At 42.7% G+C, this 72,089-nt stretch overlaps 1 protein-coding gene across 1 annotated transcript; it reads left to right on the forward strand.

Moving 5' to 3' along the window:
• Positions 1–21,503: 21,503 nt before the first annotated feature.
• Positions 21,504–54,824, forward strand: LOC126284268 (myogenesis-regulating glycosidase-like). Its single transcript, XM_049983083.1, has 6 exons — positions 21,504–21,549; positions 22,585–22,728; positions 34,015–35,009; positions 46,230–46,658; positions 52,001–52,157; positions 54,493–54,824. Exons 1-6 carry the CDS (start codon positions 21,522–21,524, stop codon positions 54,690–54,692), a joined length of 1,953 nt encoding a protein of 650 aa, XP_049839040.1. The 5' UTR covers positions 21,504–21,521; the 3' UTR covers positions 54,693–54,824.
• The last annotated feature ends 17,265 nt before the right edge of the window (positions 54,825–72,089 follow it).

Below are 72,089 nucleotides of genomic sequence, written 5' to 3' on the forward strand. Positions count from 1 at the left end.
CCCGAGTTCTGTTGTACGTGAGCTTCCTAGTCATACTGTAATCATCGGAGCAGGCTTTAAACAAAATAAACAATAAACTGGGATAATTACAGTTTTGTTAGTGGTGGGTGCGAGAAGACATCTTGTGAAACATTAGGAAACGCCCTCTCTGAAAAGCATTTTGAACAGATATTTCGGAACCCCGCTCATGTGGAAATATATTAGATCTATTGGCAACAAACAGACCTGACCTCTTTGAGAGAGTCCGCATCGAAACTGGTATCAGTGACTATGAGGTAGTTACACCAACAATGAATACCAAAGTAAAAAGGGCAACTAAAACAAGGAGAAAGGTCTGTATGTTCAATAAACTGAAGAAGCACAAGTGCCCCATCTCAGTCAGGAACCTGAAACACTTAGCTCAGTAGAGGTGCATGTAGAGCATGTATAGGAACTTCGTCTCAATTCTAAATGAATACTTGACCATGCACTGAATAAATACGTACCCAATAGTACAGCTCATTATGGGAGCAACCCTCCATGGTATCTTCATGGTAAAGAAACATATAAAGAAACAGAGATTGTCAAAACGTAAAGAAATGCTGGTCGTGTGTAAGTGCTGTTAACGGCACCAAAGTTAGTGTTCAGTCACTCACGAAGGAGGCAGGAACTGAAACAGAGTGTAGCAAAGCAGAAGGAGAAATGCTTAACTTCGTTTTCCGTTTTTCCTTTACAAAGGAATGACAGTGTCGCACCAGTTTAATTCTCGTAGCACAGAAAAGTAGAGTCAAGTAGAATTAGTGTCAGTGGCGCTGAGAAACAGCCGAAATCGCTAAAACTGAAGAAAGACAGAGAGCCCAATGGAATCCCAGCAGATTCTACACCCTGTTTTCAGTTGAGTTAGCCCTCTGTTAACTCTGTCATGGATCCCTCGAACAAAAAACCGTGCCGAATAGTTGAAAGAAAGCCTGGGTAACACCCGTACACGTGATGGGTAGCAAAAACGATTCAGAAAATTACCAATCCAGAAAACTACTGTTCAGTATCATCGACATCGATTTGCTGTAGAATCTTACAACATATCCTGCGTTCAGACATGATGAGGTATCCCGAACGGATTGAAAAACGTGTCAACAGTAGGGATTTCTAGCACATCAATGTGCGAAACCGAACTGTCACTTTTCTCACATGACATACGGAAAGCCATGGATCAATGCTTTTCCATATGAGAAAAGCATTTGACTCAGTACCAAACCTACGGTCATTATGAAAAGTACTATCGTATGGGGTATCAGACAAAATTTATGACTGGATTGCGGGTTTTTTGATAGGAAGGACACAGCATGTTATCTTGGACGGAGAGGCATCGAAAGACGTAGAAGTAACTCCGGTGTGCCCCAGGGACTTTGTGTGTTGGGTCCCTTGCTGTTCATTTTGTGTTAATGACCTTACGGACAATATTAATAGTAACCTCGGACTTTTCGCATATGAAGCTGTCATCAATGATGAACAGTAAAAAAGAGGCTGCGCAAGTATTCAGCCAGACATTGTAAAATTTCAATGTCTTGCTGAGTTTGACAACTTTAAATGTACAGATGAGTAAAATTGTGCACTTCACAAAACAAAAAATGTAGTGTCCTATGGCTATGATGCCCACTACGTTTTAAAATGTCTCCGAATACCTGGCTGAAAATGACTTACAAGTTTGTGGTGCCCTCCATCGGTAATGCTGGAATTCAATTGGTGTTGGCCCACCCTTAGCCTTGATGACAACTTCCACTCTCGCAGGCATACGTTCAAACAGGTGCTGGAAGGTTTCTCGATGAATAGCAGCCCATTCTTTACGAGTGCTGCACTGAGATGAGGTATGGATGTCGGTCGGTGAGGCCTGGCACGAAGTCGACGTCCCAAAACTACCTAAAAGTGTTCTATAGGATTCAGGTCAGGACTCTGTGCAGGGCAGTCCATTACAGGGTCGTTATTGTCGTGTAGCCACTCCACCACAGGCCGTGCATTATGAACAGGTGCTCGATCGTGTTGAAAGATGCAATCGCCATCCCCGAATTTCTCTACAATAATGGGAAGCAAGAAGGTGCTTAAAACGAGACTGTAATAGAAGGGAGAAGCGATAGAGGTACTCAGGGTACCCTCCGCCACACACCGTCAGGTGGCTTGCGGAGTATGGATGTAGATGTAGATGTAGAACACCACAACCTCCGATTTTATTGTTGGCACCACACACTCTGGCAGATGACGCTCACCAGGCAATTGCCATATCCACACCCTGTCATCGGATCGCCACATTGTGTGCCGTCATTCGTCACTCCAGTCAATGTTTTTCCACTGTTCAATCGCCCAATGTTTACGCTGCTTACACCAAGCGAGGCGTCATTTGGCGTTTACCGGCGTGATGTGTGGCTTATGAGCAGCCGCTTGACCATGAACTCCAAGTTTTCACACCTCCCACCTAACTGTCATAGTACTTTCAGTGGATCTTGATGCATTTTGGAATTCCTGTGTGATAGTCTGGATAGATGTCTGCCTATTAGACATTACGACCCTCTTCAACTATCGGTGGTCTCTGTCAGTCAACAGTCAAGGTCGGCCTGTACGCTTTCGTGCTATACGTCTCCCTTCACGTTCCCACTTGACTATCGCATCGGAAACAGTGGACCTAGGGATGTTTAGGAGTGTGGAAATCTCGCGTACAGAAGTATGACACAAGTGACACCCAATCACCTGACCACTTTCGGAGAGTTTGTGGAGCTCCGCATTCTGCTCTCTCATGTTGTCTAATGACTACTGAGGTCGCTGATATGGAGTACCTGGCAGTAAGTGGCAGCTCAATGCACGTAATTGAAAAACGTATGTTTTTGGGGGTGTCCGGATACTTTTGATCACATAGTGTGAACGAGTCACAGCTGGAATCTGAGAACCAATACAAATACTTGGGTGTAACAGTTTATATGGACATGAAATGGAAGGATCATATCAAACCCCACGTGTCCAAAACCAAATTTTTCGGGCGATACAAAAACCATATCAGGTCTTAAAGTTAAGCAGAAATTCCGTTTTGCTTCTCATGATTCTTTAAAATGAATGCAGAGGGAAGAATGACAATGCGATATAGACAATCTTGTTACATTTGCTTGACATAAAATTTGTGTAGTGAACGTGTGGGCTATCTCAGTATTTTGTAATAAGTAAGGATCAATAATTACTTAACTCATATTTTATTCCTAATATGGACAAATAAATGAAACAAATTATTTTCCATTTTCTTTGGTTAATACTTCCACACATGTTAGCTAGTTGCATATGCCAGAGCAGAAGTTCTGGATGAATACTTGCTTTGGTAGGACTGGCAGAACTCGCTTCTGCTCATTTTTAGGTCATGATCCTACAGGGCTTGGTGGGATTGCAGATGGATCAGTCACTTCTCATGTGTGCCCTTCTGCTCCGTCAGTGAATGGCCAAACTTTAACAACATGAAGACTTTCCTGCGAATAGCATAACTGCATGAATTGTGTTACATGGAAATGTTGGTTATTCGCTGTTTAGTTCCGCCTAGACGTTCAACAGCAATCTCATTCGTTTAGTAGAACTTTTACCACCATTACATAAAATTTAGCAGCTCTTCTCCTTTTTTCCCCGTCAAAATTTGTCTTTTTGCTGGAACCTTTTTCCATTATGCATATTTTTGCAGAAAATATATCCTATTCTTCTTTCAGATTTTCCTCTTCACCATGCTGCAATCTCTATCACATGGAAGGTAAGAGTGGCCTCTTATTGGGAAGTAATGGGTGACGAATTGATATCTTACTTGTGCCACAAGCATTAAATAGAATCTCACCATAACGTGGTTTTTATGTTGACCTACTGAAGAATCGGAGAACAAGTGGAGGTGTTTAACATGTTGTCCAACATTGTCATTCACATAAACAAAAAGAAATGAACATACTTCATCAGGGCTTTTTCATGCTATTCCGGCATGGTACAGATAAAACTTGGCTCTCCCTCTCCGTAATTCACGAAAATTAGTGAATTACTGAAAACTTATACAAGTAAAACGTCGTGAATCGGTATCTGCGACAACTGCACGTTTTGCATAAAATCAAACAAGTTGCCTGCAACGGTAAAATTTGTTTTCTCTTTAAATATGTGTAATGTCCTGAAGAACTTATCAGCACACCTCTTGTGCTCTATTAACCAATCTGTTGCTGCCCCAGAATCATTCAAAAACTGACTTTTAATTTTTATATTGACATCTTCACATGTGGAACACGAGTACACTTTCGGTTACCCAAACCACAGCGTCAATGAAAAATTTACGAATAAGACTGATGATCAGCAGTTCTGGCATCTTACAATTTTGAGAGAGCCCACACCTTTCGTATCTGCGAGGTTTCTCCTCAGTTTAGGTGATATAACGGCTGCATAACAATACGGAAAATTCCAGAACGTATTGGGTTTCTCTGTATCACGAGCGGCCTATAAGTTTAAAATGTGAAAGCATAGCTAACTCAGTTTCGTCAAAAAAAAGTAGCATGTGGGGTTCCTCAATATTCCCATTCATATAGGCCCTGTCGTGGGTAAGGCAGATAGTAGAATTCGATTTCTTAGTGTAATTATAGGAAAATGTAATACATCTACAAAGGAGACAGCTTAGAAATCAGACATGTGACCCATCCTAGAATGTTGCTCAAGTGTTTTGTACCAGTACGAGGTAGGTCTGATAGGGGATATTGAACGTGTACAGAGAAGAGCAGCACGAATGGTCACAGTCTTGTTTGACCTGCCGGAGAGTGTCACAGAGATGTCAGAAGAACTTAATTGGCAGACTCTCGAATACAGAAGTGAACTGTACCGAGAAAGTCTACTAACAAAGTTTCAAGAACTGGCTTTGGCTGATTACTCTAGGAATATACTACAGCCCCCACCCTCCCCCCAAGTGTCCCTCTCATAAAGGACGTCAGGACAAGTTCAGAGTAATTACAGCATGCACAGAAGCATTTGAACAGTCATTCTGCACGTGCTCCATATATGGATGCAACAGGACGTACCCTCTGCAATGTATTTCACAGTGGTTTGCAGAGTATGGATGTAGATGTACACTATGTGATCAAAAGTACCCAGATACCCCCCAAAATATACGTTTTTATATTAGGTGCATTGTGCTGCCACCTACTGCCAGGTACTCCAAATCAGCGACCTCAATAGTCATTAGACATCATGAGACAGCAGAATGCGGCGCTCCACAAACTCTCGGACTTCGAATGTGGTCAGGTGATTGGGTGTCACTTGTGTGATACGTCTGTACGCGAGATTTCCACAATCCTAAACATCCCTAGGTCCACTGTTTCAGATGTGAAAGTGAAGTGGGAACGTGAAGGGACACGTATAGCACGAAAGCGTGCAGGCCAACCTCGTCTGTTGACTGACAGAGACCGCCGACAGTTGAAGAGACAGGCAGACATCTATCCAGACTATCACACACGCAAACCAAACTGCATCAGGATCCACTGCAAGTACTATGACAATTAGGCGGGAGATGAGGAAACTTGTATTTCATGGTCGAGCGGCTCATAAGCCACACATCACGCCCGTAAATGCCAAACGACGCCTCGCCTGGTGTAAGGAGCGTAAACATTGGGCGACTGAGTAGTGGAAAAACGTAGCGTGGAGTGACGAATCACGGTAGACGATGTGGCGATCCGATGGCACGGTGTGGGTGTGGTAAATGCCCAGTGAAAGTCATCTGCCAGCGTGTGTAGTACCAAATATAATATTTGGAGGCGATGGTGTTATGGTGTGGTCGTGTTTCATGGAAGAGGCTTCCACACCTGGTTGTTTTGCGTGGCACTATCACAGCACAGGCCTACATTGATGTTTTAAGCACCGTCTTGCTTCCCATTGTTGAAGGGCAATTCGGGGATGGCGATTGCATCTTTCAACACGATCGAACACCTGTTCATAAAGCACGGTCCGTGGTGGAGTGGTTACACGATAATAACATCCCTGTAATGGACTGGCCTGCGCAGAGGTGCGACCTGAATCCTATAGAACACCTTCGGGATGTTTTGGAAAGCCGAGTTCGTGCCAGGCCTCACCGACCGACATCGATACCTCTCCCCAGTGCCGCACTCCATGAAAAATTTGCTGCTATTCCCCAAGAATCCTTCCAGCACCTGATGGAATGTGTGTTTGCCAGAGTGGAAGCTGTCATCAAGGCTGTGGGTGGTCCATCGCCATATTGAATTCCAGCATTACCGATGGAGTGCGCCACGAACTTGTAAGTCATTTTCAGCCAGGTGTCCGGATACGTTTGATCGCATAGTGTAAATGTAGAACCATCTTGGGTAAATTGATCGTCCTGATGGACGATTGTTTTGATCTTAGGAGGCGAATGGATAAGGAGCTTTCTTTCCGATTAATAAAACAATGGTCATAACCTTCCTGGTACGTGTAATCTATTTTGCCTTTGTGTTTCTGAACCACTGAATTCTACATCAAGGCTTTGACATGTGTTTCGTTGGCAGCGTGAAACGGTGTACCCATGACTCATCCATGATATTAAACCAGTGCATAATGTCAAATAAATTATTTTTAGGTCGGCCCAAAGATTGCTAGGAAACGGCGCCAGATGTTTCATACATTGTCCACTTTCAAGATACGTGCACCTGTGGTAGCAGTTACTGGAAGGGACTTCACGTTTTCCTTCCCCACGGGGATGAAGCGTCACGTTTCAGTTAGCTGCCCATTACTTGTTTAAGTAGAGGAGTGAAGCCCATACAAAGCTCCAATAAAAATTTACGAATTTCCCTTAGTGATGGATCGGCGGAAATAAAAAAAAAGGACGCCACGATATTTTAGTTGATCCATTTGCACGAAACACATGCCCCTTTCCAACAGTAAAAACAAAGGAGAAAACTATGCTAAAAATAAATTTGACTCTTCACACACTTTGTTGCACATATTTCCATTTTGTTCCGGAACATGGGCGCACTGCACATCTGTTCAACGTGTGACTGCTTTCTGAGATTCAAGTCGGACGCGAACGCCAAAGAGAGAGTGTGGGGAAAAACCCACTCTAAACAAAATGATAGTGGAAACAAACTTGTAAGAACTAGTTAAACACTTCAAGCTCTGATTACCAACAATCACGCCACACTGATCACGACCATGTTCTCCTTCTTATCAGTCCGGTAATTTTCTAGATATTTGATTTCAAGATGCATAAAATGCCTCATCAGATATATCGCTAATTATCATTTGGCATTCGTATCCGGGTTAGGTTTACACATGACGCAAGCGATCTGTTTGATTTATTTCTGACAATCAGATTTTTGATTATGTCGAATGAATTCGTTGTGCTTGACTCGTAATGCGTGCCAATTGCGATGGCTTAGTAGATATACACTACTAATGAAGTGTGATACTGAAGTTAATATCTCTCTACAGATAAATGAAATGAAATTATAGATTTATTTCTTGATATGGAAAAATAATTGCTTTGATTAGTGTTTCTTGCCACACAACCTTAACTCATTTACTTGTAAACTTGAGTTTTTCGTAAATTTCGTATGACTTAAGTGGCATGTTGTTTGTTTCCGTAAAAGAGTGTAACTGAAAAGGATACATCCTAGCATGGTTCAAATGGCTCTGAGCACTATGGGACTCAACTTCTGAAGTCATCAGTCCCCTAGAACTTAGAACTACTTACACCTAACTAACCTAAGGACATCAAACACATCCATGCCCACGGCGGGATTCGAACCTGCGACCGTAGCGGTCGCGAGATTCCAGACTGTAGCGCCTAGAACCGCTCTGATTTTCCGGCCGGCTATCCTAGCATGTTTACTACTTTGATCGTACTGGGCAAACCAGTCGTCATCAGTTAGAAAGAAAGTACTGATTACACAAAAACGAGTGATAAGAATAATACCAGTTCACAAATTTTCACCTTTTTTTTTAGAAATGAAAGTAGCCGTGCTTTCTAGATTTAGCTGCAACACATATTTCAACGTTAAAATTGTCTCCCGTCTCAGGGTTACAAATAAATATGGTGTTTACGTGAGGTTATAAGAGATTTACATGCAAAGACGTTGTCAGAAGGGTTTCTCTGCTGTAAGCCAGTGGGGTGACCGCACCATTCGGTCACGTGAGCATTGCCAAATGTAGAAATCAGTTGCGATTTCAATTATTCCTTGTCACGGCTGCATGCTCTTGTGCTGTATTGGTTCACGTACTACTGGAAGGTGTGTTGTGGCGGTTGGCAATGAATTTATGTGAGATGAAGTGTTCAAGTTGAAGAACTGTGTTGCTGAGCGTGTGTACACATTCACAAAAGTGTCCTGCGCTTGTTGTTACAAACCTGATTACTTTTGTTACATTTGTGCAGATGTTACGAGGATCGCCCAGAAAGTAAAGCAGCGCATTTTTTCCTTCAATAATTCTTTATTAAGCATAGTGAGAATTACGCACAGTGGTGTTTTATGTACACACCCTATTTTTCCACGTAATCTCCATCCCGTTCTATGGGCTTCCTCCAGCGCGAAACAAGGGCGTGTATGCACTGTCGGTACCAATCCTTGTCCTGGTGGTGGATCCAGTGCTTAACTGTGTGAATCACCTCCTCGTCGTCCTCAAAATGTCTCCCACGAATGGCAGTCTTTAATGGCTCAAAGAAGTGGAAGTCCGAGGTGGCTAGGTAAGGTGAGACAGGTGTGACAGCCGTGGATGGTCTCCCCCAACCGCTGCAAATCGTGGAGCTCCGTCGCACCGCCTTCTGATGACCTCACCTCCGTGTCCAGCGACTAACTGTGTTTCTGTCGACAGCAGATGCTTCATAGACTTTGCACAAGCGTTTGTGACCATTACCCACAGTTTGCCTCTGCAGTGAGACATTCAATGACGGCACGTTGCTTGTAACGCACATCACCTACAGACGCAGTTTTGAAACTCTCCTGCAGCTACGCTATCTCTCGGAAGTGACGGAACTTGGTGCGCTCACTCAGGAGACTTCAAATAATACATAGGGAACGTTTCGCATTTGTGGCATTGTATTCGGCTGAGAAAAAGAATGCGGTGCATTACTTTCTGCGCAATCCTCGTTTTTGTGGTTGAAGGTGGCCATTGACCAAAGCAGTTAAACAAGCATACGCCTTGTATTGCGGGTGTCGAGTTGGAGACCAAAATAAATGGTGAGCGGCACATGTGTGTCACACCTCGTGGTTGGAGGCGGCTGGATGCGTGGTTAAAACGTCTCCATGAAGATTGCTGTGCCTGTTATTTGAAGTGATCCCACAAATGATGCATCAGATTGCTGTTTTTCTCGGTACTTCCCTTGAACAAACGAGCCATTTTGAAGAGGAAGGGGAATATTCAATACCCTGATATGCCATCTGTCATTCGCCCTGTGGCTCATGGTGAAGGATTGCCACTTGCTGTCCCCCAACATGTACCACCATCAGGCAGTGACAGCAATGATGGTAAATGGACACGAACAACAGAAAAAATGCAGTCATCTGCCACTGTCACATATCCTACATTTACACCAGCATCGTCGCCTGGAGAACCACACAAAAACACACAGTGTGAACTGAACGATCTGATTAGGGATTTAGATCTCTGAAAGCGTGAAGCCGAGCTGTTGGCCTCATGACTGCAGCAGTAGAGTCTCCTCGCTGTCACAGTACGTGTGCCTGTGTTTCGGGAGCGTCAGAAAAACTTTAGTTTCATTTCAGTACTGAAGGTGACTTTACATACTGCAGTGACACTGACGGTTTGTTGGAAGACTTGAACATTATATATATACCAGACGAGTAGAGATTCTTTATAGATAGCTCAAAAACAAGTCTAAAGGCAGTACTGTCAATCAACAGAAATGAAATGCCATCCATCCCTGTCGCGCATGTTCTCTTAGCTAGAACAGTTATACCATGCCGACAGCCGTAGTAAACTATGTTAATTACACTAAGCATCACTGGTTGGAAGGTAGAGATTTCAGAGTTATCTCGATGCTGTTGGGTTTGCAAGGGAGTTACACTAAATATTGCTATTATCTGTGTGGGTGGGACAGTCAAGCAAGACAAAAACACCACACACGGAGGAATTGGCCTCCTCCAACGGCTCTGGTGCCTGGGATGAAAAACTATTGTCGAAGAACGTCTAGTGAGTCCACACAAAATAGTTCTCCCTTCATTACACATTAAGTTGGGACTCATGATAGCATCTGTTAAGGCTGTGCACAGGAATGAAGCAGCATATCATTATTTCCACGACTCAGCACATACAAGATCCCAAAGGGGATGTCATTGGTCCACAGGTATGCCAACTGTTAGGAGATAAAGATTTTGTTCTTGGGAAACAGGAGAGCCGTAAATTACAGGGATCTTATGGTCGAACTTATGCACGCTTACAAGATCATTGGCTGCAACACCACCCTGACGATACACTTCCCTTACTCCCGCCTCGACGTGTTACCAAAGAAAAGTGGTGAGCACGGAGAACGGTTCATCTCGTGGAACCGTGGTACTGATGCTGCGTCGGCCGATTTTTGCTGGATGCTACAGCGAAATGCTCTAGACACCACCCGCAAGAAAAACGCAAAGAAACGGCGCTGGTAAACTACGTAAATTTAGTTAATATATACTCCTATTGATTACAGTAACAGTATACGTGAAACATAGAGACCCAATTTACTTGTAACCCTGAGCTAGGAGACAACTTTAATAGCTATATTCATGTTCATTGCATCTAAACCTATAAAAACTACCTACTTTGATTTCTGTAAAAATTCCACTGTGGACTAGTGTGATACGTAGTATTCACCACGGACGTCATGTAGGTACCTCTTCAAGGAGCTAGGCATTTTGACTGCGCCTTCGCTCTTCTCATATTCGCTGATGATAATCCATCACAATTTGAGAACTACAGTGACGCGTGTACCTACGACGCTAGAGGGAAATATTACCTTCATTACCCATTGTGAAACCTGTCAGTGGCTCAGAGAAGAGAGTACACTATGGCGCAACAAAAATTTTTGATCATTTGCCCAATAACATAAAATGTATGGCAGGTATCGAAGGAAGTTTTAAATCTAATTTCAGATCATTTCTCCTGGAAAGCTCCTTTTATTCCAGATAATTCTGAAAGTGGGGCAACCTCATTTACAATAACAGTTATACATGATTGCTTGACAATTCATGCAGTGAATAGTTTTTGAAATACAGATATTCAACTGTTAAAATGAAACTGAATGAAATATACAATGATCCACTGTAGCTGTATTTGTTCAGTCACTTAAAAATCCACGTAACTGGTCTCGCAACTTTTAACTTGCATCTTCTGATGCAAATATAAATGCTATGTCATATGTTATAGAATGCAGAGAAATTGTTGGCGTGGCTAGGTGGAGGTTTACAACCCTTCTTCATCGATAAAAACCATCGTCAGTTAATAAAAAGGCCATCGACAATGTATGTCATATCTGTGTTAGGTTGAAAACTGTACACTTTCAGACTAAAATATGCTTCTGTCGGCCTACACCAAGCAAAGAAATGCCCCTAATACACGTTATTCAATGAGGTACTTGGCCCTGGTGTGACAAAAACCCGACATGCTCATGTGTATTTGTCACCAACACAGCTACCATAAGCTACGAACGTCCAGTTTATTATCGAAACATATGCTACAACTTAACACATACATGACATTCATCACTGGCGACGGTCTTTCTATCATTTGATGATGATTTTTTATCAACTGAGGAGGGCTGAAAACCTAACCTAACCACGTTAATCGTTACTCTGTGGCGTTTTGTAGCCTACGACGTATCATTCATATTTGCACCAGAAGATACAACTTAAAAGTTGCGGAACCAGTTATATAGGTTTTTAAGTGATCTGAATAAACACAGCTACGGCGGACCATTGGACATTTCATTGAGAATCACTTTTGTAGTTTGAACACCTGTATTTCAAAAGAAAAATGTTCGCTGTGTGGATTGTTAAGCAATCATGTATCCTTCCACTACGTTTGACGAATTTCCACGTAAAATATGGCAGCCAGCAAACACAAAAGAAAAAAATAAGTTGCATGACGAAGACTAAAAATAATAATGTGTTTGTTAATGTTACACTAATCATGTACACATATCCTGTAAATTGACCCTCGTTCCACATAATTTCGACAAAATGTTTAAATGATCTATGGTCATATAACTAACTAACTAGTTCGGATTCTGCTGGTTGACGATACTTTTGCCTGTAATGTTTGGCCAGTAAGGGATATAATAGTCTTAATGTAAAGTTCCTGCAATCCCGTAACGGGTTCATACGTCCACCGTTAAGTAGCCAACTCGTGCGGTCCGTCATGGAGGCAATATACGTGTCGCCGTTGACATAATCATGCTGTCAGACGAAGATGATAATAAAATATCCTCCGTAGTACTCCACATGCGTTCCTCAACCAGAGATCTTGCAAAACGCAGCTCTCTCTGTTCCTCCAGAAACCCAAGGCGCCATAGTCAGACGATCCCCGTTTGATGCCGTGTTACTTCATTGGTGGAAGGCATCCGATACTATTTCGCACTGTTGTTTTAGTGAACAATATACTAGCCTACTGAACATCGGACCAGAACATGTGACTGGATCCGGGACTTCCTTGCAGGCAGAACTCAACACGTCGCTCTTAAAGGGTGACACCACAGTAGTGGCCTGCAAGGAGTGCATGCTTGACAATTTGTTTTTGGGGTAGAACGAGGGCAATAGAGAAATAATACTTGAGGTATTGTTGAGCATGTATGTAACTATACTACACAACAGTTTTGTTGGAAAATATTACAAAATGGGGACACTGCAGCAATTCTCGCGAGACATGTTGAATTTGAGATGGTCTGCCTCAAGCACTGTAACTGTTGTCAATTTCAATCTGAAAAAAAAAAAATAGAAACCCTAGTAAACTATATGAGTGTAACCAGCGAAGCAAGTAGAGGGTTTTAGAAATACTTATTTGAATAACGTCGTTAAATTTCCACCAAAAAAGAATAATTGGTTATTAAATATTGTTTAAATTAACTAAACGAAAGTCCCCTACATGGTTCCCTTTTCAAATAAAACATTGAAAATTCTTGTATGTTGGAGTTACACTGCGTAACGTTTTGAAAAATCGTATTCCGAGAAAACGAAGTTTGTAGTTTGTTATGTCTACACCATATTTGTTTCTGTATGAAATTTAGCCCAAGTTTACATCCCACTCTATAAAAATCTACGTATTACCAAAACTATGTACACACAAACTGTTGTCCAACTTAAACTCTTATGCTAACCTTTGACTGAGCAGAATCAAATTTGAACTGAGCTGTAACTGGCCTCAACACAACTTCTCTTAAATTGAATGCGCAACTGAAGTAAAACAGTTATCTCACCCTAATCGAAATTTCCACTTACCTCGCGTCTGGACAACATTGTTGCAGATTTATATGAAGCACAACAGCAAACAGCAAGCAGGCAGGGGCTAAGATAGATTTCTATTTCTAAATAAAATTTCCAAACTCTGTTCAAACTATTACATATCAGACGGTGCAATGTGTTCATGTGTAATGATAAACAACGGGATGGGGAGAATAACTGTTCCTATAAAATTATATTCTAAGACAACGATTTTAGAATGAAATATGTATTCAAAAGGTCACACTATAGGTTGGCGGCCGGCCGGTGTGGCCGTGCGGTTCTTGGCGCTTCAGTCTGGAAGCGCGTGACCGCTGCGGTCGCAGGTTCGAATCCTGCCCGGGCATGGATATTTGTGATGTCCTTAGGTTAGTTAGGCTTAAGTAGTTCTAAGTTCTAGGGGACTGATGGCCACAGATGTTAAGTCCCATAGTGTTAAGAGCCATTTGAACCATTTTTACAGGTTCGCATGATCTTCACGCATAAAAAGGTCTAAACAATACCATGCATAAGAAAGTGAACAATGATTGAAAAAAGATACAATGTTAACAGAGAAATTCTTTAAAAATGAAACACCTTAATCGGTTGATGTCTTAACACATGATTCAGTGAAGTGGGATGCTCTTTCTCTCAGTTCTGAACAAGTGAATAAAGTTAACTATCTGCCAATAATCATTTATACAAATTAGGTACGCAATGCTGCAGTCTTGCCCCAAACTTCTTCTCTTAAAAAAAGAACAAAAAATATTCAAAATTTATATTCCTTTCGACTTTCAATACATACATTATATTCTTCCTTGATGTTGTTTACAGTACATCTATCTTCATCTAACAGATTAGAGTCAACGCAGCACTACTGAATACGTCCATCATCTATTACACTTCAACTAAGAATGTTTCAGGCTGCGCAAATCCAAAGACTGTGGTATAACAAGATTTTTTAACAGTAGCATAATTTGCTTTATCTCTGACATGCACATCGATAACATACAAAAATCAAAATGTCATGACCACATTACAAGTTTTGAAATGTGTTACAGACATGAACAAATGAAAAAGATCTACTTTTAGAAAACTCTTACCATTAATCTGCTACCCCAGGACTGGCCTGTCATACTGTTACCGTTGCAATCGAAACCATACCCACTAGTTTATCACAGAACGATTGGCATATCGATCATGGCAATTCCATGGACGCACAATAATTCACTCTAAGTAGGTGCATTGCTAGGACGATTCGACGGTTGATGTCGTATGCGTTCCCTATAAACTTGTTTCTTGGAATTACAAGTTGTGGGAATTTTGGACAAGCAATAATTACTGTGAAGCCGAAGTATCGAGGATTTCGTTCTTGCAAGTTGATGGTTGCATTGTGCGTTTTACATTTCACTTGTTGGGAAATAACAAAGAAAACGGCAGAAAATTTATAATACTACAGCTCAATCCGTAATTAACATCAAAATTTGCCTTTCAATTTGTTAGCAGAGGCACCGACTCCTTCCGATCTGCTCTCAGCCTCTTATCTATTTTTTAGAGGCTTTGGTGTCACATTACTTCGACACCACGTTAAATACGGTGTTTTCGCACTTCTCTGCACGAATATACTTTCTTGCCATTCATTCTTACTTGAAAAACAAAACGATATACTATAAGACCAAAAACTATCAAAAGACAATACTGCACACAGAAATCAAGATTTGAAGCGATAGAATTGTCTTTTTCGTGTACGTACTGATGCTTGCTCAAGCCAAGCTAATGTGTTACTGTTCTCAGATGTCACTAACTAGACCCAGGCATCACAGGGGGTATCGAGTTGAAGCAGGTAGGCCGTTTCGGGCCATTCGCTAGGGGAGGAGCTCGGAATTCCATAGAACATTTTTTACGGAGTTAGACTTTTTGCCTCATGTTTTAGATGGTTCAGAGCATCTTTTAAGCCAATGACAAAAAAAAGATATTTTGAAAATTCTTCATTGATGTTACCCCTTGACGGAATGAAATTGACAGGTCTAAAAGTATAAGCAGCGCTTAAAAAGAAACGAGCCGCAGGCATAACTATGCAAACCAGTACCTCTATGTAAGAAGTATTGACCCTGGCTGTTGAGACACTTGTCCCACTGTGACACAAAGTTGTGAATGGATGTCTCATAAAATTCCCGGGGCTGCGATTTCAACCAGTTCCGCAGGTACAGTTGGACGTCGTCATCCGAGGTGAATCGTTTGCCCCTCAGAGCCTTTTTAAGGGGATCCAAAGTGGCGTAATCACAGCGAGAGAGGTCTGGACTGTATGGAGGATGGCCGAGAACCTCCCATTTGAATTTCTGCAGGAGTGTCACGACTGTGTTGGCCTTATGAGGATTTGCACTGTCGTGGAGTAGAATGATCCACATGGGTGAGATTGCCTGGTCGTTTTGGTTTGATTGCTTGGCAAAGGGTGGTCAAGGTTTGCGAGTAACGCTGGGGATTCACTGTTGTCCCGTGCTGCAGGAAGAAGGGGGGCATCTTAGTCAAAGAAGAACGTCAGCACAACCTTTCCTGCACTCGTGTAGATGGCCTTGGCTTTTTTTTGTGATGGTGACCCTGGATGCTTCCACTGGAGACTTTGTCGTTTTGATTCTGGTTCGAAGTGTTGACACCATGTCTCATTTCAAGCCACCACTCATGGCAGGAACGCATTCCCTTCCCGAGCATAGCGCTGCAGATGAGCAAGACAGTGGGCCATTCGACATGCTTCCTGGTGTGGGTGAGGACTGCGGGGCACTCATTGGGCACACACTTTGCGCATGTGCAGTCTTTCCTTCATGATGGTGTGAACACTTCCGACGCTCAATCCAACCACGGCGGCTATGGCTTTCACTGTCACTCGGCGGTTCCTGGTGATGAGTGCATCCACCAGCTGGACGACGTCATCGGTAATGCAGGGTGTTGCTCCAGACCGTGCATCGTTGGCTAACGATACCCGTCCTTCCCTGAAGCCCTTGTGCCACCCCTTGACCCTTGCAAGCGACATGCAGCGTTCGCCGTATACTTGTGACATCCGTCGATGAATGTCCGTTCCTCCTACTCCTTCCGCTGTCAGAAACGAACACCACCTCCTTGCTCTTCTGTTGACGCCTCCATTTCTCTGTCTGCAATGCGACTGGCAGCGTTGGACGATTGATGCATGCTGCTGCTAGCTCTGTATAGTCATCTGACATTCAAGCGTGCCCCCTAGCGACGGACTGTGAACTTCCACGCTCTGGTCGGAACCACAGCTCGTTACACACGCCACGATATTACCCTCCTGTCATCGGTTTGCGCATTCCAGACTCCGGCTCGTTTCTTATTGAATGCCCCTTATTGTTGTCCCAGGCGAGAGCTATTACATTTATCACTGATACTTTTAAAAGTTATTAGGATGTTTAATACGACGAGGTGCAGAGCGTGTAATTCTGTAGGGACAAGATGTTCTTAAATCACTGATTCATAGTTAGTTTTACAAAATCAACTCTGTAAAAGTGTTCTCTGTTTATCTCCAAATATTTTTGCTTGGTTTGCAGTTTGTAAATCGTGCGCTGAGGTGCAGTCATCTGTTTCGTGGTTTAATATTTTACCTTGAGCTGTTTTGCTAGCGGAGCTCGTAGCGGCGGAGCATTTTACTGAAGTCGTGTGCTAAAGATAAGACCTTTTATACTGGTATCCTAATTTTCCCAAGCGACTTTACTTAGATCCCATACTGCGGGGATTCACCAGAGCCAAATAATAAAACGAACATACAATTCGACTGAGCTGTAGCGCTCGATATTTCCGGTTGTCAGTTAAGTTTTAAATATAATCGTCCACACTGTTAAGAAAGGACATCGCCACAAGATTCGTTAATACGTTGTTCCTTGCCTCCGAATGATCCACCCATACCTGATACTTGAACCTCATTGGTCACAACATCTTGCCATGTCACATACAGGTTCAAAAATGGCTCTGAGCACTATGGGACTCAATTGTTGTGGTCATCAATACCCTAGAACTTAGAACTACTTAAACCTAACTAACCTAAGGACATCACACACATCCATGCCCGAGGCAAGATTCGAACCTGCGACCGTAGCGGTCGCGCGGTTCCAGACTGTAGCGCCTAGAACCGATTGGCCACTCTGGCAGGCTCACATACAGGGTCAGAGAAAATAATGTGGAAAAACTTCGCGAAACGTATGTTCGAACATAAATGCAGATTCTCCTGTAGCATTTGACCACGAACGGCATCTGTGTACCTCCTCTATACGTTGCAAGTGTCTGATGTGGTCAGAACAGAGCTCCATGTATTTGTGAGTGTATTATGTCGCAGCTAAGTGGTTTCGAACGTAGAAAAACTGATGTGGCTAGTATGGTGCATGCTTCCACAACTATGGTAGCTGACGTATCGATGTTTAATGCCTCTTGCAAAGGAAGTGGAAAAACATCAACCGCGAAGTCGCATTGCGGACATACACGCATGACGGGTGGCGTGGCAGGCGGTCACTGAAGAAGACTGCGACGAAAAATAAGAGAACGACAGTTGCAAAAGTCATCCCAGAACTGAATTTCGCACTTATGAACCCTATCAGCACCAAAACAACGCGATGGGAGCTCCATAAGCAGGGAACTGCGGGACGAGCTGGAACTGGAAAACCACTCGTCAGTGACGCAATGCCCGTAAGAGGAAAACGTCGTGCCGAAACCATAAAAAATAGTGTATGGAAGAATGTCATTTGGTCAGATGAATCTTGTTTCACACTGTTTCCAACTTATGACTCAGTTTACGACCCAAGAGTTTAACAAGGCGTGGGTTCGATGATCATTTGGACAGCCATATCGTCGTATTCCATGGGATCCCTGGTTACTCTACGAGGCTGAATTACTGCCAAAGGCTGTGTGACCATTTTTACCCATCAGGTCCATTCCATGGTACAATGCTTGTTGCCCAGTGGTGATGCTGTGTTCCGAGACTATAGAATCCCTGTTCACACACAGCGGATCATCCAGAATTCTTTTTGCGACCACGAGGATGAACTGTCAACTGTCGCAGCCCCCCCCCCCCCCCTGGCTAGTGCAGCAACCAGATCTCAGTATTATTCAGACTTTGTGGTCTACTTTGGGGGGAAGCGTATGTGATCGCTATCCACCTATATAACCGTTACCTGGACTTGCCACTGTTTTGCAGCAATAATGGTATAAGATTCCCTCGAAAACCATGCAGTAGCTCTACTTTGTAACTAGGCTGTTTAGGCTTTTATGTTGGAAACGCCACGTAGCGCTCTTTATGAAAATCACTGAGTGTGCTGTGTGCAGTCTGTGGCTGGTTTACATTGTTGGAATATTTCCTGTTGTAGTGATGGGCGGTTGGATGTGAAGAGCGCATAGCGTTGCGCAGTTGGAGGTGAGCCGCCAGCAGTGGTGGATGTGGGGGGAGAGATGGCAGAATTTTGAGAGCGGACTGTGTCCATCAGAAATACTGGCTATCATTAACTCATATACATATACAGCAGAACCCCTCTAATCCGACCTTGGATGGTCCGTCACTGATGTTAGTCCGACCATGCTGAGGCTCGCGATCCCGTGCCAACTTGTCACTAACTGGACGCTTGTCGGGCCATTGTTGCTGTGTCTATCGCTGTGCATATTGTTATACTGTACGTTATTGTGCAGTTTCATCCTTTGTTGGGATTAAAAAACGTCGTTGTTTGCTTTATTCCGTGTTCTCTACATTACTTATTACTGTAGATTCATTGTGTGTGCAGTTGTCTGTTTTTCAACTTGTCTGGATTCAAATGTAAACACGTAACTGTTTTACTAAATGAAATATTGCTACAAAGACTGGACGAAGGAGAATCGCTCCAAAAAATTGCAAAGGAACTGAATGTAGATGTTACGACAGTTAAGGATTGGAGGAAGAATTGGAAAGATATTGACTCCTATACAGTTACGATTGATGGTGAAAACACTCCGAAGAATCGCAAATCATTAAAAAAGCCGAAACTTGAACTGCTTGATAACGCATTGTGGATGTGGTTTTGTCAAGAAGAAAGGAAAGGAACTCCAATGTCCGGGCCAATTATCAAAGAAAAAGCGGCAGTTTTGCACAAAAAAACTGGAAGCCAAAAGTAAATTTGCTGCCACTGATGGCTGGATTGATCGTTGGAAAACTCGTCATGGTGTCCGATTTGTTTCTATTTCCGGTGAAAAACTATCTGCTTTGGCCACAAGTTATGACTGTAAATGAGCATACAGAAGCTGAGCAAAAGAACGACGCACTGGAAATCGTTACAGATTTACAAACTCTGGAGCCGAACGTCCCTGCCAATGAAGTTGAAGCGTGGATCAACGAATGTGACATAGACTGTGCCACTTTTGAAGAGCTCAGTGACGACCAGAGTGTTGCCGCTGTTATCCAGGAAACTGTAAATGAGGACTTGGATGGCGAAGACGATCCCCACACCCGGATTTCACACAATGATGCAAAAAACGCTTTTGACATCGCCCTTCAATACATCGAGCAGAATCCAGCTTACAGTAGTTTTTGTAAAAAAATTCCTTTTTACATACAGTGCTATAAACATTTTTTTGGTTTGCAGTATAATCGTTTATACGTTATTAAGTACAGTACAGTACCGTAATTTGTTTGTCGTTTTTCCTTTTAAAAGCAATACATATTATAGTATGTGGAGACGTTTTTTAGTTAATCTATTGTTTAATATTGTGTAAAAAACATCGTTTTTTATTACTGTAGACGTCTTTTAGTTCTTAAATCGTTTAATTTTTGTACCGAATGTCTTTTTATATTTTTTGCAATACATATTAGACTTTCGGATAATCCGACCTTTTTTTCGTTCCGACATGGTCCCGGTCCCGAAGGTGGCGGCTTAGAGGGGTTCTACTGTATGATGACTTTTGAACATTATTAAGGTGATACATTGCTTGCTCTGTATCAAAATCTTTCATTTGCTAACTATGCCTATCAGTAGTTAGTGCCTTCAGTAGTTACAATCTTTTATTTACTTGGCAGTATTGGCGCCCGCTGTATTGCAGTAGTTCGAATAACGAAGATTTTTGTGAGGTAAGTGATTCATGAAAGGTATAGGTTATTGTTAGTCAGGGCCATTCTCTTGTAGGGATTGCTGAAAGTCAGATTGCGTTGTGCTAAAAATATTGTGTGTCAGTTTAGTGATGATCAGAATAAGTAAAGAGAGAAATGTCTGAGTACGTTCAGTTTTGCTCATCTGTTTGAAAATCTAATAACGCAAGAGGTTTATCAGCACAGTCATTTATAATTTTTCAAAGGGGACGTTTCAACTTATGAATTCCGAGAAGACTTGGAAACTGTTTTGAATGGCAAAGATTATCCTACGCCGTATTGGGCTCGTTAATGTGTTGCATTTCGGGTGTTGTCATTTTTTTTCAACCCCCTGTAATTTCTACTGACGTGATATTAAATGTAATATGCCTTGCTGTGGTAGGCAGACTGTCGTATGTTCGTGTTTAAGCTGTCAAACGCATGATAGCAGCATTTCTTGGTTGCACTGAAACGTGACTCTGTCATTTGGTTGGAAATACTTTCTGTAGCGGTCTACCTCAATGCGATGCCTGAATGGAAATTGGAAGTGGCAGAAATTTGAGCAGAAATTTAAATGCGAATCTGAAATACATAACACGTTCGAGGTCTTAATGTTCACAGATATTGTTTTAAAGTTATGATAACTGCAGAACATCTCTATCACTTTTACTTTCCATTAGCTTGAGATTTAATCTCATACAGACAAGATATTTATCTGCACATTTCATCAGAGTATGATTTTATCGCGATTAAGGTAAATTCACGAGTTATTTATCTCCTGACCTTCTTATAACATACGCAACAAATCGATCGCTGCAAAATTAGTAATTAACGGCTGCATTCACGTTAGTGCAGGAATGAAATATCACAAGATCCGAATGATAAGATATCGGTACACAGCCCACATCGTCGTTATCTTACAATTATAATTACACCGATCGTCTCTAAAGAATCCGCAAGTCCAGATAAGTTTCCACTATATATACGCCTCCTGCCGCGTCTATGCAGCAGACGTTTTCCTATATTTGATGAGAGGGATAACTAAAATGGCTGCAGGTGAGCTGTTTAGATTTCTTCATCATTCCCGAACTTTTTGCTTCTTGGAATTAGTTAATGTTCCAAAGAAAGTCTGATGGATTTAGTTCGTGAAGTTTGTATGGGGGAAAGCTTTTGTTATTTGATACCATTGATATACGATACCATTGATACCATTGACATACGATGCCGGAAAATGTTAACATGAAAATGCAAATTCTAGGTATAGGAGAATGGAATTTCTTGAAGTAGAGAGTAAAACGTGGAGACATTAGCTGGAGATAACTAGCTCGTTTGGATAGGTGTTTGTAAGAAACAACCCTGGCATTTACCCTCTGGCAGGCGGTTAATTGTGAATTGCGGAGTAATCATGTAGATGTAGATGAAGTGACTGAAGTATCATCGGGAAACCTGAATTTAAGTTTCTATCCTTTTTCTGCTGAATACAATTTTTCAAAAGTGTACCCCTATACACTTCGGTATTGTGTGGCACCGTTCGACGCTGTCACACTCCCAAAGACAGATGAAAATTCTTTCAGTTCCTGCCAAAGATATCTTTTTTGGTCATCATTGTGTATGGTATCTATCTACACCGTTCAGGCTGACTATAGCACGATTTAATATAGCGACTGAGTAAATAGTTTTCTATATCTCGGTGATTTCTGATTTACGGTCGCAATTAGCAGGGCCGGTTTGAGACATAAGTGGCGGAAGCCGCCTCTTGGAGCGTAAAGCAGAGAGGAGCGCCAGAGCGCCCCCCCCCCCCCCCCCCCCCAGTTCCGAGATTTGTATGCGGTGGGTATCACATCTAGTATAGAAAACTGTCGCGGGTCAAAGCCAACGAGTGAAAAACAGGGTAGGAGAGTCGCCAAATGAAGGGCAGCTTGTGTGGTGAAATGTACTCGAAACCGCCCTGAGAATTAGCTTACAACGCCCTACCAGTCCTACGCTACTCTCAACGGAAACTGCGTGACATGTATTGCTAAAAGGGAGCCTTGTAACAGTCAGCTCACTGGAGCGATGGTGAGTTACAGCTGGAGCACTTCTCTGTCACAGGTGTATGTTCCCGGCAGCTGCTGCTGCTGTTGCTACTGGGTGTCCTGGCCATGTCACCAGCAAGATCAGCACCAACGTCAGCAGGTGGTCTCACCACTCGCTACGACGAGGACAGCGGCCGCATCCAGCTGTTAACCAAACGAGGTGAGTGTGTGAGCAGTGCTACAGCACTATGTCTTCATTGTGGCTGTTGTCAACTGAGCGACTTACTGGACGATATACCTGGCCAGTTCCCCTATACCACATTCTCTTTTGATTTCATTCCCTCTGTTCCTGAAACGAGTGCTCGAAAACAATGGTCTGACGTATTTTTATCGTCGTCGCCATCTTCTAAAGGCTATGCCTCGTCATTGTAACCATATTTGTCTCCCCCTCATGAGCGTTTCAGTTCAGCGTACTCACAGAGTTTATGTCCATCCATCACAGAATCCAGATCGATTCTGCCCCAGTCTTCAACTTCTTTGTTCCCTAAAGTCTTTATTTTCAGTATGCCGATCAAGAGTTCGTTGCGCCGTACCGTGTGGCCTACGAATTTTATTTTGCTATTTTCTGCAGTTGTGATTAGTTCCCAGTTTCTTTTACTTCCTTGAGAACACAATTGCTTGACTTTTCTTCCAGCTTCTTTTTTAGAAACATTTGTCAAAGTATTGGATAATGTACACATTTTGAAATTTGTAAACAGTTCTTGGTGGCTCATTTACAAAAGGGGAATAATGTTTCGATCCTCTTTCTGTGTAGAATTATGTCAATTAGGCCAGTGCTGTAGCCGACTGTATAGTGTGTGTGTGTGTGTGTGTGTGTGTGTGTGTGTGTGTGTGTGTGCGTGTGTGTGGGCGGGTGGCTGGGTCGCAAAACTCAACTCTACCCATCAGCAGTAAAAGTAAAGCCACGAACTTTTAAGCTATGCATTAAGTACGAATCTTGAACCGCAGAGTATTCTGCGGAAACGGACTGTGACATTTAGAAGAATAAACACAGAAACACACACGCTTACGTAACCTAGGCTCAACGAAAATGTATGTTTCATAGCTTCTGTTCAAACATTAAACTATAAATGATTCATCAAGAAACTGGCCAAGCACTAAATAACGTGTTTGCTTTCGGCCTGTAGCCCCCAGCAGTGCAGATGAAGATGTCACACCAGACATGTAATCATTGATTCTAAACGTGATGGAATAACTGAACTATTGAGATCAGCACACAAGTTTTGAATACTATTTGCAACTAACATCTCAGTAAAGTCCCAGACCACTCTTTGGCACAGTGAGAAACTAGTCCTCGTCCGAGACAGCCTTCGTCGAGTTACCTTCCTGCACCTGAAAACTAATTTCGTGCAAACAGAGATTACTTATTCCTAATGTTTTGCAATTGCAGACTTAATTTTAGTGAGCAGCCTCTGAAACATCGGAATACTGACTCGACCGTAGTTGGGTTCAACAACTTTTAGCAATACGACAGCACGGCAGCGTGTTGCTGAGCCACCTATATATAACAAAGAAATGACTTGGCTTGGAGGGAAATAATTCAGGAAGAATCTCATTACTATACAGTTTTGTTGTTACCCGAAGAATGCATTTGATTTACAAGACCGTGTGTGAATCTCATAAAGCGTAATCGGAAGAATATGTTCTGAATACGTAACTTTGAACAAAGTAATGGCTCTTTCACAACCATGAGAGATTGCTAAGTTTAGAATTACAGAAGCTACGAAGCTTATAGGAAATTCCGAAACAGAACCAAGCAAAGCGTGAGGAATGCCAAAATCAGACATGCCCGCTCTGTCGTATGCGGCATATCAAAACTGCTGCACAGTGGAAAAAGTTGCGCAGTTTCGGTATAGGGAAGCGAAGATATGACGCTGTTTATCAAGCGTCTGCAGAAGAATTAAACGATTTCTTCTCAACAGCTGTGAACTGCCACGCAGCGACAAATTACCAGCCCCAAGATATCAATCTCTCGAGAGCCAAGTTTTTCCTAAAACATGTCACTACCGGCACAGTACACAAGGCAATTATGAGAATCTCTTCCGAGGCAGTAGGAAATGATGGAGTGAGCATTGGCATGATTAAGAACGTCGTAGACACTATTATTCCAGTTATCACAGACATCTTCAACCTGTCTCTTGTCAGTAGTACGTATCCTACTGAGTGGAAGCAAAGTTTAATTCAACCTATACCAAAGACTGATCACCCTAAGTCGCCAGGTGACTACAGGCCGATCAGCATACTACCTGCAATATCTAAAGCCCTAGAATACATCGTCCATTAACAGCTGACGGATTACCTCAAAACTCATAACATCCATGACGAATATCAGTCAAGCTTTCGGAAGCACCATTGTACAGCAAATGCATTAATCAAAGTAACTGATGACATTAAACATGCTATGTACAGACGTGAAGCTACTATCCTACCACTGCTTGACTTTAGCAAGGCTTTTGACACAGTTGACTTCGATATATTACTACTTAAAATGAAACAGCTGAATTTCTCAAACAGCGCAATACACTGGTTCGACAGCCACCGCAAAAACAGAAGTCAACAAGTCATTTGTGGGTCGGAAAAGTCATCATGGAAAAACGTGCTCTCTGGAGTTCCTCAAGGCTCCGTCCTTGGTCCATTACTCTTCTCACTTTACATTAATGATATTTCTTCAGTGACTCACTCCTGTAACTACCATCTATATGCCGACGACATCCAACTGTACATAAGTGCAAGCCCCAAGAACATTGCTGACGCAGTAGCGAGTATGAACGCAGATCTTTGCTCTGTTTCTCGATGGGCACAGAACCTAGGTTTGAAACTAAACCCCAAGAAATCCCAGGTCATACTTATATCTCATACAAAGTTAATCAGCCGGTACTTTCGTGAAACAGTCCCTCAAATACTCCTCAATGGTACCCAACTACCATACCAAAAAACCGTAAAAGACCTTGGAATAATCTTGGATGAACACCTAAACTGGGAAGAACAAACAGTCACAGCTTGCCGGAAATCGCTCTCCTCCCTACATGCAATTCAAAAATTTAGAAAAATATTTCCAACCCATGTTACACAAAAATTAGTCCAAACACTAGTCTTGCCTAATCTTTACTACTGTGATGTAGTTCAACACGGCACAAATAGTGAAAATTCTAGATGCCTCGAGCTAGTGATGAATGCTTGCGTTAGATACGTGTGCAATATTCGGTTGTATGATCATATCAGTCCTTCATACTCCCAGCTAGGTTGGATACGCCCACATAAGGCACGCGATCTCCACACGATGTGCTTACTTCATCGATTTCTTAGCCACTGGTGCCCTCAGTACTTATCTTCTCATATTAAACACCTATCATCATTCCACAATCGCAATACCAGATCGGATACGTCTAGCATCTTGGCTGTACCTTTACATAACACAAAATCTTTCTCTGTGTCATTCTCCATCTCAGCCATACGACTATGGAACGGGCTCCCCTGTGATCTGCGTCTTATCCAGAACCACTCAACATTCAAGAGGGAACTCAAAACTTACATATTAGGGACGGTATAGCCACCATTGTTGTGCTCCTCTCATCTCTTTCTTTCTCCTCTCCATCACAACTTCGAATTTTACCATTCTATTTCTCTTCCTCTAACCTATCTACCTCTTATATATCTTTCACCCCATTCTATCGTCTTATGTCTCTGCTCGATGAGAATAACTCACAAGCTGCAAGAACATAACGAGAAAATTCCCAACCAACAATAGGACTGACATTCACAAAAGAAAAGTACGTTTACTTTCATAATAATAGTCATTATTATTATTATTATTATTATTATTATTCTTGATTGTTATAATTATTTTTTGACTGTTATAATTATCATTGTACTACTGTTATAATCTCTATTTTTTTCCTTTAACATCAATACTGTATAATACGTTATATGTCAATGTTATGTAGAAACTGTAACTCGTTCAATCTGAGTATGCCTGGTTAGGTGTAAGAGAGGGCCTGAAGGCCCTAATCTTGCCAGGTAAAATAAATGCATAAATAAAAATAAATAAAACCACTGACTGAGAAAATAATATTTGTTCCCACAATTATCTCCCATTCAATCAGAAATGAGTAACCTCTGAGGTTCCATTTCGCCAAGCGGAAGAATATTGCAGCAAGCTTGAGCGTGGAGTAATAGCAAATTCATCTGCGCAAAAATTTAGAATGCAGTCCCTAAGAAACCTAACCAGTCGCTAAAGATTCACCAATCGATATGATCTCAACCGGATTCTTTATCACTGAAGAAATTTCGAAATATCTCGCACCAACCAAACAAAGCCAGACCTCCTTCTAACCCAAAAGGAACTAACTCTACAAAAAATGACACCATAATAGCAAATGCGCATTCAAACAAGGAACAAATCGTGAGTTCCAAACCGCGAAAGCTTCCTATTGGCTGACAGAGTAACCGACCTTCCAAAGATGCGAAAATGCTTCTTGACGAAATGTCATCGCAGCAAACCTGAGTTGGGGCTACGTTCATGGAGTTCGAAATTTCTGTTTCGAAAGTTTCTGCCAACAGTGTCATCCAAAGAGATGCATCAAATGTTCTTGATCAATAAACATAAGAAAAAATAAACATAAGAATGAAATATAAGAACATTGTAGCCCTTGGAAATACCATACATACATGCATAATATATGTATGACACTTATTGTGAAACCCAATTGTAATTTTACGATAATAATATAACGTCCTTGTATCCCCTAAACTGACAAGAAACATTCGCGTAAAAACTTTCTTCGGGTATGAGCAGATAAATGGAAATAAAATAAAATAAAAAGAAAGGAAAAACAAGCAATAGTGAGACACGGCAACGCTATTCTCTGTGCCGGCATTTCGTCTGAGATTATACTGCGCTAGGCGGCATATAGACGGTGACAGTTATTGAATTATATGAAAAAAAACATAAATTAGTTACAAACTACGGCATGCAAACACTTTATTAAACATGTAAACGTCACTATAAATATTCGGATTTAGGCTATGTTATGTTCGATATGCCTGCCATCATTGACGATGATGTGCGCGAGCTAACATCCCACAGATGTTCGGGCTCACATGTAGTTCCTTTTCGTCGAAACGTCTTGGTTCGAACTCGTCTAGGGGGTGAACCGCACGTGTCGCATTACTCACCCTAAATTAGACACTTGTGACCCTTTGGTTAAATTGCCTGGCTGACGGCAAGTTTGCGAAATACGAAGTTAATATAACATACAGTAACAGTAATAATAATATCGGGAACTAAATTAACGACCCATAAATGATGTAGGCCGCACAGTTGCGATTTGGTTAGAATAATGTTTATTCAGAAAGCAAACTAATAGCGAAAGTGGTCGTATTTAGAGTTACTGATACACTCGAGCGCATATCCATTTGCCACAGTTCGATCATTCAACATCTCATCGCGAAAACTTAAAAAAGAGTTCACACCAGGCGCGCTGCTGCTCACCGCTCAGTGCGTGCGTCCCGCGATACCACACAAAACGAAATTTTCGAAGTCCTAGCTGCCTAAAGACCGACCGTCCGCTTTCGCGTCTGCGTCCGAACTGTCCTCTTTGGTGTCTCGAGCAGAACTGTACCCTTTGGTGTCTAGACCAGAACTGCCCTCTTCCCGTCTCCGACCGCGTTTCCCGCGCGCCGAACATCTTCGCTCAACTGACTAGCGCAGTTCCCTTTCCTGAAGCGGTCAATCTGCCTGGCTACAGCTTATTCTACATTACTTTACATTTCATCATATTTAAATAATCAAATCTTAACGACTTTCACGTTCTAAATAACGTATCAGTAATATTCATTACATAATAAACGTTAAATTCTCTTACACAAAACCAATACAATTTCCTTCTTATCTTTCTATGTCACGTGCAGTGGCCTTGCACCAATGTGCTTTCTGATAAATAAATAAAGAACAAAGGTAACTATTTTGCACGAAACTTTACAACAAATATTCTATTACCTAATGATTCAAAAAGTGTGATATGTCATCGTTCAATGTGTTTTGCATGGAGAAAATGATGATCTGATCCTTAACTGAAAATAGTGATACTTAAAATTTGCTATATCTTTTAAACAAATAAAGTTAAAGAGTTTATATTTACAATATTTGTCATTTTAATGATATGATATGATATGAAATGATATGATATGATATGAAATATCGATCGTTAACATCGACCAAAGCGTTCAGATTTTTAGCATTCGATTCTTTGTGACAAAACTTGTTAATTTCACTGTGACAGTAAATCCTAAACTATTATAGATATGATCAATATTCATGTTTTATTGGGATCACCATGAAAATTTATGGAGGCTGTGGCTTGATTCCCTGAATTACTACAGAATTAAGTAGTTTCCATAAATGTTACCCTCTATGGCCGATCTTTGATCCACCACATTTAACACTGCTACGTCTCCTTCACTACTAAAGCCTTCTATTAGGTTTCCCTATGACGTACCTTCTCGTCTGTCTCACTTGCACAGTACAGTGCCTAGGTCTCAATAGACAATAGACGTCTGTGGATTTATCCATCCCGTGGTGAATCTGCGCCCTTTGTGGCATCCAGTCCTGGACGACAGGGTTCGTTTTACAGTTCCTGAAGGCTGACTCTTTCGGCCATATAGTTAAATGACAGTGACATGCTCGTTAACTCACATGTAGCGCAGACGAATAGCGAAATTCTGCCTTACCCGCTGGAGTGTCAGAACATCGTTGCTGTAGACGACATCCTGAATGGCTGTCTTCAGCTCAGCAATGGTTTTGGGGTTATTGCTGTATACCTAATCTATAATAAGGCCCCACAAAAAGGAGTCGAATGTGTTCAGATCCGGAGAAAATGGCGGTCAATCGAGGCCTTTGCCAGTGGCCTCTGGGTGTCCCAGACCCAGAATGCGGTCCCCAGAATGCTCTCCCGGGACATGAAACCCTCTTCTGATTCGATGAGGTCGATCTCCGTCCTGCATGAACCACCTCTCGTCGAAATCAGGGTCACTCTGGATGATGGGTCTGAAATCATCTTCCAAAACACTCACGTATTGTTCGGTAGTTACTGTGCCATCAAACAATATCGCACTGATTATTCCGTGACAGTCAGCCGTTGAGGGTGAAGAGACTTCTCGATCACGAAATGTGGGTTCTCCGTCCCCCAAATGCGAGAATTTTGCTCTTTGACGAATCCATACAAATGAAAGTCAGCATGTGCATACGCATCACATACTAATTCCCAACATGCCCGACGGCCAAACGCGCAGTTTGAACGTCCTAACGCTTTGACGATTTTCTTTCATATAGTTGAATAATTTTCAGTCTGTAGTTAGGTCAAAAACTTTGATCGCTGTTTTCGCACAGCCTGCCGATTATCTAGGGATAAGACGAGGCACGTGTTCGCTTATTTTGACTCCTCTTCCACTGAGCGAAGTTTCTGGGAAATAGGACATAGGGGTTATTGCAATTGCCTTGTTCTCGTCGCGAGTGCAGCAGAAAAACTGAAAGTGCAGCTAAAGATGATTTATGAAAAGTAAGAATATAGTTGCTTAAAAGGAATTTGCCAAACAAACAAGCAACTTTCACGATATGTTTTATGGTCGGTATTTCTGTTTGAAAGGCTTATCTGAACAGGTTAATTTGATGCACCATCTAATAGAAAATCAAACGTTACTCACTTTGACGCTACTAGGGGAGTGTAGGAGCTACTTATTAGTGGCTGATGTCTTTATACGCTGGATAGCCAAAGAAACTGTTACACCTGCTTAATATCCTGTAGGGCCCCGCACCACGGCGTGGCAGGGACTCGACCAACGCTGGAGATAACTGACACCACGTATCCTGCAGGGCGTAAATCCGTAAGAGTACGAGGGGTGGAGATCTCTTCTGGACGGCACGTTGCATGAGTCGTATCTAGACGTGTCAGGAATCCCATAGCACTCCTACTGCACACGTCCCACACCATTACCGAGCCTCCACGAGCTTGATCAGTCCCCTGCTGACATGCAGCGCCTATGGACTCATGAGCTTGTCTTCGTACACGTACGCGTCCATCCGCTCGATACAATTTGAAATGAGAGACGTCCGATAAGGCAACATGTTTCCAGTCATCAACAGTCCAATGACCGTGTTGACGGGCCCAGGCGAGGCGTAAAGCTTTGTGTCGTGCGGTCATCAAGGATACACGAGTGAGCCTGCGGCTTCGAAAGCCAGTACCAATGACGTTTCGTTGAATGGTTCGCGCGCTGCCACTTGTTAATGACCCAGCATTGAAATCTGGAGCAGTTTGCCGAAGGGTTGCTCTTCTGTCACGTTGAACGCTTCTCTTCAGTCGTCGTTGGTCCGGTACTTGCTGCAGGATCTTCTTCCGGCCGCAGCGAAGTCGGAGATTTGATGTTTTACCGGACTCCTGATATTCACGGTACACTCGTGAAATCGTAACACGGGAAAATCGCCACTTCACCGCCACCCCGGAACTGCTGTATGCCATCGCTCGTGTGCCGACTGTAAAACGACGTTCGAACTCACATAAATCTTGATAAGCCCCCATTGTAGCATCTCGCAACTGTGCTAGACACATGTTACCTTATATTGGCGTTGCCGACCGCAGCGCCGGATCCTGCCTGTTTACATATATCTGTGTTTAGCTACACATGGTTCAAATGGCTCTGACACTATGGGATTGAAACGTCCCCTTAGATAAATTAATGAATTACTGTGCTGATTAAACCTCTTACATTATTTGCTTTTCAAACAGCTGAGCAAAACTGAACGTACTCTGACATTATTCTCTTCACTTAATCTGATCAACGCTAAACTGACACAATATTTTTAGCGCAATGCATTCTGACTTTTAATAATCACTACAAAAGAATGGCCCTTACATAACCTATACCTATCACGAATCACTTACCTCAAAAAATCTTCGTTACTCAAACTACTGCAATACAGCGAGCGCCAATACTGACAGCTAAATAAAAGATTCTAACTACTGAAGTCACTAACTACTGATAAAAATGGTTAGAAAATGAAAGATTTTGATAAAGAACAAACAATGTATTTACCTTAATATTGTTCAAAAGTCGTAATATATATAAGTTCATGACATCCAGTCTTACAAATTTACTGTCTCTGATGGACACACGTCCAGATCATCCGCTCTCAAAAGTCCGCCATCTCTCTCCCCACATCCACCACAGCTGGCGGCTCACCTCCAACTGCGCAACGCTATGCGCTGTTAACAGCCAACTACCCAACACTACAATAGCGAATATTACAACAATGCTAACCAGCCACAGACTGCACACAGCACAGCCAGTGATTTTCATACAGAGCGCTACGTGGCGTTACCTAAACAGCCTACTTACATATACATATCTTTGTGTTTGGATACACGTGGTTCAAATGGCTCTGAGCACTATGGGATTTAACTACTGAGGTCATCAGTCCCCTAGAACTTAGAACTACTTAAATGTAACTAACCTAAGGACATCACTCACATCCATGACCGAGGCAGGATTCGATCCTGCGACCGTAGCGGTCGCACGGTTCCAGACTGTAGCGCCTAGAACCGCTCGGCCACCCCGGCGGGTGGATAGCCATGTCTATACTTGTTAGTTTGGCGCTTCAGTGCATAAATGCTAATTGAACACCGTTTCGTTGTTTTTTGCATAGCGTAGTTTCGGTGTAGTGCTGTACAGGTGAACGTACAGTGTGTTAACTGTCTGGCAGAGTTGTGAGGGGAGTGTGTGGAGAGGAGGAAGCAAGCATTGGCTGGTGAGGGGTGAGGAGCCGTTGGGGGAGGGGGGGGGGGACAAGGCACGCCTACCAATTGCAGTGCTGGCACTACAAATTGCGCGTCATGCTTACACGAAAGCAGATGAAAGGCTTGGAACTAAAACTCGCTTTAAATGTTGCTCGTAAACGAAACTAAAATCGTCATGTACATTAAAATTTATATATATAAAAATCAATGTATGTATGTTTGTCTACAATGCGCTCCGCCATGTAGTGACACCAACGACAATCTCTTCACGTAAGTCACCCTTCCTCTGCCAACATTTATTAAACGTTAAGTTATTATCGATCCACGATTCATCGAGATAAAATATTTCTCTGCCTGCTTCCCTGAAGATCTTCATGTCAACAGTGAAACGAGATCGCCAGTGCACGATGTCTGGACGTGCTAACAACACATTCCTCTTGTTTTCCACCTCACGCCGTATGAATCCCATAGACAAAAGTACTTTTCTCAGCGAGGCAATACTCCACTTACAGCCTCTTTTGTCGTGCAAAACTGGAAGCAGTGTTCGCAGGCTCGGCACAATCTTCCCCACTGAATAAAATTCCGCTATCGTGTCGCGAATGACACGCTGGTTGAAATCATCGATCATTACTTCGATTTCTCCACTTCTTTTCCTAAGTTAAAAGAGAGAGAAAGATTTATAAGAAAATGCTTTCTGCACTGCATGTATTTTTTTTTTTGAATTTTGAAATGTACTATAATATGATCGTGTTTCGAAATAATACAGTAACCAGTGGTGTTTCCATACAAAGCAATACAGTAGCAAGGAAAAATGAAATATAAGATAATTCGGACAAAATAGGGGGCTCCTTCAAAGTGATCGCGAACAAAATATCTGAAATGGAAACTCACCTTTTCTTGCCCGGCGTTTGTGGTGATACGCCAGGATGATTCTTGGAAAACTGTTTGAATCTTCCAATGCTACACATGCTTTTGTCCTGTGTCTGTAGCAGCTCTCACTGAAGATTTGTAAATGGGGTGAAGAAATTTTTTCTGCTCCCTTTCCCTTTCGCAACACTCAATCACACACAATATAATTTTGCGAGCATCGCTACGTAATGCTGGTTTCCTTCTAACTGTAGACCCACCGGTAGGGCCGACCAGGGTGGCAGAGCGGTTTTGGGCGCTACAGTCTGGAACAGCGCGACCGGTACGGTCACAGGTTCGAATCCTGCCTCGAGCATGCATGTGTGTGATGTCCTTTGGTTAGTTAGGTTTAAGTAGTTCTAAGTTATAGGGGACTGATGACCTCAGAAGTAAAGTCCCATAGTGCTCAGAGCCATTTGAACCATTTGAACCTACCGGTAGTGTTTGTTGGCGACTCCCGAGATGGGCCAGCAACTGCCTCTTCACTCATTTTCATAACGTTTAGCACAACTGCACAATAAGAACACGCAGAACAGTACAGCGCAAAACAATAACGAAGCAGACGGCAATGGCTACCTTGTACAACACAGTCAGCTACGTAATGTTGGCAGCAGCCGAAACTGCGTGCCTACCGAAGCCTCCCGACGTTTACCGACTTCTACCGATTCAGGAATAGGGAGAGGTCTGCCATCTAAAAGTTTACACACTGTAGTAATTATCTGCAAATCAACTTGGCTACCTTTGCGTTCCAGCCGGTCGTGAAGTCGAGGTGGGCTACATCACAGCCCACGGCGGCGGCAGCGATCGCCCGCGCAGCCTAGTCCACGAGCGCCGTGGCGATGAGGAACGCTTCGACTTCGGCGACTCCAGAGTGGTGATCCGGCCCAGAGACACGGCTGCCCGGTGCTTCGCGTTCCAGCAGTGGGTGAACGCTTCGACCACGGTGCTCCGCAGCTGCCAGCACCACCTGGCCAGTCACATCTATGGCGGAATCGAGGCGACCAACCAGGTGTGGCCCATAGAGGGCAACGTGTACGACCACTACCCGTACGTCACCGACCAGGACGACCACGCCGGCATCGCGTCGCGGTACTGGCTCTTCTCCGACGGCAGATTCGTCTTCGTACACTCCAACGTCCCCCTTTTCATCGACCAGCATACCGATCAGTCACTGAACAGGCTGTGCTTCATCGCCGAGAACACGGCACCGTACCCGGAGAGCCGGCAGGACAACATTATGGAGTGGAACATGTGTCTTTTCGACAGTCCGAGGGACGCCCACCTTTACGCCGTCCAGAACTACCTGGGAAAGCCGACTGCTGTCCCAGACACGCGCATGGCCACGGAGCCCGTCTGGTCGACAGGAAACCGGTACAACACCGCTATCAACGAGCAGAAGGTGCGCTCCTTCGCCAACGAAATCGTCGCCAGCGGATTCAACTTCAGCCAGATCGAAATCGACGACTTTTGGGAGACGTGCTACGGCAGCCTGACTTTCGATACGAGCAAGTTTCCCGACGTCCGGACCCTCACAGACGACCTCCACGCCCTGGGATTCCGCGTGACGCTGTGGGTGCATCCGTTTGTGGTGCAGGGATGCGAGCCGTACTACTCAGACGCGCTGGCCGCCGGTTACTTTGTGACCAACACAGAGGGCAGCACCGACACGCGCTGGTACAAGGGGGTCGCCGGCGTCGTCGACTTCACCAACCCCGAGGCAGCAGCTTGGTGGACGGATCGACTGTGGGTGAGTGTAATCGAGGAAAAATCCAGTTTCTGTTCCAAATAGATCCACTCTAAGCACCATTTAAAACCTCGCCTGTTTTCTGTTCTCTTGGACGCCCATGTGGGATGCTACCATGAAGACTTTTGTTTCATATATTGCTAATTATCTCACGCTTCAGTCGAAAATTGATGTTATCCTCTAACTGAGATAATAGGCTTACCGTATTTATTCCTTAAGTACGTTTCTTAGTACGTTTCGAAGACTGGAAAGTTGCACAGGTCACACCAATATTCAAGAACGGTGGTAGGAGTAATCCACTAAATTACAGGCCCATCTCGTTAACGTCGATATGCAGCAGGATTTTAGAACAGATATTGTGTTCGAACATTATGAATTGCCTCGAAGGAAACGGTGTATTGACACACAGTCAACATGAGTTTAGGAAACTCAGGGAAAAATCCATGTCTCCAAAAGATCAACATCTCCACGAACAGTACATCTACATCTACGTGGATACTCTGCAAATCACATTTAAATGCCTGGCAGAGGGTTCATCGAACCACCTTCACTATTCTCTATTATTCCAATCTCGTATAGCGCGCGGAAACAATGAATACCTACACTCCTGGAAATTGAAATAAGAACACCGTGAATTCATTGTCCCAGGAAGGGGAAACTTTATTGACACATTCCTGGGATCAGATACATCACATGATCACACTGACAGAACCACAGGCACATAGACACAGGCAACAGAGCATGCACAATGTCGGCACTAGTACAGTGTATATCCACCTTTCGCAGCAATGCAGGCTGCTATTCTCCCATGGAGACGATCGTAGAGATGCTGGATGTAGTCCTGTGGAACGGCTTGCCATGCCATTTCCACCTGGCGCCTCAGTTGGACCAGTGTTCGTGCTGGACGTGCAGACCGCTTGAGACGACGCTTCATCCAGTCCCAAACATGCTCAATGGGGGACAGATTCGGAGATCTTGCTGGCCAGGGTAGTTGACTTACACCTTCTAGAGCACGTTGGGTGCCACGGGATACATGCGGATGTGCATTGTCCTGTTGGAACAGCAAGTTCCCTTGCCGGTCTAGGAATGGTAGAACGATGGGTTCGATGACGGTTTGGATGTACCGTGCACTATTCAGTGTCCCCTCGACGATCACTAGAGGTGTACGGCCAGTGTAGGAGATCGCTCCCCACACCATGATGCCGGATGTTGGCCCTGTGTGCCTCGGTCGTATGCAGTCCTGATTGTGGCGCTCATCTGCACGGCGCCAAACACGCATACGACCATCATTGACACCAAGGCAGAAGCGAACCTCATCGCTGAAGACGACACGTCTCCATTCGTCCCTCCATTCACGCCTGTCGCGACACCACTGGAGGCGGGCTGCACGATGTTGGGGCGTGAGCGGAAGACGGCCTAACGGTGTGCGGGACCGTAGCCCAGCTTCATAGAGACGGTTGCGAATGGTCCTCGCCGATACCCCAGGAGCAACAGTGTCCCTAATTTGCTGGGAAGTGGCGGTGCGGTCCCCTACGGCACTGCTTAGGATCGTACGGTCTTGGCGTGCATCCGTGCGTCGATGCGGTCCGGTCCCAGGTCGACGGGCACGTGCACCTTCCGCCGACCACTGGCGACAACATCGATGTACTGTGGAGACCTCACGCCCCACGTGTTGAGCAATTCGGCGGTACGTCCACCCGGCCTCCCGCATGCCCACTATACGCCCTCGCTCAAAGTCCGTCAGCTGCACATACGGTTCACGTCCACGCTGTCGCGGCATGCTACCAGTGTTAAAGACTGCGATGGAGCTCCGTATGCCACGGCAAACTGGCTGACACTGACGGCGGCGGTGCACAAATGCTGCGCAGCTAGCGCCATTCGACGGCCAACACCGCGGTTCCTGGTGTGTCCGCTGTGCCGTGCGTGTGATCATTGCTTGTACAGCCCTCTCGTAGTGTCCGGAGCAAGTATGGTGGGTCTGACACACCGGTGTCAATGTGTTCTTTTTTCCATTTCCAGGAGTGTATATCTTTCCGTACGAGCTCTGATTTCCCTTATTTTATAGCGGTGATCGTTCCGCCCTATGTAGGTCGGTGCCAACAAAATATTTTCGCATTCGGTGGAGAATGTTGGTGATTGGAATTTCGTGAGGAGATTCCGTCGCAACGAACAACGCCTTTCTTTTAATGATTTCCAGCCCAAATCCTGTATCATTTCTGTGACACTCTCTCCCATGTTTCGCGATAATACAAAACGTGCTGCCTTTCTTTGAACTTCTTCGACGTACTCCGTGAGTCCTTCCTGGTAGGGATCCCACACCGCGCAGCAGTATTCTAAAAGAAGACGGATTAGCGTAGTATAGGCAGTCTCCTTACTAGGTCTGTTACATTTTCTAAGCGTCCTGCCAATAAAACGCTGCCTTTGGTTAGCCTTCCCCACAACATTTTCTATGTGTTCTTTCCAATTTAAGTTGTTCGTAATTGTAATACCTAGGTATTTAGTTGAATTTAGAGCTTTTAGATTAGACTGATTTTCGTGTAACCGAAGTTTAACGGGTTCCTTTTAGCACTCATGCGGATGACCTCACACTTGTCGTTATTTAGGGTTAATTGCCACTTTTCGCACCATTCAGATATTTTTTCTAAATCGTTTTGCCGTTTGCTGTGATCTTCTGATGACTTTATTGGTCGATAAACGACAGAGTCATCTCGAAACAACCGAAGATGGCTGCTCAGATTGTCTCCTAGATCGTTTATATAGATAAGGAACAGCAAAGTGCCTATAACACTACCTTGGGGAACGCTTGAAACCACTTCTGTTTTACTCGATGACTTTCCGTCAGTTACTACGAACTGTGACCTCTCTGACAGGAAATCGCAAATCCAGTCAAATAACTGAGACGATATTCCATAAGAACGCAATTTCCCTACGAGCCACTTGTGCGGTACAGTGACAAAAGCCTTCCGGAAACCCAGGAATACGGAATCGATCTGAAATCCCCTGTCAGTAGCACTCAGCACTTCATGTGACTAAAGAGCTAGTTGTGTTTCACAGGAACGATGTTTTCTAAACCTATGTTTACTGTGTGTCAATAGACCGTTTCCTTCGAGGCAATTCACAATGTTCGAACACAATATATGTTCTAAAATCGTGCTGCATATCGACGTTAACGATATAGGCCTGTAATTTAGTGGATTACTCCTACTAGCTTTCTAGAATATTGGTGTGACCTGTGCAACTTACCAGTCTTTGAAACGTACTAAGAAACGTACTTAACGAATAGCCCGCATCTCGTGGTCGTGCGGTAGCGTTCTCGCTTCCCACGCCAGGGTTTCCGGGTTCGGTTCCCGGCGGGGTCAGGGATTTTCTCTGCCTCGTGATGGCTGGGTGTTGTGTGATGTCTTTAGGTTAGTTAGGTTTAAGTAGTTCTAAGTTCTAGGGGACTGATGACCTAAGATGTTAAGTCCCATGTTGCTCAGAGCCATTTGAACCATTTTTTTGAACTTAAGGAATAAATACGGTAGGCCTATTATTATAGCTAAGTTTTCCGTAAGGTTTTGTCTGTTTTATGGGACTGATAGTGTACAGTAATGAGATACTACAGATAGGGAACACAGTCAGATGAGATTACATGGTAACAACTCGTGCTTGTGTGCAGTGTGTATAGTTTCATGAATTGTACAGCCAACCTGTTGTATGAAGTAGCACGTAGTGAGGCGTTAATCAGTTATATCTCCTTATCTTCAAGATCCGTTAGTGACAGTGCAACAAATAACCCCCTGCAGTCGCTCGTTGACATAATTCACACTGCAGTTGTAGATTTAAGGTAATTCTAGTTAATGTATCACAGGCATCGGCCAAGGCGTCATGTAGCAACGTGCGTCGAGTACTAATTAAATATGGAAATGCCGTGTGGCTACTGCCTCCCGTCTGGTAGACGTTTCACCTGGTGCAAGTCTTTCGAGTTGACGCCACTTCGTCGATTTGCGTGTCGATGGGTATCAAATGAGGATGATATGGACAGCACAACACCCAATCCCTGAGTGGAGAAATCTCCGACCCAGCCGGTAATCGAACCCGGGCCGTTAGGTACGACATTCCGTCGCGCTGACTTCTCAGCTACCAGGGGTGGACACTAATTATATGCACGCACAGTAAAGCCAGGCTATAATCTTGCTGGTGTGGGAGACCTCCGGTTTAAGTGACGCGCCTGTCCGTGGGAAAATGTGGTTCATTTCGATTTCACTCTTCACCGTGTAAGGTTACGGAATCACTCCTTACTTGCAAGTACTTCCAAACTGGCTAATTACGGACTGACAGGGTGGACAGGGGTTATAACAAAGAAATAAAAAGTTATTTAATAGTTCGTGTGTTGAAAATCGGGACCTTACATGTTACGGAGAACAACCTTGAGATAGTATAAGTATAATGAGGAAATCACTGCGGAAAATGCGATGCTGCAAAACTTGAATGGGACAGGCGTTATTGATAAGCTAAAAAACAACAGATGCTAACAAAATGGTAGACAATTTGTCTTGCACTAGAGGCTAAATTCTACCTTTCCACTGTAGGGGAATGATTTAGAGATAAATTAGAGAGACCACTGAACACAGCAGACAGAGACGAAGGCAGCGAAGAGGTGGAGCACATGCTTGCGGTATCTGCTCACCACACGGCGACGGCGCTGGCTGTATGCTGCATCCAGCTGTGTGCAACAGGCTCCTGCAAAAACCATTAGCTCTCACAGCGTTAACTCAGCTTCTTTTCGTTGCGGACAGTTTGGATTCACAGAAGAACACAAGAATCTACAACGCTCAGAACATTCTCCATAGCGGGGAAACGGCTTTTTTTAGATAATGAAAAACCCTTTGACTGTTTGTGACACGAAGTTCCCATACATATCCTTCATGAATATCATTGCCCAGTTCACATTATAATTATAATGGCATCATTTCTCAAAAACAGAACTTTCTATGGGCATATCTCAAGCCAAAAGCAGCTTAATTACCGTCAAAGCTGAAGTCCCATAAGGCTGAGTGTTGGGCACCAAAAACTTCTCTGTACTTACAAACGATATCCCGAATCAATCTGGAGGTTACCTTTGATTACTCTGTACTCACAAATGATATCAAGAAACAGTCTGGAGGTTATCTTTCATTATTTGCAGGTGACAATGTGCTCTGTAGAAGTAGCTTCAACCTTCGGTAATAGCAAAAAAAAAATGAGTAACACTTTAAAATTCGTACAACGGCGTGCAAGTAACTGAAAGATACCAATTAACGCTCAAAAGACCAACCAATCTCATTTACATTTAAAAGAATGCCAGGAAATCTGATTCTCAATTTTAATGACGCAATCCTTCCCTGTAAAGTCAACATTAAATACCTTGGCGTCAAACTGGGCAAGGGGCTGACATTCAGAGATCACGTTTATGAACCTCCAGCATGATCCAGTTGTCCTGGTGCTGTCTGGCAAAAAGTGTAAGTAGGCTGTTTAGGTTTTTATGTTGGTAACGTCACGTAGTGCTCTGCATTAAAATCATTGACTGTGCTGTGTGCAGTCTGTGACTGGTTGGTATTGTTGGAATATTCGCTATTGTAGTGTTGGGCAGTTCGATGTGAACAGCGCGTAGCGTTGCGCAGTTGGAGGTGAGCCGCCAGCAGTAGTGGATGTGGAGAGAGAGATGTCAGAGTTTTGAGAGATTACTATGTGAGCACGATCTGGACGTGTATCCGCCAGAAAAAGGAAATTTGTAAAGATGGATCTTATGAATTGATAGATATGTATGTATAATGACATTGTTAAAGTAAATATTTCGCTTGTTCTCTATCAAAAACGGCTCTGAGCACTATGGGACTTAATATCCCAGGTCATAAGTCCCCTAAACTACTTAAACCTAACTAACCTAAGGACATCGCACACATTCATGCCCAAGGTAGGATTCGAACCCGCGACCGTAGCAGCAGCGCGTTTCCAGACTGAAGCATCTAGAACCGCCCAGCTACATTTGCCGGCCTCTATCAAAATCTTCCATTTGCTAACTATGCCTATCAGTAGTTAGTGCCTTCAGTAGTTAGAATATTTTTATTTGGCTGGCAGTATTGGCGCTCGCTGTATTGCAGTAGTTCGAGTAACGAAGATTTTTGTGAGGTAAGTGATTGATGGAAGGTATAGGTTATTGTTAGTCAGGGCCATTTTTTGTAGGGATTATCTAAAGTCAGATTGCGTTGCGCTATAAAAATATTGTGTGTCAGTTTAGGGACGATCAGAATAAGTAAAGAGAGAAACGTCTGAATACGTTCAGTTTTGCTCAGCTGTTTGAAAAACAAATAACGTAAGAGGTTTACTAGCACAGTCGTTCATAATTTTCTAAGGGGACGTTTCAAAAGCACCTACAATATGTTGTAGACGATTTAGTACATATTACTCATAATCGCCTATTGTAGTTCTTTGCAATATTGTACTGGTTTTGTTATGTTTAAACATTTGCAGTGAAGTCGATGGATTGATAATTAATGGACGTCATGTCCGAAACTTGTCACGGCAAATAAAGGATATTTCTTATTTCAGCCTCGTCATAACTACAAAATGTGGTTTTAACAACTAGCGCGTCACTGACATTTATAATAAAAGATCCGGCATAGTTTTTAAATTTTGTCGCTTAATAAAGGCTTACCATCACAACAAAAACGAGAATTTGAAACGAACTTCCTGCCAGCGGTTATATATGGTTTTGAGATGAGGTCGAGGGCTTCCGACACTAACATGAATCAAAAACAGGTTTATCGTAGTTGCCATGGTTGCTAGCCGGTACCAACCAAACAGAGATATGTACAAACACCTAGACATTGACAAAATCCGTAACATCATTCAGGCTGAGCCGCAATTTTTTTTGGACACAACACCATTATCGCCCTATAGCCTCATCTGTAACATAGGAAGCAATCCACTTGACCCCAGAACAAAATTTGCCAAAATGATGACAGCCACAACCTTTCAATTTAGTAATCAACCCATCCCGCTACATAACAATCAGCAATCATGATCCTGTCATAAAGTCATTTTCGTAATCCCAGTTATTTGATGGAACCTGGATGTAAATAGTTGCAATCATTCGTGACAGACGGACACTCAGGAGACAGACGTGCGTTACAGTTTTAGTTTCCATGCATTCTATGAAGATAAATCAGAAAGCACGAGACCTAGCAAAACAAACGTTACAGTATTTTACTGAAAAACGTCCATCATAATTTGTTTTAAGCAATTGTTTTATGGTAGCTGTCTCATTGGTGTTTACAGCATTTTCTTTCAAAATATTGGACACGTGATTAGGAATGCAAACATGCAAGTAGCTGTATTGTTCTGGATGTATTGTGGAAGCATATGTAATGTTAGATCATCTTGGTCTGAATTACATAGTAACTCAAAGAGAATTTGTTAATAATTTTAAATAGGCTCTAACGCATTAGGTCGGTGCATTAATTCGCGCTCAGTCTATCAGAATGCGGTCGGAAGTTACCGTAGACTAGCATCATTTCACTCAGTCTTCGTGGTGTTGTTCTGCACTGCGTCTGCAGGACGCCTCAGTTGTTCACAGTAAACGACAGCAGTGGTGGTTACACCTCGTGAAGCAATTGGTGGTACACCGGACCGTCGCTGTTCCACCAGACGCGTAACATTGTCTTTCGCGCGCAGGTCTTTCTAGGAGTGGTGCTGCTTTGTTTGGGGAAAATTATTCCTTTCTTTTCCTTATGGTAGTACAAAGACATCATTTCTCGTCAGCAGTAATGGTGCAATGTAAGAATAGCCGGTGTTATTCACAAGCCAATTGATGACGAGCAAACAGAGATGCACATATAACACCCCGCAGATTTTTGTGATTTTGGCTTATAGCATGCAGTACCCATACAACCGATTTTTGAACCTTTCCCACTTCACATAAATTTCGCACGATCGTGGAATGACGACAGTTCATTACATTTACCAGTTCTCGAGTAGGCTGACGTCGGTCACTGTGGATTAATGCGTTTAAACGGCCTTCATCAAACCCCGAAGATCTTCCTGAAAGTGGGAAGTCATAATGTCAAACCGATCCTCCTTAAGGGGGGTAGGGCGTCAAACGAGCCGAATTTCAGCAGGAGAGGCACCACAGGTCATTTTAATTTCCACTCCCTATACTTTTATAAATGAATTCATAAAACTTTGTCAGTATGACCAGGAAGGATTCTCGATTGACACTCATAGCAGTGGAAGTTCAAAAACATAACAATATAAATTTCTTTTATATGTGAAATTTCATCTTTTTTTCACTTACTATTGGCTGCATTTGTTGCTATAGGTACACGTTTCTTCATAAGTAAGAGAGATTCTTCGATGAATTTTGCACAGCATACAAACCATACTTACAGGTAACTGTAGAATTTACTTAATTTACGAAAAAAATGAATGAGCCTTACATTTTAAACTTAGCCACAGCCTCGAGGATGTTTCCAGAATGAAACTTGCACTCTGCAGCGGAGTGTGCGCTGATCTAAAACTTTCTGGCACATGAAAACTGTGTGCCGGACCGAGATTCGAACTCGGGACCTTTGCCTTTCTCGGGAAAGTGCTGTATCGACTGACTCTATACACACATATACCGACTGCTTCTATACATCAGTTCATGCAGTGCGATAACGAACTTGTTCCAAAGCTTGTTAATGAGCTCTGAAAAGAACTGTTTCTGCTATTAAGTTGCTAAGTCATTGCCAGGAGAATCTGTGGATAGTCAGATTGCAGAACAGTGGCTCGACTGATTAACAGCATGCTAAGTGATCGGAAGTTCCAGGTAATCGGTGGAAGCAACATACGGAAGGAGAGGACGCTGAACAACGGAATGCCTCAAGGATCAGTTCTCTCACCCGTACTGTTCAACTTATATCTATTTGATCTACCTGACACTTCGTCCAGAAAATACTGCTATGCCGATGACCTGGCTCTAGCCGTAAAACACCAGGAAGTGAAGACAGCAGGAGAGATTCTAGCCAATGACCTGTCTGCATTAGATAATTACTTCAAAATCTGGAGACTCCAACACAGTGTGAGTAAAACAGAAGTGTGTTGCTTCCATCTAAATAACCGGTTGGCGAACGTAAAACTGGAAGTAAGTTTCAGAGGCAGAATTCTTCGTCATAATTGGAACCCAAAATGTCTTGGTGTCATCCTGGATCGTACACTACGCTTCAAACAACACCTTAACTTAGCTCAAAAGCTGAGGACTCGAAACAACATCCTCCATAAGGTATGCGGAACTACCTGGGGATCTTCAGCAACCACCCTGCGATCTTCAGCTCTGGGCTTGTTGTACTCAAGTGCTGAGTATTGTGCACCTGTTTGGATGAACATTCATCATACAAGGCTTGTTGATAGCCAGCTGAACACGACAATGCGCGTAATATCTACTCCAGGTTATTGGCTTTCACTGTTAACCGGTATAATGCCTCCTGATCTACGCAGATGTACTGCCCTTATGAGAGAATTCCACAAGATCTCCAGGAGTTCTAACCTACACGTGCATAGCGACCTGCCACTTTTAAATCGCAAGAGACTGAAATCACGCCATCCAACTCTGTGCAATGCTGGTGATATGGTTGCTAAGAATTTCAAACCTCGTGAAGAATGGAAAGGTCGGTGGGAAGCAGTGACAGATGTGCACCTGCATAACATCTTCTCACAAGGGAACCTCCCCATCGCACCCCCCTCAGATTTAGTTATAAGTTGACACAGTGGATAGGCCTTGAAAAACTGAACACAGATCAATCGAGAAAACAGGAAGAAGTTGTGTGGAACTATGAAAAAAATAAGCAAAATATACTAACTGAGTAGTCCATGTGCAAGATAGGCAACATCAAGGAGAACGTGAGCGCGGTAGCGCCGTGGTCCCGTGGTTAGCGTGAGCAGCTGCGAAACAAGAGGTTCTTAGTTCAAGCCTTCCTTCGAGTGAAAAGTTAAATTTTTTATTTTCAGACAATTATCCACGTTCAGGCACTCACACATAATCAACTTCGCTCTCCAAAATTCCAGGACATGTTCAGATTTGCTTGGACATATGCATTGATTTGACGGTCTACACACGGAGAAATTTGAAAACGTTAAAAACGTGTTTTGAGAAAGCACAGGGAAAACTGTGCGAGTGATTATCACATTCACAAGAAAAACTAAATCGGGCAAGGTAGAAGAATCTTTTTACCCATTCGCCAAGTGTACAAGTTAGGTGGGTCGACAACATATTCCTGTCATGTGACGCACATGCCGTCACCAGTGTCGTATAGAATATATCAGACGCGTTTTCCTGTGGAGGAATCGGTTGACCTATGACCTTGCGATCAAATGTTTTCAGTTCCCATTGGGAGAGGCACGTCATTTCGTCTAGTAATGGCACGGTTTTCTGGTGCGGCTGCAAAACACAGACACTAAACTTATTACATTGAACAGAATGAACGAACGGACAAGTCATAACTTTGTGAGAATAAAGAAAGGAAACTTTTCACTCGAGGGAAGATTTGAACGAAGGAGCTGTCGCTTCGCAGCTGCTCACGCTAACCCCGGGACCACGGCGCGCCTGAGCTCAAACTATCCTTGATGTTGCCTATCTTGCGCATGGACTACTGTTTGTATATTTTGCTTGTTTTTTCATAGTTCCACACAACTTCTTCCTGTTTTCTCGATTGATCTGTGTTCAGCTTTTGAAGGTCTATCCACTGTGCCAACTTACAACTAAATCTGAGGGGGGTACGATGGGGAGGTTCCCTTGCCAGGTGCTAAACTTGCAAGTGGATTCGACTTACCACGCAAGACCTGGACTACTGTCAACAGAATCCGTATCAGCCATGGCCGATGCAGGGATGCTCTCTTTAAGAGGAAGAAGCTGCCTGATCCAGTTTGTGACTGCGGGGCTCCATACCAGACTGCTCACCACATTGTAAGTGAATGCAGGATTCGAGCCTATCACGGGGCCAAAGAGGACTTCCTGCTAGCAACTCCAAATCCAGTGCGCTGGATTGAAGGACTAGATATTCAGTTGTAAAGACAAACTTAAGTATCTTGTGTGTCAATATGTACATATGTATAGGTAATTTACTTTCATGATATGCCTGTATTAGCCATACGCTAAATAAATATTGTAAAACTTTTTCATGTCACCTTTTCTTTCACGTACTCTGTTTATTTCTCAACTACTTCCAGGCCCTCCGCAATGAGACCGGCATCGACTCGTTCGAATTCGATGCCGGCCAGACGAGCTGGCTGCCGCAGCTGCCCGTCATAGAGCCAGTGGAGCGGAACCCCGTCCGCTTCACCGACGAGTACGCGGCGACCGCCTCGCAGTTCGGGCCCCTGGTCGAGATACAGGCCGCCGTGGAGAGCCAGCGGCTGCCCAACTTCTTCCTCATGGACATCGTGTCCAGCAGCTGGGGCGCCTCGGGCGGTCTGCGCACGCTGCTGCCCAAGCTGCTCGAGATCAGCATGGTGGGCCACCCGTTCGTCATGCCCGAGATGGTGGGCGGCGCGACGCACGTCCTCCCCTCCCAGGAGCTGTACACGCGCTGGCTGCAGGCCACAGTCTTCATGCCCGCCATCAAGTTCTCCTTCACGCCGTGGGACTTCGACGACGAGGTGCGTCCACTTCTGACACGTCATCTATTGAGCTAGCTCGAGAGGCGGTGGCTATTAACGTATATAATCTGTCTGTGAGACTCTCTTTTCTCATATCTCCTCGTTTCGAATGGGCATACTTTGGACCTCGCTTGCTCAACTGTTGGCCTTTGATATTTGCCATGTACTTGCCAATATGATGTTGCAACCTCTTTGGTCACACTGGCACTCGGACAGAGAGGACGTCCGAACTGGTCCCTTATGTGTTCTACCAGAGACGCAGCTGGGAATTTCGCGGACCGTGGGAGTACCTCAGAGCCACGCGGTTAGTTCATGTGCGGACGAGCATTGTCGTATTGGAAAGTGGCATAACGATATTGTCGCAAGAGGGTTACACACAGAGACGCTGGATGTTCGCGACATACAGTTGTGCCGGCAAAGTTCCCTGTGTCACCAACAGCTGTATCTACATCCATACTCCACAAACCACCTGACGCTGTGTGGCGGTGGGTAGTTTGAGTACCTCTATCGGTTCTCCCTTCCATTCCAGTCTCATATTGTTCGTGGAAAGAACCACTATGTGAGCTCTAGTCTCTCTGATTTTATCCTCATGGTCTCTTCGCGAAATATACGTAGAAGGGAGCAATATACTGCTTGACTCCTCGGTGAAGGTGTGTTCTCGAAACTTCAACAAAAGCCCATACCGAGCTACTGAGCGTCTCTCTTGACGAGTCTTCCACTGGAGTTTATCTATCATCTCCGTAACGCTTTCGCGATTACTAAATGATCCTGTAACGAAGCGCGCTGCTCTCCGTAGGATCTTCTCTATCCTATCAACCCTATCTGGTACGGATCCAACACCGGTGAGCAGTATTCAAGCAGTGGGCGAACAAGTGTACTGTAATCTACTTCCTTTGTTTTTGGATTGCATTTCCTTAGGATTCTTCCAATGAATCTCAGTCTGGCATCTGCTTTACCGACGATTAATTTTATATTGTCATACTGTGGTGTCACAGCCAGACACCACACTTGCTAGGTGGTAGCCTTTAAATCGGCCGCGGTCCGTCAGTATACGTCGAACCCGCGTGTCGCCACTATCAGTGATTGCAGACCGAGCGGTGCCACACGGCAGGTCTAGAGAGACTTCCTAACACTCGCCCCAGTTGTACAGCCGACTTTGCTTGCGATGGTTCACTGACTTCTACGCTCTCATTTGCCGAGACGATAGTTAGCATAGCCTTCAGCTACGTTATTTGCTATGACCTAGCAAGGCGCCATTATCTGTTACTATTGATACTGTGAATCATGTAATGTCAAGAGCGACGTTCGTCATTAATGGATTAAACTTAAGTATTCCACCAGCTACGTCCGTTTTTCTCAATTCTAATTCCCTTGTCACGTTCCAGACCTCACGCCAGCCTGCGTGAGCTGAGACGCGTGCATTGCGGCCTCCTTTAGTAATACCATGTTGGCTCTCCTGCCAACCACAACACATTCCATTTTAAATCACTCCTAATGCCTACTCCCAGATTATTTATAGGATTAACTGCTTCCAGTTGCTGACCTGCTAATTTGTAGCTAAATGATAAAGTATCTTTCGTTCTGTGTATTCGCAGCACATTACACTTGTCTACATTGAGATTCAATTGCCATTCCCTGCACCAGGCGTCAATTCATTGCAGATCGTTCTGCATTTCAGTACAATTTTCCATTGTTACAGTCTCTCGATATACTACAGCATCATCCGCAAAAAGCCTCAGTGAACTTCCGGTGTTATCCACAAGGTCATTTATGTACTGGGTGATCAAAAAGTCAGTATGAATTTGAAAACTGAATAAATCACGGAATAATGTAGATAGAGAGGTACAATTTGACATACATGCTTGGAATGACATGGGGTTTTATTAGAACCAAAAAAATACAAACGTTCGAAAAATGTCCGACAGATGGCGCTTCATCTGATCAGAATAGCAATAATTAGCATTACAAAGTAAGAAAAAGCAAAGATGATGTTCTTTACAGGAAATGCTCAATATGTCCACCATCATTCCTCAACAATAGCTGCTGTAGAGTAATAAAGTTGTGAACAGCACTGTAAAGCATGTCTGGAGTTATGGTGAGGCATTGGCGTTATGTTGTCTTTCAGCATCCCTAGAGATGTCGGTCGATCACGATACACTTGTGACTTCAGCCAATAATCGCACGAACTGACGTCTGGGGACCTGGGAGGCCAAGCATGACGAAAGTGGCGGCTGAGCACACGATCATCACCAAACGACGCGCGCAAGAGATCTTTCACGCGTCTAGCAATATGGGGTGAAGCGCCATCCTGCATAAAGATCGTAGGTTCCAGCAGGTGTTTATCAGCCAGGCAGGGGATTCTGTAACATATCGGCGTACCTCTTACCCGTCACGGTAGCAGTTTTGCTGTCCAGATTCATCTGTCGGACATTTTGTGAATTTTTTTTTTTTGGGGGGGGGGGGGGGGTTCTAATAGAACTCCATATTATTGCAAGCACGTGTCAATTTTTACCTCTCTATCTACATTATTCCGTGGTTTATTAAGTATTCAAATTTATACTGACTTTTTGATCACCCCGTATATTGTGAATAGCAACGGTCCTACGACACTCCCCTGCGGCACACCAGAAATCACTCTTACTTCGGAACACTTCTCTCCATTGAGAATGACATGCTGCGTTCTGTTATCTTGGAACTCTTCAATCCAATCACACAATTAGTCTGATAGTCCATATGCTCTTACTTTGTTCATTAAACGACTGTGAGCAACTGTATCGAACGCTTTGCGGAAGTCAAGAAACAAGGCATCTACCTGGGAACCCGTGTCTAACCCGACGGCTCCCACAGCGTGACTCCAGAACTAACACTGTTGTTCCTCTCCAAAACACCGGAAGGGTAGTACCTCTCCCCGCATCTCGTATTTACCCTTCCTCGCTTATTTTATGATTTCTGTGGGTCGGGGTCGAAACTGTGTGAAACTTACTCGTCGAGGAATAGGGATGTAGATTGAGTGATTGAAACCACAGTTGAGAGGTAATAGTTACGCGGCACTCAGATGGTTTCCCGAAAAAGAGAGCAGTTAACATTTTCCACCGTCGATTTTGCTGTCGAGTTCCTCCGGGCGAGGACGGTGACCAGTCCAGGTGCCTATTCTGTATCTTTCCGCCATTGTGCCGATCGTTTCGGTACTCAAGAGCGCCGAACGGTCTAGTACTCGAATTAGAGTCCCTGCATTATTCAGTATGCATTTCGGTAGCGATACCGTTCGGGTCTAGAGAACCGAAGTGCTGTTGTCGGTTTGTGTCGCGCAAGCCAATCAAAAGCAAGCGGCTGCAGATCCGCGCATACGCACTGCAGCGCTCACAGCGCACGAACACAAAGCGGTCAGCAGACAACACAGGCACAGTATTCTTCCAGGTACCGAAAATTGCGTTTACATTGCCATAACGCGTGACGCCACATTCCATCGAGCTGACGTGCCCGCTTTCATCGCCCTTGCCTCCTCCTTAACAGTATCAGGCGCAGTATATCCATTTCCATGATTCTCAGCTGAAATGCATAGAAATTTTTACGGTTTCTCTGACCACATGTTTCCATGCGTGCATAATAACGATCGCGTATTTGACTGTATTCTGCAGATTGTCGCAAATGCCGCATTATGTCGTCTTATTCTCATTGACACTGACATCATGTTTTGGATTTTACGTTTCGGAAAATGAGTTAGGAATAGTGTGTAGTACCACACTGTACTAATACATCTATAAAAACAGCCGAAAAATTGATTCTGAGAGTTTCAAAGAATAAGAAGATAAACAGAAGGTAGTTATAACTCGCTCCTAGAGATCCAAATGATTAAGTTTTTTTTATTTTATTAATTTATTAATTAAGTTATTTTTATTTCCCTATATGAAACGTCAACGATTTTGGTCTTAAAAATAAAATTGAAAAAAAAACGCATTTTCGAGATTCCTGCAGTTCGTCGAAGTTTATAACATGCATCTCCTGAATGAAAATGTTTCGTATATGGTGCTACAGTCTAAAAATATTACGGCAGAGATGTTTCATATCTGTCTACTGTGACTGAGGATTCGATCGCAGATAAATACTTGTGACAAGCAAGATTATGAAGATGACTGCTGATAGGTACATTATCGGTAATTTAAATTGTGCTCTTAGATTCCTGTCTAACTGCATACTCGGAAATCGCAACATATTCGTAAAAATGGTGAATTATTTCTGACAAGAAAAGAAATATAAATGTCACTGTCGTTTGTTTCACATACAGCAATTTCATCTCCAACAGTTTCATATTTCGTATTTTAAACACACAGAAATCACGAAATAAATACTGAGGAAGTGCGCTCTTACATGTAAGTAATAACGAATATAGCAGAAAAATCTTATTCACCCATGCGCGAACACGTGTCATATTGAATCGCTCTTTGTATCGCATCCTCGCGCGTCCTATCGTCCTATCGTCCTGCTATGAGTTTGAGAACGGTGTCCCAGACAAAAATTGGAATGTTCTGTATGTGTGAGGCGTATGCAAATGTTGTGTGCATGCGTTTCTGAAGAGAGTGAGGTGTTTTGCCGCGCCAACCGACAGATGCTCAATTTTTGTAGTACTGTGTAGACTGTGGAGGAACGTAGGCTGACTTCGTTGCCAAATGGTGCTGCGTAAGTCATAAATGCGTGATAGTTTGGATGGTTTCAAATATCAGGTTTCACATAATTGCTTTCCATTGTTACTTGAAAGTTGCAAACACGTTCCGATAATTACTAACTAACCCTTTTGTGGGAAAAAGTACACAAAGGCACTAGTAACGTCAGTTCACACTCATGTAATATACGTTAGCAGAGCCGATGTCTTGATATTTAATGATCTTTAAACTCTTATTTGCATAACAATAACACGTATTTTGAGAAAATATTGACCGAAAACTTTTTTTTATGTAATCAATCACAGTAACAACCTAATCTAACCATATTTCTAACAAAGGAAAATAGTCAATTATGAACTCACTTTACAACCGGATGCGCCCTCTGGCGCTTCTTTAGTAACACAATCACTAAATCCAAAGGTAAAAAAGCTAAATAAGTTTAAAATAACAAATGATAGGTGTACATAAACCACAGCTCACCGATCGACAGGGCCAGATCGAAATCCAAAACATCTCGGTACAAGTGTCGTAAAATCGGTAACAAGTCTCAGAAGCTTACTGAATAGGATATTTCGATAAAGAACCGAAAATGACGTCACTACCGAGACTAACCTACTGCACGGATCGGTATGAGCGATACAGAATAGGGCCCCTGACCCGTGACCGCCGGCCGTGTTCCAGACGCTGGAGATCTGCCGCAGCCTGATGCAGCTGCGCGCCCAGTACGCCCCGGTCATCGAGCAGCTCCTGCAGAAGGCGGCGGCCGACGGCACGCCGCTCAACCTGCCCGTCTGGTGGGTCGACCCGAGCGACTCCGTAGCGCACACCATCGACTCAGGTATCGCCTGCGGCTTTCTTCTAACCTAGTTTTCCTGTCTCCACTCCAGTGGTCTTTCCTCTGCACTGTATGTTCATTAACCACCACCGATAAATGGTGACTACGTATGGAAGATTGGGGCTGCCTCTGGATCGTGCCTGGATAGCTCAATGGTAAGGCGACTGCTCGCCTGATAAGCGGGAAATCCAGGTTCGAGTCCCGGTGCGGCACAAATTTTCATTGTCGTCATTCTACTCTACAGCTGACGGTTGTCCTGAGAAACAACAACAATAAGCTATTAAATCAATGTGTATCTAAATGTGCTCAGTTTTTGTTTTATGAGGAGATATAGCACTAATGTAAATTTCCTAATGTAATCTAGGCTAGCACAGTAAGTGATTGGTAATTAATGTGACTGAGGTTCAGTATAGACTGCAGTTATAGAGTTTATAAATTCAATCTTTTAATAGTTAAACACTTCGATTAACAGTTCGATTACTGTTCGACACACGGATTTTTTTTCTTTAGTTTTATTTCATCCTTCCCCTCTCCCCCCCCCCTCCCCCCATCCCCACCCACCGTCCCAGCCACATGAGAAGAAATGTTATTAAACAGAAGCGTTACACATGATTTCAAGAACCATAAATTGGATGGCTTTCTGTCTGATCAGACGACCTTCCCAATTAGATGACAGTTCAGGTCTTTATTTGACAGCTCGTGGGAGTTGTTTAGTCTTAACCCGACAACACACCACTTGCAAGTTCCACGCCGGCCGGAGTGGCCGAGCGGTTCTAGGCGCTACAGTCTGGAATCGCGCGACCGCTACGGTCGCATGTTCGAATCCTGCCTCGGGCATGGATGTGTGTGATGTCCTTAGGTTAGTTAGGTTCAAGCAGTTCTAAGTTCTAGGGGACTGATGACCTCAGAAGTTAAGTTCCGTAGTGCTCAGAGCCATTTGAACCATTTGCAAGTTCCCCTCTTCACCGCTTAATTTTTTTGGTAGGGTCACCGGGTACAATGTCAGCAGCTTAGCGATGTTGTACCGTCGACAGGTACTGATTGGTGACTTGGTAACTTGTAGCCAGGCGATAGTTGTTGTTGTTGAGGTCTTCAGATCTGAGACTGGTTTGATGCAGCTCTCCATGCTACTCTATCCTGTGCAAGCTTCTTCATCTCCCAGTACATACAGTAGCCTACATCCTTCTGAATCTGCTTAGTGTATTCATCTATTGGTCTCCCTCTACGATTTTTAGACTCCACACTGCCCTCCAGTGCTCAATTGGTGATCCCTTGATGCCTCAGAATATGCCGTACCAACCGATCCCTTCTTGTAGTCAATTTGTGCCACAAACTTCTCTTCTCCCTAATCCTATTCAATACCTCCTCGTTTGTTACGTGATCTACCCACCTAATCTTCAACATTCTTGTGTAGCACCACGTTTCTAAATCTTCTGTTCTCTTCTTGTCCAAACTATTTATTATCCATGTTTCACTTCCATACATGGCCACACTCCATGCAAATACTTTCAGAAACGACCTGCTGACACTTAAATCAACACTCGATGTTAACAAATTTCTCTTCTTCAGAAACGCTTTCCTTGCCATTGCCAGTCTACATTTTATATCCTCTCTACTTCGACCATCATCAGTTATTTTGCTCCCCAAATAGCAAAGCCCCTTTACTACTTTAAGTGTCTCATTTCCTAATATAATTCCCTCAGCATCACCCGACTTAATTCTACTACATTCCATTATCCTCGTTTTGTTTTTGTTGATGTTCATCTTATACCCTCCTTTTAAGACACGTTCCGTTCAACTGCTCTTCCAAGTCCTTTGCTGTCTGTGACAGAATTACGATGTCATCGGCGAACCTCAAAGTTTTTATTTCTTCTCCATGGATTTTAATACCTACTCCAAATTTTTCTTTTGTTTCCTTTACTGCTTGCTCAATATACAGATTGAATGACATCGGGGAGAGACTACAACCCTGTCTCACTCCCTTCCCAACCACTGCTTCCTTTTCATGTCCCTCGACTCTTATAACTGCCATCTGGTTTGTGTACAAATTATAAATAGCGTTTCGCTCCCTGTATTTTACCCCTGCCACCTCTAGAATTTGCAGTCAACATTGTCAATAGTCTACAAATGCTAGAAACGTAGTTTGCCTTTCCTTAATCTTTCTTCTAAGATAAGCCGTAGGGTTAGTATTGCCTCACGTGTTCCAACATTTCTACGGAATCGAATCTGATCTTCCCCGAGGTCGGCTTCCACCAGATTTTCCAGTCGTCTGTAATGAATTCGCGCTATTGTTCTGGTAAACGTTCCGACACCTGCCTCTGTGTGTGCTTGCGTGCAGAGTTCCTGCTGGGCGAGGGCCTGCTGGTGGCGCCGGTGCTGGACGAGGGCGCCGTCGCGCGCGACGTCTACCTCCCGGCGGGCGCCTGGAGGGACGAGGCCGACCCCGAGCACCCCACGGTGCGAGGCCCGCGCTGGCTCTACGACTACTCCGCGCCGCTCGCCACCCTGCCCTACTTCACCAGGATCGCCGACTCGTAGGCGTCACGGCCTGAACGGGCACTGCGCGAACCAGCAGCGAAACAGAATACTCCGCGCAACACCAGCAAACCCATTTGTCAATGCAGTGTTGAAATTTACTGTTGTCGAATAATATGTTTTGTGATACACGTTGATGCAATCATTTCTTCCGCACATTCACCTCAATTCCCTTCCTTCCACTTGGAACAAATCTACTCCTTTGCGCATAAGTCTCTTCTCTTCTTATCGGTAGCCGTGCTGGCTCCAAAACTGGCTGAAGGGTAGTTCTACTAATAGCCAACAGCAGTACTGTGGTCGACAACACAGGTAGACATAATACACTACTGGCCATTAAGATTGCTACACCACGAAGATGACATGCTACAAACGCGAAATTTAACCGACAGAAAGAAGATGCTGTGATATTTAAATGATTAGCTTTTCAGAGCATTCACACAAGGCTGGCGCCAGTGGCGACGCCTACAAAGTCCTGATGTGAGAAAAGTTTGCAACCGATTTCTCGTACACAAACAGCAGTTGACCGGTGTTGCCTGGTGAAACGTTGTTGTGATGCCTCGTGTAAGGAGGAGAAATGCGTACCATCACGTTTGATAAAGGTCGGATTGTAGCTTATCGCGATTGCGGTTTATCGTATCGCGACATTGCTGCTCGCGTTGGTCGAGATCCAATGACTGTTAGCAGAATATGGAATTGGTGGATTCAGGACGGTAATACGGAACGCCGTGCTGGATCCCAACGGCCTCATATCACTAGCAGTCGAGATGACAGGCGTCTTAACCGCATGACTGTAAAGGATCGTGCAGCCACGTCTCGATCCCTGAGTCAACAGATGGGGACGTTTGCAAGACAACAATCATCTACACGAATAGTTTGACGACGTTTGCGGCAGTATGGACTATCAGCTCGGAGACCATGGCTGCGGTTACCCTTGACGCTGCGTTACAGACAGGAGCGCCTGCGATGTTGTACTCAACGATGAACCTGGGTGCACGAATGGCAAAACGTCATTTTTTCGGATGAATCCAGGTTCTGTTTACAGCATCATAACGGTCGCATCCGTGTTTGGCGACATCGCGGTGAACGCACATTGGAAGCGTGTATTCGTCATCGCCATATTGGCGTATCACCCGGCGTGATGGTATGGGTTACACGTCTCGGTCTTCTCCTGTTCGCACTGACGACACTTTGCACAATGGGCGTTACATTTCAGATGTGTTACGACCCGTGACTCTAACCTTAATTCGATCCCTGCAAAACCCTACATTTCAGCAGGATAATGCACGACAGCAATGCTGCAGGTCCTATACGGGCCTCTCTGGATACGGAAAATGTTCGACTGCTACCCTGGCCAGCACATTCTCCAGATCTCTCACCAATTGAAAACGTCTGGTCAATGGTGGCCGAGTAACTGGCTCGTCACAATACGCCAGTCACTACTCTTGATGAACTGTGGTATCGTGTTGAAGCTGCATGGGCAGCTGTACCTGTACACGCCATGCAAGGCGTAATAAGGCCGTTATTACGGCCAGAGTTAGTTGTTCTGGGTAGTGATTTCTCAGGATCTATGCACCCAAATTGCGTGAAAATGTCAGTTCTAGTATATTATATTTGTCCAATGAATACCCGTTTATTAACTGCATTTCTTCTTGGTGTAGAAATGTTTTGGCCAGTAGTTTACTTTCTTGGTGTATAGCATCCACTGATGTCGTCAGTTTTGGGTCTCACATATACACTGAACAACCATAGAAACTGATACACTGCCTAATATCATGTAGAGCCCTCTCGAGCATGCAGAAGTGCCGCAGCATGACGTGGCATGGACTCGATTAATGTCCGAAGTAATGCCAGAGGGAACTGCCACCATGAATCCGTAAGAGTATGAAGGGGTGGAGATCTCTTCTGAACACCACGTTCAAGACATCCCAGATATGCTCCATAATGTTCATGTGTGGGATGTTTGGTGGCCAGTCGAAGTGTTTAAAGTCAGAAAAGTGTTCCTGGAGTCACTCTGTTCCAATTGTGAATTGTCCTCCTGGAATTGCCCAAGTCCGTCCCAATGGACAATGGACATGAATGGATGCAGGTATCAGACAGGATGCTTACATATGCGTCACTAGTCAGAGTCATATCTAGATGTATCAGGGATCCCACAGCACTCCAACTGCACACACCCCACACTATCACAGAGCCTCCATCAGCTTCAACAGTCCCCTCCTGACTTGTGGGCACCATCGATTCATGAGGATGCCTCCTTACCAGTACATGTCCACTCGCTCGATACAATTTGAAACGAGACTCGTCCGACCAGGCAAGAGGTTTCCAGTCATCAACACTACAATGTCGGTTTTGACGGGCCCAGGCGAGGTGTAAAGCTTTGTGTCATCCAGTCATCAAGGGTACTTCACATCCGAAAGCTCATATCGATGATGTTTCGTTGGATGGTTCCCATGCTGACGCTTGTTGATGGCCCAGCATAAATCTGCAGCAATTTGCGGAAGGGTTGAACTTCTGTCACCTTGAACGATTCTCTTCAGTCGTCGTTGGGCCCGTTCCTGCAGGATCTTTTTCCGTTCGCAGTGATATCGGAGATTTGATGTTTTACCGGATTCCTGCTATTCACGGTACAGTCGTGAAATGGTCGTATGGGAAAACCCCACTTCATCGCTACCTTCGAGATGCTGTGTCCCATCGCTCGTGCGTCGACTATAACATCACGTTCAAACTCACTTAAATCTTGATAACCTACCGTTGTAGCAGCAGTAACCGATCGAACAACTGCGTCAGACACTTGTTCACTTCTATAGGTGTTGCTAACCGCAGCGCCGTATCCTGCCTGTTTACATATGTCTCTATATGAATACAGTTTCTTTGGCGCTTCAGTGTAGTTCGAATTAAAGTTCATAGATTGTTCAATTGTCCTAGTCCAGTGCTCTGCTAATAATACTAAAACAGTTTGGAATATTGCTAAAAAGAAACAGGGCAACCGAAAGCACAGGAAGACAATACTTCTATCAAACTCGATGAAAAGTTTGTTAACATAAACTCAGAAGTAGAAAATATTTTTAACAATAATTTTTAGTGTTGTAGAGAATATAGGATCCAGATATTCATCAAAATATTCAACGCTGTATCTTGAAGAGGTAATACCTTACAACTAGATAAAATTGAAATTCAACTCATCTCTCCTACGGAAATTAGGAAAATAATAAATTCACTCAAAAAGTAAAAGCTCATATTGAATTGATGGCATTTCCAATAGAGTACTAAAGCTTATTTCCAACAGGTAAGTAGGATTCTCAGCCATATATGTAGTAGCTCACTGAAACAGAGCATTCTTCCTGATATACTGAAATATGCTTTTGTTAAACCATTGTATAAAAAGGGGATAGGTCTGATGCTAATAACTACTGCCCAGTCTCACTTCTCACAGATTTATTCAAAACCATGGAAGAAGTAATGTATTCAAGAGTACGTTCAGAGATTTGTAAAAATGAAGTACTAACAAAATTTCAATATGGCTTTCAGAAAGTATTTTCAATAGAAAATGCTGTATATGCTGTCACTGTCCAAATATTAAATACTCTGAATAAGTCAACATCGCCCACTGGGATATTTTTTGATCTCTGAAAGGGTTTTGCTTGTATGAATCATGAATTCTTTTAGATAAGCTTAAGTGTTGTGGTATGAGTAGGACAATACACAAATGGTTTAATTCATATGTAACTGAAGAATGCAGAAGGATGAAATTAACAGTACAGATAGTCTGCAAAAATCAGAAGAGTGCTCTAACTGGGAAGGTATCGAGGATGGTGTCCCACAGGGTTCAGCCTTGGATCCTATATTGTTCTTAATATATTTAATACACATTAATGACTTGCCACTCTGTATTCATGAAGAAGCAAAGCTTGTTCTTTTTCCTGGTGATACAAGTATATTAATCACACCCAGCAAACAATAATTAGCTGAGGAAACTGTAAATAATGTCTTTCACAAAATTATTAAGTGATTCTCTGCAAATGGATTCTCACTAAATTTTGAGAAAACACAATATATACAATTCTGTACATTAAATTCCACAACACCATTGATAAAGATAGACTATGAACAGGAGTCTGTTGCTCAGGCAGAATATCAAAAATTTCTGGGTGTGGGCAATGATGAGAAATTGAATTGGAAGAAACACATTGATGTTTTGCTGAAATGGCTATGTTCAGCTACTTATGCTATTAGGGTTACTGCAAATTTTTGTGATAAACATTTCAATAAATTAGCCTACTACGCCAATTTCCATTCACTGCTTCCATATGGCAACATATTTTGGGGTAATTCATCATTAATAGAAAAAGTATTCATTGCACAAAAGTGTGTTATCAGAATAATAGTTGGACCACACCCAAGATCAACTTGCAGACATTTGTTTAAGGAACTCGGGATATTCACAGTACCTCCGCAATACATTTATTCACTTATGAAATTTGTTATTAATAACCCATCCCAATTCAAAAATAGCAGTGAAGTTCATGGCTACAACTCTGGAAGAAAGGATGAACGTTCATCATCGGGGTTAAATCTAATGTTGTCACAGAAAAGGTTGAATTATGAAGAAACCAAAAGTTTTGGTCTTTTGCCCAATAACATTCAAAGGCTGACAGATAACCAACCAACATTTAAAAACAAATTAAAAGAATTTGTGAATGACAACTTCTATTCAATACCCAACTAACATGAAAAGAAATTACACTTCTCATGGAAGACACGTAACAAAATGTAATTCATACCGATTATGATATGTAACTGAGAAAAAAATTTTCAGTGAAGGTTAGAGAAATCTTTCAACGATTTCCATACGTGAGATTTTTCTAGCAATACTATAGAAATGGCCGATGCGACGTTTCACGAACAAGTTGAGAAAAGAGCTCTCCGTGCTTACTCTGCAGGGGGTGGAAACACCAGAAACACATCACGTGACCATGCCTGATACGTGTAACAAAACCATTGGCATTCAAAACAGCTTCCAGTCGTCTCGGATTGCATTAAGACATGGTCTGTATTGTTTCCAAGTGCTCTTATACCATTTTTGCTGCAAAGTTGTGGCAAGTTTACGTAACGACGAGGGATGTGGTAGGGATCAGTCACCCTTCTGTCGAAAGGAGACCACAAAGGCTCAATAATATTGAGATATGGTGACTATGGTGGCCAAAATTCATCATCGTGCTCCCAAAATCACTTCTGGACGATGCGAGCTGTGTAAACCGGCGTCCTGTCGTCTTGAAAAGTAGCATTACCATTGGGTAAGAAATTTTGTGCCATGAGATGGAACTGATACTCCAGAATGGTGAAACAATGGTTGGCAGTCGTGCGACCTTACAAAGTACTCTCGGGGTCCATTGAATACCACGTTATGGCTGTCGAAGTCATCACCTAATCACACCATGTTTCACGGTTGAGTCGTCGACATGGTCGGAAGTTGGAAACAGCGTGAAACAAGACTCATCCGATCAAATATTCTTCCATTTGCTCTGTAGTCCAGGTTTTATGGCAACCACGTTTTGCTGTTAGGCGATTTGCTTCGCTAATGAGTTATTTTGGAATTCCAGTTCAGCCCACTATTTCACAATTTCAAATTTACAGGGAATGGACTGGGTCCTCTGGTCATTCATTCATTGACTGAAAATGGTTATGATCTCCTAGTTGGAAACCAGTTGCATCCATTCATGGATTTCAGGTTCCCATATAAAGATGGAATTTTTATGGATGACAATGCGCAATGGTACCGGGCCAGTGTTCCAAACTTAGTGGATTTTCCACTAGAACTGGTGGTTTCTGCCCTACTTTTAGTGGCGAAATATTGCTTCTATTGGCTGGTGGATTTTATAGTGGTTTAGTAGAATTCAGTTTCAGTTACTGAAAACGCGATTTCAAGGGTGATCCAGATTTGAGGAATTAGCGACTTTTGCAATTACTCTCCTAATACTGCCTCATTCCAATGCCGATGTTGAGAGACTGTTTAGCAGTATGAATCTAATGCTATATTAAGAATACGCTGTGGTTTGAGATTGGAAGGAAAATGCTGCAACGAACATGAAAGTCCAACAAACATTGTAAAAACACATCGATACCAAAGAATCGTATCAATCTGCAACCAACGATGATGATGACACAGACAAAAATGATTCATCAGAAGAGGACGAATTCATTTCAATAATTAGCTGTTATCATAGAACTTTTTGTATGTTGCTGATTTATTTATTCTATGTTCATTTAATGATTGTAAATATTTTATTACTTAATAATAAAGGAAACTAATTTCAACACTACTGGCCATTAAAAGTGCTACACCACGAAGATGACGTGCTACAGACGCGAAATTTAACCGACAGGAAGAAGATGCTGTGATATGCAAATGATTAGCTTTTCAGAGAATTCAGACAAGGTTGGCGCCGGTGGCGACACCTACAACATGCTGACATAAGCAAAGTTACCAACCGATTTCTCATACACAAACGGCAGTTGACCTTCGTTGCCTGGTGAAACGTTGCTGTGATGCCTCGTATAAGGAGCAGAAATGGGTTCCATCACGTTTTCGACTTTGATAAGGTCGGATTGTTGCCTATCGTGATTGCGGTTTATCGTATCGCGACATTGCTGCTCGCGTTGGTCGAGATGCAATGACTGTTAGCAGAATATGGAATCAGTGGCCTCAGGAGACTAATACGGAACGCCGTGCTGAAACCCTACGGCCTCGTATCTCTAGCAGTCGAGATGGCTGTAACGGATCGTGCAGCCACGTCTCGATCCCTGAGTCAACAGATGGGGACGTTTGCAAGACAACAACCATCTGCACGAACAGTTCGACGACGTTTGAAGCAGCATGAACTATCAGCTCGTAGACCATGGCTGCGGTTACTCTTGACGCGGCATCACAGACAGGAGCGCCTGCTATGGTACACTCAACGACGAACCTGGGTGCACGAATGGCAAAACGTCATTTTTTTCGGATGAATCCAGGTTCTGTTTACAGAATCATGATGGTCGCATCCGTGTTTGGCGACATCGCGGTGAACGCACATTGGAAGCGTATATTGTTCATCACCATACTCGCTTATCACCCGGTGTGGTGGTATGGGGTGCCATTGGTTACACGTCTCGGTCACCTCTTGTTCACACTGACGGAACTTTGATCAGTGGACGTTACATTCCAGATGTGGTACGACCTGTGGCTCTACCCTCATTCGATCCCTGCGAAACCCTTGATTGTAGCAGGATAATGCACGACCGCATGTTGCACGTCCTGTATGGGCCTTTCCGGATACAGAAAATGTTCGACTGCTGCCCTGGCCAGTACATTCTTTAGATCTCTCACCAATTGAAAACATCCGAGCAACTGGCTCATCGCAATACGCCAGTGACTACTCTTGATGAACTGTGGTATCGTGTTGAAGGTGCATGGGGAGCTGTACCTGTACACGCCATCCAAGCTCTGTTTGACTCAATGCCCAGGCGTATCAAGGCCGTTATTACGGCCAGAGGTGGTTGTTCTGGGTACTGATTTCTCAGCATCTATTCACCCAAATTCGTGAAAATGTAATCACATGTCAGTTCTAGTATAATATATTTGTCCAATGAATACCCGTTTATCATCTGCATTTCTTCTTGGTATAGCAATTTTAATAGCGTGTAGTGTAAATCATGATACAGGCTATCTGAACAGGATAGGTAGACACCATATACAGCGACAGAAAAAAAAATCATATCGTCAAGAAGGGGATGTGTTACATACAAAAACGTTCATAGATGTGTTTCTGCATATGAAAGGTGATGTGTATTCAGATTTCGCACCAGTCGCATAACAGTGTCGCTAGTGGTGCCACTACTAGGGTGAAAATCAAGTTTGTTCTAAATATACGCTGTACCCGTTGTGAGGGTTGGTTACCTTTGACGTGGTGAGCTCATGTATGTCAATAATGCCTTTAGGGCGACAAAGACGTCATCATTGACACCTCAGTGAATCTGAACGAGTTCGTGTAATAGAAGTAGAGGTGGATGTTTCTACTGCTAAACTGCAGAAAAATTCAAATTAACAGGTAATGAACCGTGTACCTAATAGGTATGAACTCTAGCTGTCTTTCTTAAAACATTCAGTCATTATACTATGCGACATAAGACATGCTGTCAAAAGGAACTACAACAAATACTTAAATAACTACAAAGGATTTATAAACTAACAGTAAATATATAAACGTCATCATTATCAGCACCTGCAAAGAAAAACTTCATTATTCGTATTAGCATATTCTTCATATAACTATTCATCATGATTTATTATCATCTGCAAAAGATAGACACTTCATTATTCACATTCATATTACCAATTACTTCATACGACTATTCATAGTATAGAGTTTCTTATTTCTAGCATATTTCATCACTAAAATTAACATGTGTAGTTCTGTCTGACAGTCTGCAATAATCGCCTCGTATTCTGAAAGAAAAATAATTAGTCAAGACTGCTATCATACGATGTGAATAGTATACTCTGGTTAATGCTTGTTAATTCTGATCCATTTACTCTTCATGACAAGATATTGCACTGTGGTTTGTTTAATTTATTTCTTTTACACGTTATTGCTTTCTGTAAAAGATGAATATGGATTAATATTTTGAATTTAAAACATATACTCATTAGATAAAAACTTGTTTCTACAAATATAACTAAGCATACAGCATAGCATGACAGAAAACGTATTAGGTCAAAAACATAGACAGTTTTCAAGTGAAAAAAATGTACACACAGTATCATAATGTAGTAGCATGTAGTAGCAATAAATGTAGAATAGTCAAGATGTTGAGATATCATAAGGCAAAATGTCAATGTCAACTGCTGTTTGGCACATCTTAAACATTTCATAGTGCATACAGACAAAAATTCTACTTTCGATAGGAAAACAATCATAAATACACAAAAAAATCGAAAATGTGCACGGTCTGATATATAACGACAAGAAAAGCGACCTGCTAACCTTACCTTTCTGGGCACTTGCCAGGAAAAAATATGATAATCATCAGTAAGTGTAGATATAAATATCTGCAAATGGCATTACAGTGCGATAAATCATAAAGTATGTTCATTCAAAAAAGGGTTTAATATTGGAGACATAGTGATTGCCCTTGCTTTTTCTGGTTCTCAAAGTTTCGACGAGCACTACATTAGGGTGAGGAATGCTTCGTATTCTATATGGACGTGCGTATAGAGGTTCAAATTTACTGCATCTACTATTTCCTCTGTTGGATAAATAATGCGTGCGTACTATCTTCTGTCCAATGTGAAAGTCACGGCGTGTACAAACCTGTTTTTGCTGTCTCCTCCGGCGCTCTGCGGCACGTTTGATGTTGTTGAGCGCAATTTCAATTATTTCATGGTGACGTAGTCGACGAGATGTAGGAAAAGATACTAATTCTTTAATTTTGTTAGGTGGTTCAACATTTTTCAATATAACAGTCGGAGATAGCATAGAAGATTCATTTGGTATGTGGTTAATTACATCCTGGAATGAGAGTATGTGTGTATCCCAATCAATATGTCTTTTATGGCAGTATATTCTACATAGTTTACCAATTTCTTTCATTAGTCGTTCACAAGGGTTCGAAGAAGCGTGATACTTGGATTATATATATCGGAGAAATGTTTCTAGCTCGTAACATACGTGTCCATATAGCAGATAGAAATTGTGGTCCATTGTCGGAAATTACTTTAAATACATGCCCTACATGAAATAGAAAATGTTTTACAAATGCATTCGAAACAGATTTAGCAGTAGCTTTGCGTAACGGAGTGAAGGTAACAAATTTCGAAGTGAGTTCAACAGCGACAAAAATATAGCAAAAACCTCTATTAGTTATGGGAATCGGACCAAAAATGTCTACAGCGGCCATGTGTCTCAATTTAACGGGTAAAATAGGATGTAACGGAGGAACATGTGAAGTCGTGTCTGATTTAGCTTTCTGGCAGATTTTACATGACATTAAAACTCGTCGAATACGTTTCTCCATGTTGGCAAAATAACAGTTCTGTCTCAGTATAAGAAAACATTTTCTGGCTCCATAATGTGCGTAACTCAAATGAGTATACCAAATTAATTTGTTAACAAGTTCGTCAGGAATGCATAATAACCAATTGTTGCTGTCAGGGTGAGAGCGGCGAAACAGAATGTTATTGCGTACAGTGTAATGGTTTCTGATGGTAACATAATTCCTATCTCGCCAAAGGTGTTTAATTTCTTTCCACACGTTGTCTTTGCTCTGCTCTTGTGGTATGTCTCATAATGATGCCGAAATAAAATTTGCGAATGCGACTTGTTGAATATACATGACGCTAAAATTTGCTTAGCTAAAGTTGGTTGGGGTGTCTTGCTGACTGTTGCTGAGAGAACGGGATAGTGCGTCTGTTACAATATTTTGTGTACCGGAAATGTGAACAATTGTAAAATTAAATTCCTGTAAATAAATTTTCCATCTGCTTAACCTGTCGTGTGTAAATTTAGCGGAAAGTAAAAACTGTATAGCTCTATGATCTGTGTAAACGGTCGTATGTCTTCCACAAAGTAAATGCCTAAATCTGGTAAATGCCCATACAACACATAATGTTTCAAGTTCTGTGACAGAATAATTGCGTTCAGCAGGTGACAGAATGCGACTTGCATAGGCCATGTTTTTAATTACTGTAATACCGTCTTCTTCAATTTCCTGAAAAATGTGTACGCCTAAAGCGGTGTTAGAACTGTCGGTAGCAATGGAAAAATTGCTAGTAAGATCTGCGTGTGATAAAAGAGGTGCATTCAACAAGGCATGTTTCAAATTCACAAACTGAGAATGTGCTTGGCTATCCCAGGACCAAATAGCGTTTTTACCCGTCAATTGGCATAATCTAGGGGTGTCTAAAGCAGAGTAGTGAATAAATTTACAGAAAAAGTTAATTAATCCCAAAAAGCTGCGTAGTTGTTTCTTCGTCGTTGGAACAGTAATGTCACGTCAAGCTTGAAGTTTTTCCGGGTCAGGCATTATGCCTTGTGCTGAAATTACATGTCCAAGAAATTTTATATAAGTTTTGCGAAAGTGCGATTTGTTAAGATTAACTGTGAGTCCTTGTGCACGAAAAGTTTGCAACAGTTGTTCCAGAATCAGATTATGTTCAGACCAGTTAGCTTCTGCTATAAGGATGTCGTCTACATATGTAGTGATTCTGTCTTTGAGTTCTGTAGGAAGTATGGTATTTAAACCGCGAATAAATGCTGCTGAAGAAATTGTTAAGCCGAACGGTAATTTGCAAAATTGATAACAATCACCAAAACAGAGAAAAGCTGTGTACTTCCTGCAGTTCGGATGGAGCTGAATTTGCCAAAATCCCGATTTCAAATCTAATGTGGAATAAACAACAGTACCATGAAATTTCTGTAGAAGTTGTTCTAGTGTTTGAGGGCGCTCTGTTTCATTAATAATAATGTCGTTGACATGACGCGAATCAAGCACGTGTCGAAGTGCACCATCCTTTTTCTTAACAATATGGAACGGGTTTATGTACGGAATAACTGCCGGTTCAGTAATTCCTTGGTCTAGCATAGCTTGAAATTCTTTCTTAACTTGTTCTCTGTGGATATAAGGAATGGGATAATGTTTAGCTTTAAATGTGTCTTGCTGTTTAACTTGAAATTCATACATAAAACCGGACATAGTACCAGGGACGTTGTCAAAAATTGGAGCTTGCTGTAAAAGAATTTTGTGTAGTTCTGTACGTTCGTCGTCTGTATTTGCACTGCTCTGTTTAACTTTATCAGAAATCATTAGCATAACGTCATAGTTGGCTTCGTCTGGTGTATAGTTGTGTACATACGCATCTGTGAACAATGTAGAATGACAGTCCGTGTTACGCGATGTAGAAATGACCTCTGTTCGTTTAATTGCCTGTTTATCTGCACATAAAGTGTGCTGAAATTCTAATGCCAATTGTACATTCTCATCCTTTAACATTAAAAAAGAATTTTGAAAGTCAATAATTGCGTCATGTTGTACCAAAAAATTCGTACCTAAAATAACGTCTGTTGTCAATAAGGGAACAAATCAAAAATTTGAGTGGAACGTATGACCTGCAATACAAAATGATAAGTGTGTCTGTAATTTTACATCTACTCCTTTACCAGATACTGGTCCTTTTACTTTAGTTTTGCCTAATGGTAACGTAGGATAGGTCTTCTCTTTGTTACATTCGTTGAAAGTTTCCTCATTTATAACTGACATAGGTGATCCAGAGTCGATTACTGCTGAAAATGTGGATGATCCAATCTTTACTTTAATGACAGGATGGGAAATGGTTTTTTGAATAACAGGTTTTTCATGCAAAAGAGTGTCTCGGATGTCGTCAAAAGTAATAACATTTTCGTGAACAACATTCTTCGTGTCAAAAGTAGTGCTTAAATCGCTGGAAGGTTCAATCTGTACTGAATCTAGTCAAATTCTATCTGACGTGCTGTTATTTGCGGGAGGATGCGGTGGCATTTCGACTATTTGTACTGTTCTGTTATTTCTCCCTGACGTATTACGTTTGGGATGATATCTACTGTCTGGTTCATTCATGATAATCTGTTGTTGCGGATGATTCTCCTGCTGGTAAGACCGACTGTTACTCTGAAAACTGTGCTCATTGCTCTTACGCCTGTCATGATAATCATTGCCATACGGCGCGTTGCGATAGGAATTGAAATGATGTATCTTCTGTATGCAGTGATTTCCTTGTTGCTGTGCGTTACTATTTGGCGGAGCCGACGCTATATGTGTAGGCGTCGTAACATTAAGACTTGGTTGACCTTGCAGACTACATTGTTGGTTAGGTATGCTAACCGACTGGGTTTGTTGATGTTGTGGGGAAGAGCCTCTATTGCTGCCAAATTGTCTTTGCTGTTGCTGATAACTAGAGGATACTGATAATTAAAATTATGTCTGTTATTAAAGTTCTGGTGGTTGTCATTCCTGGAGCGTCTATCACCTTTGCTATTAAAATAGCGTGGCTGATAGTAATTGCCGTATGCTTGTCGGTCTTGGTTATGATGTGAAAAATGTTTACTTATGAAAGAATAGTCTGACTGCTGAACTTCCAAAAGCTGTAACAGATCTCTAAATGCCGAAAAATTTTCTTTCTGCTGTCCTGTTAAAAGAGATACTCTTAACGATCATGGTAATTTAGAAACACACAATTGGATAAGTGCTGATTCACTGTATGGCTCACTTAAGTATTGGTTTTCTTGGACCATGTGTTCAAAAAATTGCGTGACAGTGGGAAAATTTGAGTTCTCATAATTCGGTAAGCTAATTAATTGATCCTTGATTCCGCGCTGTGTCGTCTTCGACCAATACGCTGACAGAAAGGCATTCTAAATTCTTCTACCGAGTAGCATTGTCTCGCGATCGGTCTCATACGAGTTTCCGTTTCGCCTTCCAAAAAACTGCAAATAAATTCAAGTTTCTGTGTTACGGGCCAAGTTGGTGGGAAAGCAAAGCTAAATTGTTGTATCCAATCCGAAGGGTGAATCTGTGATCTGTCATTTTTAAATACCTTAAATTTCCTAACGGATAGAAAGTGCTTGTAATAAAAATAATCGTCTCTGAATGTCTGAGCAGGCTCAGGATTGTATGATAATCTGTTTGTGGCTGTTGGGAATCTAAGTCACGTACTCTCTGTAATTTACCTAAATTACACTGGCTGTGTGAGAAATGTTTGGAAAGTGGTGTATGCTGTGGCGTGTTAAAGGCTGTAACATTTTTCATTTCAATCATTTCTTGCTGTAAAGATGACAATTTTCTACGTAATGTATTATAGGACGAACCTATCTCACTGATTGTCTGCTGTGATTTTTGGAATTTGGGTGTTTGATTGAACGAAATTGGTGACGTATCGTCTGGTTTGGTTCATTGATATTTGCGATAACATCAATACGACTAGCCAATTCATCGGTTTTTTCAGTCAGTGCTTTTACCTGATCGTCATTTTTAGTGTCACATACATTAACTTGTTTTTGGATTTTGCGGGTGATTTTGTTCAATTTTTTAACGACTGCTTTAATGACATCGGGATCCTGTATTAATTCTGTTTAAGTCTGTTGGTCATTGTCTGAAAGTCTACTGCATATTTATTTTCCAAAGTCTGAATATTAGTATCTGTTTTTGTTTTTAGATCGGATATTTCACCATGCAGTTCAGTGTTCAACTGTTTGATAGTATTGATTTCGTCTGATACTGTAGCAATGTTGTTGTCTACGTATTTTTTTGCTTTCGTAAATAACTTATGCTTATCTTCCTGTCTCTGTACAATAATTGTTTCCATGACTTGTTTCTTTACTTTATTCTGTTCCTGTATAAATTTACGGTAACGCGTTTCACTGTTCTGTACGTGGTGATTAAAACGTTCGTCAATTTGGCTGTTCTGTTGGTCAAATTTCGTGTCTACTTTCGCATCCAGTGTGCGTGAAAGTTCTGATGACATTAATTTAAACTCGTCGCGTAACTGTATTGCGTTTTCAGAACATTGTTTAGCGATTGCACTAAATCATCTCTAAGTAATTTAGTTGTGGCAGCATGTGTATTGCGTATCTCTTCACTATTATTCCTGGCGCATGCTTTAATTTCCTCACGTAATTGTTTTTTAGTTTCATTACATTGCTCCGTAACGGCTGTAATCTGTTCAGTAAGCTGTTGAATAGAGGTGTCAAGTTTTTCATTAATTTGTTTGAATGACCTGTCATGGTTTTCATTCGCTGTTTGAAACTTTCATTAAGTTGTTGTTTGAGATTTTCATTAATTTGTTGTTTGAGATTTTCATTAAGTAGTTTGTTTGATTCATGAAGTTGTAGCAATAATGCCATAACTTGATCCATGCCAATATTACCTACTCTATTCTCTGTGCTGTTTGATGGCGTATCTGCAATTGTCATGTTTTGTGGAACCATTTGGTCATTGTCTGATTCATGAAACGGTTTGCTAATTGTCACTACCTCGAAATCAAATAAATCTGACGTATTTTGACTACATTGTTCATCTTCGAGAGAAAAATTTATCTGTTCACTGTGTAAATTTGGCAAATCAGGTGTGTTAAACTGGGCAGCGTTCATTGTAATGGAACGTGCCGCGTCATCAATTGTCGTTAAATTAACAGAGGACACAATTGAATTTGTTTGCTCATCATTAGCATTAAAATCATTACCAGTGATCGGAACGCACTGATTATCTATAATTAGAGGATTATCACTATTACACTGACTGTCGCTAGTATGATCGGTCAAATTATTCGAGCCAGCTTTTTCACTCATTGCATATCGCGATGTACTGTTAGCAGTTTTTCGCGGCATTTTCACAAATCAAAGTTAAGCACAAAATGAAACAAAGACAAAGCAAAAATGGAACAAATACAATTACAACAAAGAGCAATAAATTGCCGATGACCTGTGAAAGAAAGAGTGAAAAGTTAGTAAATGCGTTGCGCCAGATGCGAACTACAATTAAAATTAAGTAAATAAGAGCAGATATATAACTGACTGCTTCTCAGAAATTCACAAAAATACAATCCTGCCCGATGGTCGACAAGTGTAACCTCCCCACAAAATCTTTTCAGTAACCTCCCAACAGTAAAAACAATAATTATTTATATCACTCACATTTAGTGTAAGCTTCCAACAGATTTATTCCGTGACCTCCCAACAGCAAAAAATAATATAAATAATATTCTCATTTAGCGTAACTACGCAACAGTGAAAATATGTATAGCATTGACATTTAGCGTAACCTATCAATAATACAATGTGACAAACCTCTCAATAAAATTGTCGCTCGCTTATAACCTTTCAATAATTCACTGTGAATTTATACTGGTAAATTTTGGACGTCAGCAGTGCTACGTCATGGCCCTGAAAATTCATTCTGAATAAATTGAAAAATCTTACCTCAATTAGGTCGCCGGATAACGCGTATGTATCTGCTCCTACAAGAAATTTTTCTGGCGCAGCTCAGTGCAATGCTGGCCGATAAATTTGTCATGTATAAAAGGAAACAACTGATTTTTCCCTTTTAATGATCGGGATGACCAAGGACTGGAGAAATTAGTAAATTCTTTAAATTGAAATGAATGATTGTCAAACGTTACTTTTTATGAGAAAGATTATTATTAAGAGATTTTTAAAACATTTACATGGGACTTGATATAACAATACTACATATGCGCGAGGCTGCTTTTACCTTATACTACAACGCTCAGGCTCCGCCATCGCTCCACACGACCGGCCCAGCCAACTTCACACTCCAGACTGCTCGCTAGCAACAAATTACTCCTACTGCTACACAGTTCCTACTGCAGTCAACACTGCTCTTTGGTCTCAGATTCCCTTATAGCTTACATATCGCAGGCAGTGCGTGAGCAGTCCATCGAAATTACATCTGCTCGAGTGCTCTAACAACAAATTCTTTAATTATGGACCTCTTACAAGGGTCTGCAACAACTTGACACACTGAACATACGCCAGGAGATTTGGTCTGGGGTGCGATTTCGAATGCTAGCAGTGGCGCTCTCGTGATCCCACGCACCCCGACTGCACATTCGTACGTCAATGTGGTGATTAGCCCTGTTGTGCTGCCGTTCATGAACAGCATTCCAGGAGGTGTTTTCCAAGAGGATAACGCAAGACCGCATACCGCTGTTGTAACCTAACTTGCTCTACAGAGTGTCGAGATGTTGCCTTGGCCTGCACGATCACCAGATACGTATCTAACCGAGCTTGTATGGGACATCATCAGATGACAACTCCAGTGTCATCGACAAACAGTATTAACCGTCCCTGTACGACCGATCAAGTGCAACAGGTGTACAACTCCAGCCCACACGCTGACATCCGGCAGCTGTAGAATACAATGCACGCACGTTTGCATGTTTGTATTCAACAATCTGGCGGTTATGTCGCTTATTAATGTACCAGCTTTTCACATTTGCAATGGCTAATCTCGTGCTTGGGTGAACCTGTTATGTTGTAGTGTTAAGCTCTTAAATATGTTACCTTGACGAATATATTCTCAAAATTTCATTACTCTACATCAATTAGTGTTTGGTGTTGCGATTTCTTTTGGCCAGTGTACAATTATGACCTAATAGCGCACCTTTCCGAGATTGAGAGAATGTGCAACTAGTTTTGGAAGTATGTCAGCAATTAAATGTACCACACAGTACCAGACAATATGGTGGTACACTTATCGAAAATTATGTTCAGTAGAAAAAGAACAAAAGCCAAAAATTAGGTTTTTCGATGACACTCCAATCACTTGAAGTGAATGCTAGGATGGTTCCTACACATACCTCTCCAAATCGAT

This window comes from Schistocerca gregaria, chromosome 8 (assembly GCF_023897955.1).
Source record: "Schistocerca gregaria isolate iqSchGreg1 chromosome 8, iqSchGreg1.2, whole genome shotgun sequence".
Taxonomy (NCBI): domain Eukaryota; kingdom Metazoa; phylum Arthropoda; class Insecta; order Orthoptera; family Acrididae; genus Schistocerca; species Schistocerca gregaria.

Coding starts and splice junctions, on each gene's coding strand:
- LOC126284268 (XM_049983083.1), top strand. CDS start 21,522: ATGAGAGGGATAACTAAAATGGCTGCAG. Junction 21,550..22,584: donor GATAACTAAAATGGCTGCAG/GTGAGCTGTTTA, acceptor TCTCTGTCACAG/GTGTATGTTCCCGGCAGCTG. Junction 46,659..52,000: donor CGTGGGACTTCGACGACGAG/GTGCGTCCACTT, acceptor GCCGTGTTCCAG/ACGCTGGAGATCTGCCGCAG.